Source organism: Gorilla gorilla, chromosome 13, assembly GCF_029281585.2.
Source record: "Gorilla gorilla gorilla isolate KB3781 chromosome 13, NHGRI_mGorGor1-v2.1_pri, whole genome shotgun sequence".
NCBI lineage: Eukaryota > Metazoa > Chordata > Mammalia > Primates > Hominidae > Gorilla > Gorilla gorilla.
Window position 1 is genome coordinate 22,942,022 of NC_073237.2, and position 72,089 is coordinate 23,014,110.

Consider the following 72,089-nt stretch of genomic DNA (forward strand, 5'->3'; position numbering starts at 1 on the left):
AATCTCAGAAATGAACAAGCTTACCTCCCTAGTTATTTATTAAAAGTTACAAGTCACTTTTTTTTTAACTTCCTAATAATCTTAGAGGGGTATATTTTGTGTTTTTGTTTGCTATATCTTTCATAAAGAAGACCCCTAATGATTTGAAAGTTAGAACCAATTTTCTGAAGGATTGAGCCACGCTCCTTGAACTTGTGTGTTTGTGGGTGGCACACTATGTCTTTTGCAGACCCGGTACCTACCCCTTGGTCTAGAACATATTTTCCTCCACCTGCCTTTTAAGTTTTTATTTCAGCAGTGGTGGGTGGTTTGTGGTTGACGGAAAATAGAACGGGCTACAAAAGCCCTTCCTGTTTGATACTGAATCTGCTATTTGAGTCACCCTTACATTATGAACTGTTAATTAACACATTTGGTAAGAGAATATCCTCATCTGCTTTGCATGTGAGGCTCTCCCAGTAATAAACAAAGAAGCATAATCAAACAAGATTTTAATTTCTCTATGCCCTGTTAGAAATTCAGATATAATTCAAGTCATCTTGGAAATTTTAAGTTGCATTCTGACGTCGTCTCTGTTCTGGCCATTGTGCAATGGGCCTTCAAATGTTGTAGTAGACGCCAACTGATATTCCATTGTTATTCATTTATACACAGGTATATATATGGTGTGTGTATGCAAATATATATATAAATATTCATATATGTGTACATGTGTACATACATACATATGGAGGTAATACAAGTTGGCATTGTTTTTAAAATTTTTTTACCCAAATTAACAATGACTCTATTGCATATCTTTATTGGTTATATCACATTTATATAAATAAATTTATATCAGTGACGATTTTCAAGTAAGTGAAATTTGAATTGGATTCAGGGTTTTATTTTTTTGAAATTTCCAATTAAAATTACTTGATTTTTTAAATTTTATCTTAAAATATTCAAGTCCCATTTGTAAAAAAAAAGAGGATAAAAATGAAGAGTGTCTTTATGAGTCACAAATTTTTATTTTACTTTAATAACTGTTAAAATAGTATTTTTCCATGAGGCATTTTATAATGCCCTCTTTATTTATTTATTTATTTGGTGATGTACTTTATTTTTTTATTATTATTATACTTTAAGTTTTAGGGTACATGTGCACAATGTGCAGGTTAGTTACATATGTATACATGTGCCATGCTGGTGCACTGCACCCACTAACTCGTCATCTAGCATTAGGAATATCTCCCAGTGCTATCCCTCCCCCCTCCCCCCACCCCACAACAGTCCACAAAGTGTGATGTTCCTCTTCCTGTGTCCATGTGTTCTCATTGTTCAATTCTCACCTATGAATGAGAATATGCAGTGTTTGGTTTTTTGTTCTTGCAATAGTTTGCTGAGAATGATTATTTCCAATTTCATCCATGTCCCTACAAAGGACATGAACTCATCATTTTTTATGGCTGCATAGTATTCCATGGTGTATATGTGCCACATTTTCTTAATCCAGTCTATCATTGTTGGACATTTGGGTTGGTTCCAAGTCTTTGCTATTGTGAATAAACATACGTGTGCATGTGTCTTTATAGCAGCATGATTTATAATCCTTTGGGTATATACCCAGTAATGGGATGGCTGGGTCAAATGGTATTTCTAGTTCTAGATCCCTGAGGAATTGCCACACTGACTTCCACAGTGGTTGAACTAGTTTACAGTCCAACCAACAGTGTAAAAGTGTTCCTATTTCTCCACATCCTCTCCAGTACTTGTTGTTTCCTGACTTTTTAATGATCTCCATTCTAACTGGTGTGAGATGGTATCTCATTGTGGTTTTGATTTGCATTTCTCTGATGGCCAGTGATGGTGAGCATTTTTTCATGTGTTTTTTGGCTGCATAAATGTCTTCTTTTGAGAAGTGACTGTTCATGTCCTTCGCCCACTTTTTGATGGGATTGTTTTTTTCTTGTAAATTTGTTTGAGTTCATTGTAGATTCTAGATATTAGTCCTTTGTCAGATGAGTAGATTGTGAAAATTTTCTCCCATGTTGTAGGTTGCCTGTTCACTCTGATGGTAGTTTCTTTTGCTGTGCAGAAGCTCTTTAGTTTAATTAGATCCTGTTTGTCAATTTTGGCTTTGGTTGCCATTGCTTTTGGTGTTTTAGACATGAAGTCCTTGCCCATGCCTATGTCCTGAATGGTAATGCCTAGGTTTTCTTCTAGGGTTTTTATGGTTTTAGGTCTAACGTTTAAGTCTTCAATCCATCTTGAATTAATTTTTGTATAAGGTGTAAGAAAGGGATCCAGTTTCAGCTTTCTACATATGGCTAACCAGTTTTCCCAGCACCATTTATTAAATAGGGAATCCTTTCCCCATTGCTTGTTTTTCTCAGGTTTGTCAAAGATCAGATAGTTGTAGATATGTGGCATTATTTCTGAGGGCTCTGTTCTGTTCCATTGATCTATATCTGTGTTTTGGTACCAGTACCATGCTGTTTTGGTTACTGTAGCCTTGTAGCATAGTTTGAAGTCAGGTAGTGTGATGCCTCCAGTGTTGTTCTTTTGGCTTAGGATTGACTTGGCGATGCGGGCTCTTTTTTGGTTCCATATGAACTTTAAAGTAGTTTTTTCCAATTCTGTGAAGAAAGTCATTGGTAGCTTGATGGGGATGGCATTGAATGTGTAAATTACCTTGGGCAGTATGGCCTTTTTCACGATATTGATTCTTCCTACCCATGAGCATGGAATGTTCTTCCATTTGTTTGTATCCTCTTTTATTTCCTTGAGCAATGGTTTGTAGTTCTCCTTGAAGAGGTCCTTCACATCCCTTGTAAGTTGGATTCCTAGGTATTTTATTCTCTTTGAAGCAATTGGGAATGGGAGTTCACTCATGATTTGGCTCTCTGTTTGTTTGTTGTTGGTGTATAAGAATGCTTGTGATTTTTGTACATTGATTTTGTATCCTGAGACTTTGCTGAAGTTGCTTATCAGCTTAAGGAGATTTTGGGCTGAGACAATGGGATTTTCTAGATATACAATCATGTCATCTGTAAGCAGGGACAATTTGACTTCCTCTTTTCCTAATCGAATACCCTTTATTTCCTTCTCCTGCCTGATTGCCCTGGCCAGAACTTCCATCACTATGTTGAATAGGAGTGGAGAGAGGGCATCCCTGTCTTGTGCCAGTTTTCAAACGGAATGCTTCCAGTTTTTGCCCATTCAGTATGATATTGCCTGTGGGTTTGTCATAGATAGCTCTTATTATTTTGAAATACATCCCATCAATACCTAATTTATTGAGTTTTTAGCATGAAGGGTTGTTGAATTTTTTCAAAGGCCTTTTCTGCATCTATTGAGATAATCATGTGGTTTTTGTCTTTGGTTTTGTTTATATGCTGGATTAGATTTATTGATTTGCATATATTGAACCAGCCTTGCATCCCAGGGATGAAGCCCACTTGATCATGATGGATGAGCTTTTTGATGTGCTGCAGGATTCGTTTTGCCAGTATTTTATTGAGGATTTTTGCATCAGTGTTCATCAACGAAAGTCAATATATATCATAACAGTTCTGTAAATGTTTCTCTGAGTTCTGTGAGCCATCCTAGGAACTTAATTGAACCCAGGGAGGGGGCTCATGCGAACCCTTTTTTTTTTTTTTTTTTGAGATGGAGTCTCATTCTGTCTCCCAGGCTGGAGTACAGTTGCAGGATCTCAACTCACTGCAACCTCTGCCTCCCGGGTTCAAGCGATTCTCCTGCCTCAGCCTCCCTGGTAGCTGGGCTTATAGGAGCCCACCACCACACCCAGCTAATTTTTGTATTTTATTTCATTTATTTATTTTTTTGAGATGGAACCTCACTCTCTCACCCAGGCTGCAGTGCAGTGACATGATCTCTGCTCACTGCAAGCTCCGCCTCAAGGGTTCAGGCCATTCTCCTGCCTCAGCCTTCCAAGTAGCTGGGACTACAGGCGTCCGCCACCATGCCTGGCTAATTTTCTTTTTTGTATTTTTAGTAGAGATGGGGTTTCACCGTGTTAGCCAGGATGGTCTTGATCTCCTGACCTTGTGATCCGCCTGCCCCAGCCTCCCAAAGTGCTGGGATTACTGGTGCGAGCCACCGAGCCCAGCTTAATTTTTGTATTTTTAATAGAGACGGGGTTTCACCATGTTGGCCAGGCTGGTCTCAAACCCCTGATCTCAAGTGATCCACCCGCCTTGGTCTCCCAAAGTGCTGGGATTACAGGCGTGAACCACCATGACCGGCCGTGGATGTAGTTTTTAGCCAGGCAGTCAGAAGTATGTGTCGCCTGGACTTGGAATTAGTGCCTGAAGTGGGGCTGGTCTCTTGGGATCGAGCCGTCAATCTGTGGGATTGGACACTATCTGCAGGTAGACAGTGTCAGGATTGAATTGAGTAAGAGGACACCCAGTTGGTCTCTGTGAGAAATGTTTGGTGTGTAAGGAAAAGCCCCCACACAGCCAGCCACAGAAGTGTGCTATTGTTGAGTGTGAGAGTACAAGGGAAAAACAGTTTGCTTTTTTGCTTTACAGTGGGATATTTGATCCATAGGTCTATCCATAGATATCCATAGATATCTGAGCACAGGAATAGAATGTGTTTGGGCCTGGTTTTTTAGTCTTGCTGGTCAGTAACTAGTTTGACAAGAGAGACTAGCACACTGATCCCAAAAGAACTAGGCCAAGAGCAGATAGGATTTGTGGCAACTTGAACCTCTTATTAGCTCCTTAAAAGACATACTTTTCTAGACTTCTTTGGAGCCTGGGATTCTAGCACTGGTGAGTTTCCACCGGCAGCAGACTCCCTGAAGATTCGCTAGCCCTCTGCAGGGTTGGCAGGCCACTACCACATTTAGTTGGCTCCTAGGGTATGTTCTCCACCAGACTTCCCATTGTAGGAAGGCCAAGAGAACTGAAGACACAGTCTCTACTCTGGAGGTGGGGAAGTGGGGGAGGTGGTAATTTAATTAACAGTAGATGGTGGGTGAGGCGACTTGGTAAGGTAAGAGGACACACAAAGGAACTAACTGCAGTAAACCTTAGCTGGCGGCACAAGTGAGGAGGTGTGCTTGAAAGAGAAATGGAGTGTATGGAGGTGGGTGAGTATATTCTGGTAGGTGTGACAAAGGCACTGTTCCTCCAACACCAGTCCTGGGAAAGGCATATGATATGGTTTGGCGCTGTGTTCCCAGCCAAATCTCATGATGAATTATGAGCTTCAGTGTTGGAGGAGGGGCCTCCAAAAGGTTCTCCAAAATAAGTATTTACAAATAAGGATTAGGTGAAGTTCAAAAGATTTCTCAAATACTAGACACATAATGCACAGTTTTGTAACATTTTTCAAACATGGGTGATCATGGAGTCTCTCTTTTGGGGTATAATGTTGAACTTCTGGTAAAGTAAATATCCTTTGGAATATATTAATAGTTTAAGAAACACCGCTGTATAGATAATAATTTAGATCGTTTATAAAAATACCTGAAACATTCATTACTGTGTCTTAGAATTTGAGGACATAGAGAAAAAAATACAGCTGCTGCCCTCAAGAAGCTCTTGGTTCAGGTGGGAAACAATAAAATCCTTGAAACATGCCATGCTAAATGCTGGGACAGAAGCACAGATTCTTGGAACTGGGAAGTGTTTGAAGTGAGTCTTGGAGATGACCAGAGTTCTTGTGGTGAGGCAGAGGAGGTTGTTTCCAGCAGAAGAAGCAGAACGTAGAAAAGCACCGGGGAGTGAAAAGAAAGGGACTACCTCTTATGTCCTTTCAATTGTATATACTTAAGCTCACAGGATCTTACATAAGGTTTTCAGTTCAGTTGATAGATATGTAATTATGTGATTATAAATTGTTGCTGTTGTTTTACAGACTGAATGTCAACCACTTTTACTGGCTGTGCGTCTAGGAAAACTGATAATGGTGGAATTTTTATTAAAGAAAAATGCAAATACAAATGCAGTTAATTGCCTTAACAGGTACAGACCTTAGTTCTTATTGTGTTGTTTTTAAACCTGAGTGTCATTGTAGAGTGGTAGCGGTCACTCAAGTCACAAAAATTATATTAATAAGAAGACTAACTTTTCATTATTGGGATATAGTGAGAAATATCAACACAGATCATCACTTAGGTAGAAAAACAATTATTTGGACTCAGTAACATAAAGAACAGTATATAGCAGGATTTGTCTCTCTATATAGACATTATACACATAAAAGGCTTCTATATATACAAAGCTTTGTATATTGATAGATGTTTGTTATTTGTAATATGATGTGGTGTTATTTATAATGTAATAATGTGATGCTTTTGATTGTATGATCTTATGTTAGCTAAAGGGGTTTCATGTTAGTTTTTCATTTCTACTGTGTTTTGATGTTGTTTTTAATTGATATGGGGAGAGGGAGAAAAGATAGCTTTAAATGGATAAAACTTTAATGAAAACAAGCTTTAGGTTCACACAGGACTGGGTTTAATCCCTAGCTTTCCCACTTGCTAGATGTGTGACCTTGGTAACATTACTTATCACCAAGTATGTTTTCTTCTGTGAAAAGGAGGGTAATAATATATACTTCAAGGGTGGTTGTGTGTAAGTAACATTATATGTATATATATATATGTATAATGTTAGAATGTCCAGCTAACAGAGCAAGGTGCTGATGTTTTGGAAACAATGGCTGAGCATATAAGTATGTGCATATATATAATATATATATACACACACATATGTATGTAAGAATATAATGTAACATCATATATAATATATACAATATATATTTTATAATCTATAATGTATATTATATTTTGTAATATACAATATGCAATATATATATTTTATATATACATGATGTTACTTATGTTACTTATACACAACCACCCTTGAAGGATATATTATTATCCTCCATATACATATATTTATATACAGTGTTTAATTAAATGCCTAGCACATGCTTATGAGCATCATTAACTGAAGCTACAACTACTACTATTAGCATTCCTATTAATATTATTGTTTTAAGCCTGCAGATAGCTCTTATCTGACCCTTTAGTTGATTTTGCATTATAATGTATAGTATCAGACTAGGGAAGAAATGAATAATTTTTCACTTAAATTTGCCTACTGTAGATAGGTGGCCTGAGCATAGTTTCTTGCCCATCAAAAGACTTTAAGTTAGCAACTTTATGTCATACCACAGTGGGACAAGAGGCTTCCTTTTTGTTCCTTGCTTTTAATCTTTGTGGTAACTTGCAAAGATAAACCCTTGAGTACCCAAGATGCTTGTTTCTTAGTACACATAATTGGGTTAATTCTACATGGACAGACAACATATTAAGTTGATAAAGTATATAAACTTAGCTTTTAAAATGTCAATAAAATTTTTAATTACCTCTCTGTTATTTTAGATCGGCCGTCACACTTGCTGTTATTCGTGAACACAAAGATATAGTCATTCTTCTTCTGCAGCACAATATTGATATGTTTTCTCGAGATGTGTGTTGAAAGACTGCAGAAGATTATGCCTCTGAGGCTGGGAATACAGTGTAAGTCTTTACATAAAAAGGCTAGTGAACACTAAATTGAAGTTTAAAATAATTGTAACAATTGCATCTTATATATCAAGTGAGATTTCATAGTTTGGTTCAAGTAGTTTTCAAGTGACAAATTTTCAAGTTTTTAAGTTTTCAAGAGTTGTGCAACTTCATCAGCCAGAAATCAAGCAAAAGGCTAGATAAGTAGCAGCAGGTGCAGGATTCTTGATATTGAAACTTTTAGGACTTTTCTCCTTAGGGATTCCAGTGTTGTACATTTTATTTCCAGTATAACCCCTATGCATAGGATAAAGTAGCTTCACATGTTTGATTTTTCTAATTAGTTATTTGGGTCTCAAAATGTCCAGTTTATCAAAAAATCTTGTGCTGTGTACTGGGACCATCTACTATAGCCTGATCATTGAATTTTTCAAAAACCTAAGGGGTTCCCTAAGTCCAAGGAAGACAATCGGTGTCTACAAGTCAGGAGGAGAAGGGGAAAGGACATTCTAATCATTGCTTTGTTTTCATTGATTCTCTTGCGGTTTTCTTGCCATTGAAAGTACTATTGCAGTCTGGTAATGATTAACCTTTGCCACCAGGATGCCTTTTCTGTTTGAGATCCCTCAATCTTCATGTTGATCCATAAAAAGGCTTCAAAGTTACAACTATTTTTTTTAGTTCCCAGACTAACAAAAATAATCTAACTTTTTGTCTTGACTACCAACCACTCTGGATTTTTTTTTTTTTTTTGAGATGGAGTCTCGCCCTGTCACCCAGGCTAGAGTGCAGTGGCGCGATCTTGGCTCACACAACCTCCACCTCCCAGGTTCAAGCAATTCTCCTGTCTCAGCCTCCCAAGTATCTGGGACTACAGGCACACACCACCACGCCTGGCTAATTTCTGTATTTTCAGTAGAGATGGGGTTTCACCATGTTGGTCATGCTGCTCTTGAACTCCTGACCTCGGGTGATCCACCTGCCTTGGCCTCCCAAAATGCTAGGATTACAGGCATGAGCCACCATGCCTGGCCCACTCTGGATTTAAGGACAGTTCTTCCTTCAATCAGCAGCCAAAGAGTCCTGATTCCTGATTCTAATTAAGAAGTTTAACTTGTATTCTACTTCTGATGGAAGGATGGTTGAAAGAAGGGAGACTCAAACAACAGATGAAGGCAAAATACTCTGTACTGAATTTTCAATGTAATCTTTAAATTCTATGTTTAATTGAGATGACCCAAATTCTTTTTTTTTTTTTTTTTTTTGATACAGAGTCTTGCTGTGTCGCCCAGGCTAAAGTGCAGTGGCATGATCTCGGCTCACTGCAACCTCCACCTCCCGAGTTCACACCATTCTTCTGCCTCAGCCTCCCAAGTAGCAGGGAATACAGGCGCCCACCACCACACCTGGCTAATTTTTTGTATTTTTAGTGGAGACGGAGATGACCCAAATTCTTAACTGCCTCATAAATACTGTTAATATATTGAAAGTTTTGCCCTAGGCTTTTATTAAAGTCAACTATATAGAAAAAGTTTCTCCTATCTTGAAATGTATTATTAAAGACATCATCCCCAATAATATTCCATATTCTCTGTTTAGGAAGCCCAATTGTTTTCAAATTCAAGAATTCAGAGAAATCTACTTGTTAACAAAAGAGTAGAATGGATAATGGGCACCACATCCTGAAGTGTATTTTAATAAAAAATCATGTAAGATGGTTCAAAATTTCATTAACTACTTTATATAAAAAAAATGCCTGGGAGACTTCTGTTTCTAGCAGAGTGGCAGACTGATGCCTTGAACAACCCTCTTATTACAAAACTGAATACTCCACATGAAAACAGATCTTTTCAAATGCATTGTTAAGCTGTGAAGAGAATAACGAAAGTTCTAAGAAACCAAAATCTAAATGAAAACACAAGTCCAGGCAGGCACTGAAAAACCTAAAAAAAAAAAAAACTGAAGAGGCCAATTGTTGGCAAGCATGTGGAACAGCAGGAACTCTTTAAGCTGCTGCTGGTGGTGGAGGCCAAGCCACTGTGCTCCCAGAACACAACACAGAAGCCTCCACACTGAAGCAGAGCACAGGTGCCCTGGAGTCTCCACCCCACCCAGGGATCCTCCAGCAGAAGTGTGTGTGCCCCTGCATACCTGCAAGTCCCATATCCAGACCTAGTGTTCAGGGCCGTGGGATAACAGCCAAAAATAGGAAATCATTTTACTCATCAATGGAAAAATGGTGACACAGTCATATAATGGAACTCAACAATGACGATAAATCAATGTCTGCCATAGACAAGAACATGGATGTGTTCTGTAATACTGAACCAAAGAAGCCAGGCTAAATAGAATGTGCTGTATTTCATAGAAGTCAAAACCAGGCAGAACAAATCTACATCAGGAACTGGGAAAGTAGCTATTTTGTGGGTTGGGGCAGCAGTGCCTGGGAGAGGCCACAGGTCAAGGCTACTGCTTGGTCCAGGGCGTGGCAGCCTGGTGTGCTACAGTTCATCTAGATGCACACTTATGATTCGGGCACTCTTCTGTATGTACATTAACATTTCAATAAAAAGCTTATTAAAACATTAAAACTTTCAGAAAAATCCACATTGCTTCAGTAGAAATTAGCACATTAACATTTAAAAAATACATGTATATGGTGGGGGAAAAAATAGTTCAAAAGAGTGCCCAGTGAAAAGTTTAAGAGGGAGTGATGCCAGCAAGGGGCTGATCAATAGCCCCTTGCACTCATCCCCTGACAAAGACAGCCAAAGCAGCAAACAACTATATTTTGATGAAAGTCACTAAAGGAGAGCCCCAGAGTGCATCAAGGAGTAGCAAAAATCCAGTAGAGCCCGGAAAACAGGACGGTCACATAAAGGAGGGAAGGAAACATCTGGCCCCCACCACCCATTCCCCCAGAGGGATCAGCCTGAAGCAGAGGGGATGTCTCCTTGCAGGGATAAGGAAGCAAGAGGCGCCCAGTAGCCCCAGCACTCCCCTCAGAGAAGGAACTGACATCGTGCCCCACCCCCATGGACCAGCTGCTGCTGCAACGTGCCCTCCTGGACCTGGACCACTTCGGGAGCATGTCCCACCCAGGGTGAGCACCCACCGCATCCTTCTTTCATCCTCAGGCTTTGTTGCTCTATATCACACCCACCTAGTGGCCCACCACCCCCGAGCCGCTGTTACACTGTCTTAGGCCATTTAGTGTGGCTGTAACAGAATACTTGAGACTCGGGCTAACTTATTTTATAAAAAAGGTTTATTTGGCTCACCCTGCTTGTGTCTGAAAAGTCCGAGATCGGGCAGCACAACTGGCGAGGGTCTTGTGCTGCTTCATCTCATGGGGAAAGTGGAAGGTGAAACAGGTGTATGCAAGGGGCTCACAGGGCAAGAGAGGAAACACGAGAGTCTAGGAAGCTGAACTCACTCTGATAACAATCCACTCCTGGTAACTAATCCAGTCCCATGAAAAGGCATTAATCTATTCATAAAGGATCTGCCCTGTGACCCAAATAACTCCCACTAGGCCCCACCTCCCACACCACCACATTTGGAATCAAATTTCAAATGGATGAAATTTCAAATGGCTGGTGGGAACAAATGATGTCCACATCACAGCATACACCCCACCTGTGGGGCCATGCTGCTGTGCCCCTCCCCTCCCAGCTGCCATTGTGCCCTGCCCCTTGGAGCCTGAGCTGACTTGGTGCCCTGCTTTCCAGGGAATCAGTGCCTTGGCCAGTCTGAGCAGTCACACCCCCCACTGCATGAGAGCTGAAGCACTGCCCTGCTTCACAGGGAATCAGTGTCTTGGCCGAGCTGAGCAGCCACACGTGCCAGGGATGAGCCAACATGGCACCCCCATATCCCAGGAAAATGGCATTGGTTGAACTGGGGTACCTTGCCCTTCAGGACAAACAACCGTAGAACCCTGCTTCCTTGGAACTGGACTAGCCCTGGAGAACCTGAGTTGCCCAGGCACCTGCCTCCACACAGAGAGAAGTAGTTGCTGCACTGGTCCCTGCCCCAGAGGGCCCAAGCCACAGTAGTGCTCCACCATTCTGGGGTCCTTGCTGATGCTGCGCCTGGCCTCACAGAGACTGAGATGCTGCTGTGTCCCACCACTGCAGGGACCAGAGTCACTATCATGTCACTCCCATGTCCACAGTCACTCCCATCCCCTGGGAGTTTACTTCTTAAACTCCTCACAAAAACAGAGTGAGAGGAAATAATTCCAAACACATTTTACCAGGCCAGTATCACCTTAATAACTAAGCCAAACCAAAACACACACACACACACACACACACACACACACACACACACACACACACACCAAACAAACAAAAACTACAGGTCAACTTCTCCAATAAATTAAATACTGATGCAAACATCCTAAAAAAATTTTAGCAAATAGAATTCAACAACACATCAAAAACATTATACATCGTGTTTAAGTGGGATTTATCCCTGGCATGCAAGGCTGGTTTAAAATATGTAAATCAATCAATGTGATATATCACATTAACAAAATGAAAGATAAAACGACATGGTCACCTCAATTGATGCAGTAAAAGCATTTAACAAAGTTTAGCAACCTTTCTTGATAAAACCTCTTAATAGTTTATGTATAGAAGGAAAGTTCCTCAACATAATAAAGACCATTTATGAAAAACCCACAGTCTAATCATAGTTAGTGGGGAACAACCAAAGCTTTTCCACTAAGATTGAGTACAAGATAGGGATGGCCAGCCTCATCACTTTTATTCAATAGAGTACTTGCAAGAGCAATCAGATGAGAAAAAAAAGGCAACTAAATTAAAGAAGTAAAATTATCTCCATTTGCAGATGACAAGATCCTTTACGTAAAAAACTCCAAAGATTCCACAAAAAACTGTGAGAACTACTAAATCAATTCAGTTAAGCTGCAAGGTATAAACTCAACATATAAAAATCAGTTGCATTTCTATGTACAAATAACCTAGCTGATGAAGCAATCAAGAAAATAATCTCATTTACGATAGCATCAAAGAAAAACAAAAACTTAGGAATACATTTAACCAAGAAGGTGAGAGATGTGTACACTTGAAAACCATAAAACATTGATGAAAGAAATTTAGACATGAACAAATGAAAAGACATCCTATGTTTATGGATCAGAAGAATTAATATTGTTAAAATGTTCACACTACCCAAAGCAAATATACAGATTTAACACAATCCTCATCAAAGTTCTGATGACATTCTTCACAGAACAGAATAAAACAATCCTGGCCAGGCACAGTGGCTCACGCCTGTAATTCCAGCACTTTGGGAGACCGCAGCGGGCGGATCACGAGGTCAGGAGTTGGAGACCAGCCCGGCCAACATAGTGAAACCCTGTCTCTACTAAAACTACAAAAATTGGCCGGGCACAGTGGCATGTGCCTGTAGTCCCAGCTACCTGGGAGGCTGAGGCAGAAGAATTGCTTGAATCCAGGAGGCAGAGGTTTTAGTGTGCTGAGATTATGACACTGCACTCCAGCTTGGGTAACAGAGTGAGACTTCGCCTCAAAAAAAAAAAAAAAAAGAAAAGAAAAAACAATCCTGAAACTCATATGGAACCACAAAAAACCCCAAACAGCCAACAGATAACTGTGAGAGAAAAAGTTGGAGGCATCACACCTCTTGATTTAAAATTGTATGACAAAGCTATAGTATTCAAAACAGTATGGTGCTGGCATAAAAACAAAAAAATAGACCAATGGAACAGAACAGAGACCTTTGAAATAAATCCAAACATATACTGTCAACTAATTTTTGACAAGGGCAAACAAGACAACACAATGGTAAAAAAGATAGTTTCTTCAATAATAGGATTTTCACATGCAAAAGAATAAAATTGGACCCTGATCATACACCATACACAAAAATCAACTCAAAACAGATACAAGACCAAAGACCCAAATAAGACCTGAAACCGTAAAACTCCTAGAAGAAAACATAGGGGGAAAGCCTCTTGACATTGGCCTTAGCAATAATTTTTTGGATATCGCACCACAAGCCAGGCTACAAATGTAAACATAAACAAGGAGGACTGCATCAAACTAAAAAGCTTCTGCACAGCAAAGGAACAACCAACAAAATGAAAGGGGAACCTACAGACTGGAAGAAATATTTGCAAACCACATATCTCATAAAGTGTTAATATCCAAAAATCAGTAAAGAACTCTTACAACTTAATAGCAGAAAAACAACCCAGTTGAAAAATGGGCCAAATAGGAAATGACCAATAGGAAATGGGGAGATGTACATTAAAATAATACAAAGTAGCAGACATGTAGGATGAACAAGTTAGAGATCCAGTGTACATCATGAGGGCTATAGTTAATAAAATTATATTGTCTTTGGTATTTTTGTTAAATAAGTAGATTTTAGCTGTTCCTGTCACACAAACAAAAATCTAACTATGTGAGATGGTAGCTATGTTAATTTGCTTCACTATAGTAACCAGTTTACTATCTATATGTATCCTTTACGATCATGTTGTCAACCTCAAATACATAAAATAAAATTTATTTTAAAAAAGAAAAGTTTGTCTTCAATCCAGAAAGAACCACTATTACCATTTTTTGGTGTTCCATTCCAAAATATCCCACAAATATACAATTGTTCAATCAAATTTAACGTTAGACTTTATACTTGAACATTCAAAGTACGTAAGAAATTATAGAAAAGTGTCTGTGTGACTCCCTGTCTGTAAAGCACAGGCTTCATCTCCACTAACACACACACGACCAGTACCTTATACAGAGAGTCCTTGTTTGTCTTTAGTCTGACACCATGGGCGAGCCCGAGGTGGCCCGTGGTCCACAATCCTGACCAGGTGTCTTTCTCACCCACTGGTTTCAACAAAGATGTTACTGGGTTATAGAAGGCTGGGATGGAAACAGGATACCAAGTTCGCATGAAGACAATATCTGAAAAGAGGTAATTTACTTTAACATTTTCAAAAGAAGATTCATATCCATATTGCGAAGAAACAAAGAACAAAACCTTCACTCCAAACTTCTCTACCTGGCTGCAAAGTATTTGAAGGGAAAGCTCGCTAAGGAAACTATTCTCATAGATCACAGAACTGTTACTGGGTGTGGCCAGGGGACTGCAGACACCAGGCGAATGGGCACACCGCATAAGACTGGGAGATCTAAGGCTGGAGCTGCTCAACTCTCTGGAGACCTGACTCCAGCCTCTCGTCACACTGGCTAGAAGTCAAGCATGAATGGTAACAACCTGCCCTGAACACTACTTAACACACTCACCGCTCATCCGCAGCTTATCCTCAAAGCTAGCCTGGAAAGCTCCTTCTGGAGCTCAGAGTGCTCTCTTGATCTGCCCCCTTATCCCACTGACAGTTCGAATCACAGCATCTTCAAATTTGGCCACTTCCAAGGCAGAATTAAACATTCCCTACAGGTATAGCAAGATAAAAACACACACATACACAAAATCATATACTTATGCTTTACTTCTTACTTCAAACATACATCCTTGATTAAAGAACAAAAACAACTCACTGAAGGGTGATAAAATAATCAAAATGTATTTGCCCCTGAAAGTGGAATTACTACCTCAAAAAGAATACAACTCTTTCATTTTCCCCAAAATAATCATGTGAGTTCATGGGCATGCTCATCACCGCTGTCTGTGTGGAAGAGAAGATCAAAGAGGGATTTACTGGACTGAATTGGCCTAGGAAGCCTTTGCTGGCACCTCTCAGACTAGACTGCAGCCCAGATCCTTTTACCCAGATGCATGCACTTAGAACATGAAAACATAAGATAAACGCCGGTGGTATTATTACCTTATATTGTAAGAACATTTTATGACTTCCTAACTCTGTGTTTTCAATAGAAACATCCCCACTAATGAAATTGTCAATAAATGCTGCTCAAACCACCCTCCCCAAATACTGTAAAACAGTACATCTGTTTCTCTGTACCCTTGCCAAGTTATCTGCGAATGCTTTGTCGATTTTTCTACTGATTTAGACAAACTTGTGATTCTTTTCCCTTTCTTAACACCAATTTAAAAAGTAGGAAACAAAAACCTAGTGGATAAAATGACATATTTTCAATATGAGTTCTGTGGCAGTCTCACATGGAAGTCAGGAGGAACAGCCTCAATTCCTAAATAGCTGTTTACCACTGCTTTTTTGAGCATATTTAAGTAATACAGAATATAAAGGAGCAAACAAAATATGAAGTTTATAAAAGATTTCAAACACTTTTCTAAAAATATGAGGCCCACATTTTAGAGGTATTTCATTCCTTTTCTCAAACAATATGGACATTTATAAACATGAGAATATATAGATATACAGATGTTAATAAACGAAGTGTTCTTGAAAATTTCATATGGAAAACCAGTTAGCTTTAATTTCTTCACAATTTTTATGGATTTATCCAGATCAAGGACAACTCCTGTGGCAGCTATCCGAAAATCAGGCTAACAGGAGCCCCAAATTGGAAAATAGGAATAATATTAGCAAGAGAAAAACTTCAATTCTATGTGACACAATAAATTACCAAAGTGAATTTTACTTACAATTAGCTAAGAAAAACAAGAGAGACCATCTGAACTTGCAACCCAGTGGTTTGACAAAAGCAATCCAAAACCTTAAAGTTGGTAAGCCAAACTAACAACGGTGACTTGAGGCCAGGCACAGTGGCTCATACCTGTAATCCCAGCACTTTGGGAGGCCAAGGCAGGTGGATCACCTGAGGTCAGAAGTTTGAAACCAGTCTGGCCAACATGGCGAAATTCCATCTCTACTAAAAATACAAAAATTAGCTCGGCATGATGGTGCACACCTGTAATCCCAGCTACTCGGGAGGCTGAGGCAGGAGAACCGTTTAAACCCAGGAGGCAGAGGTTGCAGTGAGCCGAGATCGTGCCACTGTACTCCAGCCTGGACGACAGAGTGCGACTCTGTCACAAAAAAAAAAAAAAAAAAGAAAAAAGAATAAAAAGGCTACTTGAGTACTTTCCTGAGAGTGATTTCAGAGGAATGTAATTTTACTATAATGATTTATTTGGAACGAAATGGAAAAGAAAAATACAGTTGCAATGTTTAGGAAATTAAAATTTGGACCTCCAGGGAAGATTCCATCTGCTCATTATTCTGCTTTCTTCTCTGTTTAATGGGACCAGTAAACCCTGCCCTGCCTGACTGACTGGTCAAATGAAAATGGAGTGAACAGACTGCTACCCCAGCACAGCTGCAGGGAGTCTTGTGTCTGGGTGGTCTCTGATGGCTCCTCATAACCTCATATAGTGCTTAGCACATGGTGAGCACTGCTTAAATACTTGCTTAGATAAATAAATGCAAAAGATGCACAAAAATAGGAAATGTACCATTATAATTCTTCCACCTCCCCTCCTCTAATCCCACACCCTACTGAAAAGGATGTACGAAGATTAAAAGCAAAGGGAAATTTACTTTATAATAATAAAAATGAGTAATTTTCAACTTAAAGTCTCATGTACATAATAACCCACATTCAGGATATATTTCTCAAACCAATCTGTAAAAGAAATCGTCCAAGATAGTTACCATTATGCCACTGACAGACTGTATTGCCAAGAAACCAGTTCCCTGTGGAGTGATAGGGTCTTAAAGGAAAAGGAAAAAAAGAAATATAGCAAACCAGAAATTTTAGATTCTAGTTTAACATACTGGATATGGACATTTAGATTTGGATATAGATTTACATATATACTCCAAACCACCTCCCCGCTCCCAGAAAACAGAAACATCTTAGGAGTGGAATTTTATGAAAGGAAAAGCACAAAGCTAAAATAACGCAGCCTGTAAAGTTTAATCTCGGCAATAGGCAAGTTATTGTAATCATATTTTACCCCAAAAGGCTGCTCCACAATGCATGTGCTGTGGGCTATACTTTAGAAGCCTTTGTCTTCCATTGTGGTCTTCAATATAATAGAGCAGGATGGTCTGAAACCTCCTCCACCCTACAGAAAACATGATTGGATCTTGGGACTTGAGGATTTTTTTATACCAGCGATGTTTCTTCAGACGCATCTGAGGGGGATGAGAGGGTAAGATGATTGATGGAGGGGAAATCCACAGAGCCTCAGGCACCAAATATGCAGCAAAGGGACCCACCTGCACGTGTCCAACATTTCCCTCGCTGTTGCCCAAGCCACCCAGGATAATGGGGTAATGGGGGTCAAAGTTCTGCACAAATTCAGAGGGAACATTTTCAATCTCAACGCGGACGTACATCCCAGGTCGAAAACCATCATACTGAACTCTGGCTTCATCATCTTGATCTTCAAATTCTACGTGATTCAGCTGTACATGACGGGGTGGGGGGGAAAACCTGTATGCTGTTATTTGTAATAAACAAATAGGATTAACATGAACAAATAAGCAATTTCTAAGTAAAGGAACTGTGGACAGAATTATGTAGGCTTTATCCTATTAAAAATACTACACATTTGCCGGGTACAGTGGCTCATGCCTGTAATCCCAGCACTTTGGGAGGCTGAGGCGGGCAGATCACAAGAGGTCAGGAGTTTGAAACCAGCCTCTCCAACATGGTGAAACCCCGTCTCTACTAAAAATACCAAAATCAGCTGGGCATGGTGGTGCGTGCCTGTAGTCCCAACCACTCAGGAGGCAGAGGTGAGAGAATCGCTTGAACCTGGGAGACGGAGGTTGCAGTGAGTCAAGATCGTGCCACTGCACTCCAGCCTGGGCAATAGAGCGAGATTCCATCTCAAAAAACAAAAAAAACAAAAAAAAACCTACACATTTTACCTCTACAGTCTGTTCAGAATATGTCCCAACCATTTTCTTCTCTCCTGCTCCAAGGGACAGCAAATGTAGATAACTGTGGAGCCCTGCGTGCTCGAACATTGGAAACATCCCCAGTCCACACTTTCTTTCCTTCTTCTCTAAATAATTCTTTCACACTTTTCCCTTGTCTTCAAACACCCACCACCACCCTCACCTTCACTCAGCTGATGGCTGTTTCCTGATTCACTCCAAAACCAAAAGAACCTCTACGGTCAACCCTCTACCAGGGTTTCCTCCCATATCCAGCCTTAACAGAGCTCTGACCTGGCCCATAGAGGAGCTATGTGTGGCTATTTAAATGAAAATTAATTACAATTACATAATATTTAAAATGCAGTTCCTCAATCACACTAGTCACACTGGAAGTGGTCCATATCAACTTGCAGCCATGGTTACAATATTGGGAAGCACAGACGTGCATCTCCATGATCACAGGAAGTTCTACGGGCAGCTCAGGCACAGATGATTTGTCCATGCCTCTACTCAGGACCACACATCACTTGCTCACTAGACACCATCCACTCTTCCTGGACTTTATTCCAACAGCTCTTCCCTCTGTTCTCTCTCTTATCTCAAAACCTTTTGATTCCACTTCTTCCACCAAAAACTGCTTCATTTCTCTGCTTCTCTCTGCAGCAAAACCCCACAAAAGTTTTCCACAGTTGCAGCCTCCAGTTCCTCTGCTCCCATTCTCCTACATCCATGAAAATTGGTGCTTGCCAAGATCGCTGAAGGCCTCCACGCTGAAGGACTCCTCCAGTAGTCAACTCTGCCTTTACCGTAGTTAACACTGCAGCGGGATCTGAACAGTGCTTCGCCTCTGTGTACAACTGGACTCCTGCATGCCTGCATGCTTACACTGCTTCTCCCTCTCCCTCCTAGGCACTGCTCAGGCCTCACAGCCGCAAACGCCCCATTTCGCCCACGCCAGTCTTGCTCCTCCCAGTCACTCTGCACTCACTCCCCGGCCACCTCACAGAGTTAAGTGGCATCTACATGCTGAGGGCTGTACATCTAAGTCCCTGGCCAGACCTGTCTCTCCAGACTTGACACTCCGCTTGTCTGCATGATACCCAGCCGAACCAAACATCATCTTCCCAAAACTGCATCTGCAGACAGTTTCCTATCTAACCTGCAACAACCCATCCTTCCAGGAACTTCCAGTCACCATCCTCATTTCCTCTCACACACCCCACATTCAGTCCACCAGGAAATCCTACTGACCCAGCTTCCAAATAAACTCTATCCGGGTTTGACTCTTTGTCTCATCTCCACTGCCAGCCCTCTGGTTTGTGCCACCGGACTGATCTCTACCAGACTGATGTCTTGGCAGAGTGATCTGATTACCTGAATGTCTCTCCTCTGCTCAAAACCCTCCAAGGACTCCCATTTCAGAGTGAAACATTCAGTCTTTTCCAATGGCCCACAAGGCTCTAGGTAATTTTAAATTGTAAATGGTGTGAAGCAAAAACTTCAGAGTTAGCCTAGTCATGTCTTTCAAAGGTCAACACAGACTAGCAACCACTAAGCTAATGCCTAATCAGGAAACAGTCCTTTGATGAGATGAAGATCTAGGATGAAACTCCATTTCAAAAATCATATACCTAATCTGTTCCAGCTTACACAGGCACTCCTGAACTCACTAACAAGACGCAACTCAGATGCTCACCATCAACTGTACACACGTTTCTGTGTCTGTCTCCTTCAGAGTGACATCACCGCCTCCGGCAACCTGCTCAGCACCCCCAGGCAGGAGGGCCACACCATCTCCCTTTATCTCCGCATCTGACCTTATACTCCACATGTCCTTCTGAACTCTGACCAGGATGAGTTTTCAGAGCACTTCCCCTGGGAGCTCTGGTGTGTCCATAAGCCACACGGGCCACTGATCACCTGCCATTCAAATCAGGGAGCAGCGATCGGAATAGGCAGCATTGGCTTGCACTGAAATGAACACACTGTCTCAGATCACTACATTGTAAAAGTCTCAAAAGTAGAGACCATGTCTCAGTCATTTCGGTTTCCTAATTCTTGTGACAAAATAGGTATGGATCTTTTTCTGGTGATCTTCTGACTGTAGAAACAACGAGCTCACTGCATGAATAAACACACTCACATGCATCTACCCAGGAGTCCAAATGAAAGGCACAGAAGCAGCATAGGAAGCAGGGACCCAAAGAAAGTCAGGGATTCCTGCACTATGTGATAGTCTTGACAAGGGGCTGAGAGGAACTGAGGTTTCTCACCTGTGCTTCTTTCGGCATTTCTCCTTTAAGATCATCAAAATATGTGCTTTCTCCTTCATCATATTCCGCATCAAACATCTCCTTCAATTTTCTCTTCTTATCCAAATGCTTTTTCTTGGCACTTTCTTCTTCGTCGGGGTCAATTTCTTCCTTGTTTCTCTATATCTTCATTCTTAAATTTCCAGAAGAAAAAATTTTGTGTATGTTTATGACGGTCTTTTCTTTAAACATTACATTTTTTAAAGTTCTATTTAAACAAAAATCTTAGCAAAAATCTGTTATCATCATCAATAAAACAAAACAAAACACAACATAACCTTTGTCTCTGAATAACATGGTACTGCTACAGGAAATTGTTACATCTGCATTACAATTAGCTGCTATTCCTTAAGCTGGCTGGGAACACAAGCTAGAATAAAAATAACAGACATGTCCCTCACCCAGATGCTCCCAGACCCTGTTCTAAAGAAATATTAGGGAGAATAGGGACTTCATTCTTTTAAATGACACTTAAATTTAAAAAGAGGAGAATGATGGCAATGGTTGAATGTAAGTCTGAGAAGCTAAGACTTCTGTGAGTGAAAAATCACAGTGGTCTTGGCAAATGACTATGGCAAGAAAAGGTAGTAACTGTCGTCCAAAACTTAACAAGTAAACAAGAAAGCTTCTCTTTGGTCCCCACATCCCCACCCTTTAGGAAGGAATATAGATTCCATCCAGTCTGCAATCTTCACACATCACAAGTAAGATTTGCATTTCTCAATGTGGGCCTCTCTCAGAACACAATGACCAAGAACAGCCAGCTACGACAAAGTCATACCTGAGTGTCGGGGCCCGATTTTCCCTTGTGCACGTCCCGTTTCCAAGTCTTCAAAGTCACCGTAGAGCTCCTCTGGGAAAAGAACACCCAAAGGCTGCTCTGTGAGCCAGGCATGCATGTGCTGCTGGCCACACCCACGACAGGCTCACAATGCGCTCCGCGTTCCAAGCCTCATTCTTACTGTTCCCGTCACTTGACACACAGGCAAAACTTTGCACTAGGGAGTGCTTCATAAAACAGTTAGTATTTCATCATCTGTTTAGGTAAACTAAATTGACCCAATCCACATTTCCGCACTTCATGTCAAAAATCCCAATCTCAATTTTTCCAGTATAGATAATGGACACTCTTTCTTTTTTTTTTTTTTTTTTTGGAGACGGAGTCTCACTCTGTCACTCAAGCTGGAGTGCAGTGGCACGATCTCAGCTCACTGCAACCTCTGCCTCCCAGGTTCAAGCAATTCTACTGCCTCAGTCTCCCGAGTAGCTGGGATTATAGGCACCCGCCACCAGGCCTGGCTAATTTTTGTATTTTTAGTAGAGATGGGATTTCACTATATTGGCCAGGCTGTTCTCAAACTCCTGACATCATGATCTGCCCTCCTCAGCCTCCCAAAGTCCCGGGATTACAGGCATGAGACACTGCAACCGGCCAATGGACACTCTTTATGAAAGACACAGAGGTCTATCTGTGTCCCCCAAATGAATAATTCAAAGAGTGAATGGAAAAGTCCCATGCTGATAACCAGCACATGTGAAAAGGAGTCTCAATGTAAGTTCAACACAACACAATCGTGTAACACACCCAGGGGAAACTTTAGATCATATAAAACATAGCATTTAGATTAAGAGTAGAGCCCCAAACCACACCAAACCCATGGGAAGAGCTTATTCACTCATTCATTCCTTCATTTATTTTGGAGCTCTGGGTTCAATTATAGTTCCCACTCTTAAAAGAAATAGACAAGTAAGGCTGGGTGCAGTGGCTCACACCTGTAAACCCAGCACTTTGGGGGCCCGGGAGGCAGAGGTTGCAGTGAGCCATAATTGCATCACTGAACTCCAGCCTGGGTGACAAAGTGAGACCCTGTCTCAAAAAAAGGAAAACAAAAGAAAGAGGCAAGTTAAAACTCATTTGGGAGAGCAATGTTTAGAAGGCTATTAAAACATTTTCACATAAGGGCCAAAGAACCAGGTAGATGTTATAAAAGATAGGAAGCTCCTATTTGTAATAAAAGCAAAAAAGGATAAAATAGGAATAAACCTAACAAGAAGCACACCACAACTTTATTTATTTAAAAAAGAAGAAAAGTTTTAATATGCTACCAAAGGACAAAAGGAATAGCATCACTACCAACACTCGTAAGTGCTCTCCACACCAGGCACTGTGTTAAGTACTTTCCTTGCCTTAACCACATTCTTCAACCCAAGGAAGTAGATGTTGTAAGTATTATATACTAAATAATGGTATGTCCTCATTTGAAAAGGAAGAATTGACATCACGAATACGCCAATTCTCCCTTTAGCACAGTTACAACCCGAAACCACCACTAAGGATTTCTGGTCTAGAGAAGATAACACGTTATACCCTCCTAAGAAATGTAACCCAAACTCTAGAAATAATAGACAGGAGATGATCAATGGAGAATTCCGAAAGGTGGACAGAAAAAGGCTGCTGAGGGACTCTAGGACTAGGGAATGCATAGTGGCCAGGTATCTCCCTGGACCTCATCCAATAGGACGGTGACCCAGGCCCAGAGTTTCCCAACTCCCAAAGTAGCAATAGAAGGCAACTCAGGCAGACTCAGTCCCCGCAGATCAAAGGAGATCTTCCCCACAACAAGAAAACCAGCTCCAGCTCCACACACCAAGACAACCACCATTCCCCACCCACCTAGCTGCAGCAGGTGGCCCAGCCTGGGGCAGCTCCCCTGTTCCCTCAGGTGGGCAACAGCAGGGACTGGTGGGAGAATCCCAGTGATACATATTAGCCAAACAGACCAAAATAACACCATGAAGGCTCTGAAATTAAATTGCCATGGGAATCGCAGCCCACAAAGTAGACCAAGACCTACAGACTAAACCTAAACAGGAGGACTGCCTGCAAAAATAGAAAAATTACATAGGCAGATGTTGGAACCACCTGACTCATCACTTATAACAGTCAGTATAAAAATGCTTCAACAAGCAACTACAAATCCTATGGCAACAATCAAAGAACTGAAAACGTCAGCAAAGAAACTGAAAAAGAATCAAAGGGAAATTACAGAAATATAAAATACAGTAACAGAAATTAAAAAAAATCTAACTGGATGGGCTCTATTGAGTAAAAGTGGAGACGACAGAGGAGAGAATCAGAGAAGCTGAAACCTGATCAACAGAATTCACCCAGTCTAAGCAATAGAGAGAAAATAACCTGAAAACAAATGAACAGAGCTGCACGGACCTGTGGGACGATAACAAAAGACCCCGCATTTATGTTATCTGAGTCCCACAGGAGACCAGAGCTGCGAAAGCATGCAAATAACTAATTCCTGAGGCTTCCCACATTTGGTGAAAGATATAAACTTACAGATTCAAGAAGCTGAGCAAAACTCAAAGTATACCAAAAGAAAGCAACACTGATTAAACTTTCAAAACGAAAAACAAAGAGCAAAAATGGCAGAATGCCTGTAGGGACACGCCAACTCAAATGCCATGGAGGCCAGAAGGAAGTGGCACAACATTTTCAAGTGCTTAAAAAAACCAACCAAACAAAAAAACCAACCAAACAAAAAAACTGTTGGCTGCAAATTCTATATCCCATGAAACTACCCTTCAGAAATGAAGAGAGAAATAAAGACATTCTCAGAGGAAGAGAATATAGGAATTTGTCACTGGTCAATTTAGAAATGCTAAAAAGTGGCTACAGAAATATGTTCTGTCATTTCCACAATACAAAAGATTAAAACAAAAAATCAGAATAAAAAATGGCTACAGAAAGTTCTTATGCAGAAGGGATGAATATGGGACTATGGGAGGAGGGACAAAGGAAAGACCAGAAATGTGGATACATGCACGAGACAATCCACAGTTCTTAAAATCACATTTGACGACTGAAACAAAAACTATACCACCACGTACTACTCAAGCCAGTGATTTATACAAGTGGAAAAGGTAAAGAGACATAAATGCAAGGCAGGTTTCCACACTTTGAAGTGGTAAATACTGGTACCAGTAGACTACTATATTACAATACACATATTGTAACATCCAGAGCAAACACTTAAAGACTATACAAAGAGATACACGCAACAACATTATACAGAAATAGATCAAGATGGAGGGAAAGAAAAAGGAAACAAAAAAGCAAATAATAAAAACATCAGACATAAGCAATTATGTAACAATAAGCACCTTAAATGTAAATGGTCTAAATAAACCAAAAGACAGATTGATGGAGAGCCTATAATAAACACATGGTCCAACTAAATACTGTTCATAAGAAACTTCAAACTCACTTAAGGACCTAAGTAGGTTGAAAGTAAAAGAATGGAGAAAGATATCCTGTGAAATCATTAATTTTTTAAGGAAGCAGGAGTGAATATATTAATATCTCATGAAGGAGACTTCAAGCAAAATAATTTCCCAGAGCTGGAGAGGGTCTTCACTGAATTTTAAGATCTAAAATTTCCTATGCTGCCTCGACATCTTTGAGCCTCACAGGGCCCCAAAGGCCTAGCCGTGGGTTTTCCTGTTTCTACCAGACACCCCCTACCCCGCCACCCAACAGGAAAGGCTCCCCACCTGGCTAGTTCTTTTATCAGCCAGAACAGTTGCACCTCAGCCTAACAAGTTTCACTTCACCTGTCTGCCAGCCCATGAATTTATTCAAACAAGCCAGTTGCACTCCCCCTCGGGAACCATTGGTCATTGTGTGCTCTCGTTACTACCAAGCCTGCCTGCTTCCTCAGCCCCCCAGCCCTCACTCCGCTACAGAGTGCGGTGCCCATCTGACCCTGTGTGGCATGCAGTGTCCTCCTCTGAGCTGCGGGTATATGTGACTAAAACACTGCTGTCAATCTCATCCGTCCACGCCAGGTGTCGTGTTCAGCCATCTCCTACACTTTAGGGCAGGGACCCCTCCTTCACCAATGGGGTGAAAAGGAAGTGACCATAACAACTGCTTAATGACAAAAGGATTAACCCACCAAGAAGACATCTACTTCAACATCCTCCTCTTAGCAACTGTTAAAACTAGGCAGAGGCCGGGCACAGTGGCTCATGCCTGTAATCCCAGAACTCTGGGAGGCAAAGACAAAGGATAGCTTGAGGCCAGGAGTTCGAGCCTGGGCAACATAGCAAGGCCTCATCTCTCCGAAAAATTTTAAATTTAGCCAGGTGTGCCGGCACACACCTATAGTACCAGCTACTCAGGAGGTTAAGCCAGGGGAAGTACTTGATCCTAGGAAGTCAAGGCTGCAGTGAGTCATATTCGTGCCACCGCACTCCAGTGTAAGTGACAGAGTGAAACTAGGCAGAAAAGGAGCAAGGATTTACAAAAGATCTGAACAGTCAACCAGCAAAGTTTGACATCCGTATAACACCCCACTCCCCAACAGCAAAACACACACATTTTTAAAGCCAATAGAAATCTACCAAGATGAAGTACACTTGGGGCAATAAAAGAAATCACAGCAAATCTTGCTGTGCGCCCCTCTGTGCCGGTGCCGGCGCCGTGCCCCTCTCTGCGCCTTCTTTTCTCACCATGGGGAAGCGTTTGGGGGCCTCTTGAGGGACCCCCTAGATGCTTCTACTCAGAGCCCCCAAAGCAGGGGAGCCTCCACTCCTCTGTCTGCAGCCTCCCCTGTCGGTTCTCGATACCCAGGTTTCAGTGGCCTGGGGGCTGACGGAGGTGGTCGCCTCTGCCAAGGCCCCTCCCGGCACCTCCCTGGCTCATCCAGCCCACCTTCCTCCCACGCTGGCTCACGCAAAGTGCTCTGGTCACCAGGAGCCCTTCCTGACCAGCCCCGGCCCCTACTTGGCCTTCGCCCACCTGGAGCCCTGACCTGGGTGCCGGGCCTGCTGGGTCCAGAGCCCACCCCGCCCTGAACAACCCCCAGTCTCAGCCACCCTCAGCTCTTACCCTTTCACAGCTGGGGAGTGGAGCCGGGGCCTGTGCCTCTCCGCGCCTGCGCCGCCGCTGTGCGCCTCTCTGCGCCTGCGCCGCCGCTGTGCGCCTCTCCGCCGCTGTCCGCCTCTCCGCCGCGCCGCCGCTGACCGCCTCGCCGCCGCTGTCCGCCTCTCCGCCGCGCCGCCGCTGACCACCTCTCCGCCGCGCCGCCGCTGACCACCTCTCCGCCGCGCCGCCGCTGACCGCCTCTCCGCCGCGCCGCCGCTGACCGCCTCTCCGCCGCGCCGCCGCTGACCGCCTCTCCGCCGCGCCGCCGCTGTCCGCCTCTCCGCCGCTGACCGCCACTCCGCCGTGCCGCCGCTGTCCGCCTCTCCGCCGCGCCGCCGCTTTCCGCCTCTCCGCCGCGCCGCCGCTGTCCGCCTCTCCGCCGCTGACCGCCACTCCGCCGTGCCGCCGCTGTCCGCCTCTCCGCCGCGCCGCCGCTTTCCGCCTCTCCGCCGCGCCGCCGCGGACCGCCTCTCCGCCGCGCCGCCGCTGACCGCCTCTCCGCCGCTGTCCACCTCTCCGCCGCGCGAACGCTGGCCGCCTCTCCGCCGCTGTCCGCCTCTCCGCCGCGCCGCCGCTGACCGCCTCTCCGCCGCGCCGCCGCTTTCCGCCTCTCCGCCGCGCCGCCGCTGACCGCCTCTCCGCCGCGCCGCCGCTGTCCGCCTCTCCGCCGCGCCGCCGCTGACCGCCTCTCCGCCGCGCCCCCGCTGGCCGCCTCTCCGCCGCGCCCCCGCTGGCCGCCTCTCCGCCGCGCCGCCGCTGGCCGCCTCTCCGCCGCGCCGCCGCTGTCCGCCTCTCCGCCGCGCCGCCGCTTTCCGCCTCTCCGCCGCGCCGCCGCGGACCGCCTCTCCGCTTCTCCACCGCTGACCGCCTCGCCGCCGCTGGCCGCCTCTCCGCCGCGCCGCCGCTGACCGCCTCTCCGCCGCTGTCCACCTCTACGCCGCGCCAATGCTGGCCGCCTCTCCGCCGCTGTCCGCCTCTCCGCCGCGCCGCCGCTCACCGCCTCTCCGCCGCGCCGCCGCTTTCCGCCTCTCCGCCGCGCCGCCGCGGACCGCCTCTCCGCTTCTCCACCGCTGACCGCCTCGCCGCCGCTGGCCGCCTCTCCGCCGCGCCGCCACTGACCGCCTCTCCGCCGCTGTCCACCTCTACGCCGCGCCAATGCTGGCCGCCTCTCCGCCGCTGTCCGCCTCTCCTCCACGCCGGCACCGGCGCTGTGTGCCTTTGCAAGGGCGGAGCTGCGTTCTCCGCACAGACCCGGAGAGCATTGCGAGGGTGGAGCTGCGTTCTGCTCTGCACAGATCTTGGGGCACTGCCTCGCTTTGGGACAACTCGGGGCCGCATCGATGGTGAATAAAATCCTTCCTGTTTGCAGCCATGTTTGTGGTTGGTGGCAGCGATGGACACTGCAGCCAGCCAGAGTGTAGAAAGGCATCGGGGTAAGTGCGCTATCCAGGCTGCAATGCAGGTGGCCTGGGACAGATTGGGAGCCCTATCTCAGGCGTCACTGCCCGTCTCGGGTGGCTGGTTGGGTGTGCTATCTGGGACAGTGCTGCCTGCACCTGGGGGGGGGGGCGGTTTGGGGGCTCAAACCGGGGCTGCACTGCCTTTGGCGGGGAGCCGGTTGGGGGCACTATCCCAGACTGTATTGCTGGAAACAGTGAGGTGGGTTAAGTGTGCTATCTGGGGCTGCACTGTGCCGCTGTGCGGGGGGGTGGCGGTTTTGGGTTGAGGGCGCTATGGGGTGCTGTAATGCCCATGGTGCGGGAAGGTGAGGCAGTTAGGGTATGTTGGGTGTGCTATTGGGGGGGGGCGACACTGCTGGTGGTAGGGGGCAGGGTGGGTTGGGGGCCATATCAGGGGCTACACTGATTGCTTTAGCTAGGATTTCTGGTACTATGTTAAACAACAGTGGTGACAGGGGGCATCCTTATCATGTTCCAGATCTTAGAGGAAAAGCTTTCCATTTTTCCCCATTCCATAAGATTCTAGCTGTGGGTGTCTTTCATGTAGCTTTTATTATGTTGCGGTATGTTTCTTCTGTGCCCGTTTCTTTGAGGATTTATAGCATGAAGGGATGTTGAATTTCATCAAATGCTTTTTCGGTTTCAGTTGACATGATCATACTGTTTTTGTCGTTTATTTGGTTGATATGATGTATCACATTGTATGCTGAGTGACCCTTGCATCCCAGGGATACATCCCACTTGATCATGATGAATTATCTTTTTAATGTATTACTGAATTTGATTCACTGGTATTTTGTTGAGGATTTTTGCATCAATATTAGAGATCCTAGCCTGTACTTTTCTTCTTTGATGCTTTTATTTGATTTTCGTATCACAGAAATAATGGTCTCATAGAATAAGTTTGGAAGTATTCCCTCCTGTTTTTCAAAATAGTTTGAGCAGGACTCGTACTAGGTCTTTAAATTGTTTGGTGTGAAGCCATCAGCAGTGAAGACATCAGTTCCTGGGCTTTTCTTTACTGGGAGACTTTTTCTGATGGCTTCAATCTCATTACTTGTTACCAATCTGTTCTGGTCTTGGATGTTTTCATTGTTTAACCTAAGTAGGTTGTATGCATCTAAGAATTTGCCAATTTCTACTAGGCTTTCCAAATTATTGGCATATAATAGCCAGTTATGATCCTTTGAATTTCTGAAGTATTAGTTGTAATGTCTCCTTTTTTTAATCTGTTGATTTTATTTATTTGAATCTTGTCTCTTTTCTTAGGCTGGTTAAAAGTTTGTCAATTTTGTTTAGCTTTCCAGAAAACCAACTTTTCATTTAATCTTGTGTGTTTTTTATTTCAATTTTGTTTCTGCTATGATCTTATTTATTTTCTTATTTTCGGTTTAGTTTGTTCTTACTTTACTAGTTCTTTAAGATGTATTGTTTATTTGAAGTTTTTCTTTTGTTTGGATGGTAGGCACTTATAGCTGTAAATCTCTGCCTTTGTACTGCTTTCTGCATAACAAGTTTTGGTATACTGTGTTTTCATTACCCTTTGTTTCATGAAATTTTTGAATTTCTGTCTTAGTATCTTCATTGACCCATTAGTCATTTATTCAGGAGGGTAGTGTTTAACTTCCATGTGATTGTATTGTTTCCAAAATTACTTTTCTTATTGATACCTACTTTTATTCCTTTGTAGTGAAAGAAGATGGCCACGGAGACAGACAGCAGCGTGGTCAGAGTGGTAGGAGCCGGCCATCGGCGAGAGCTGCTCCATGCCTGGCTGCTGGGAGCTAGAGCCTGCGGCCCACTGGCTTGCCTCACTGTAGTTGGTGGTGGCGGTGACAGAGACTGCAGCATGACCAGAGTGGTAGGACAGGGGCTATCCAGGGCTGCACCTTTCGCAGTGTGGGGTGGGTTGGGGGCGCTATCCAGGGTGTCATTGCCTGCATTAGGGGTACTGGTTGGTAGCACTGCACAGGGCTGCACTGCCCACGGCAGGGAGGGTGGGTTATGGGTGCTTTCTGGGGCTGCAATGCCCATGGAGGAGGACAGGTTAGGGCATATCGAGTATACGCTACTGGCGGCATTGGGGGACGGAGGTGAGGGGTGCTATTGAGGGCAGGACTAGCCGTGGAGCGGGGGCGAGTTCGGTGCTATCAGGGGCTGCACTGCTGGTGGCAGTCAACAGAGTTGGCATCCAAGGAAGGAGTGGTTCTCCTCTCCCTGACTCCACACTCCAGAGGGAGAACCACTCTTGGTCACACTGGAGTGAGGCAGGGCACACAGCGTTTGCATGGGAATCCTGAGCATGCAGAGCCCCCACATCCACTGTGGTTCCTGGGCCTGTGCACTCTGGGTCTGTGCCTCAGAGGCTGCCAGGCACCCCTGGGGACACCACGGGGGACAGGGCCCTGTGTGTGGAGGCGTCCGGAACAGGAATTGGCACCTGGGTGCGGAGGGCTGGCTGGGTCTGAATTTTTCTGCTTCTCCTGTTCCCCGAGGAGTGCAGCCCTGGTGGGCCCAATGGTTCCTGTGGAGTGGGGAGCTGGGTGCTGTGGTGTCTCCAGCACCCACCCCACACCCCAGTTCCCAGCCAGCTTGGGCCAAAAGGAGAGGCTGGACTTTGGAGGGTGGGTGTGAGTGCCTTTGCTGAAACTGGCCCCTGCCACCCAGTGGCCGGCATGACGAGTTGAGGCTCTAATGCTTCCACTCCTCACAACTTCCTCTAGGCTTTTCTGGCTTTGCCCACCCAGCTGCTCCGTGCCAGGAGGAGGAGGAGACACCTAGAGCCTGCAACACCACGGCTCACCTCGCTGCGGGTGGGTGGCACTGACAGAGACTGCAGTGCGCCAGAACGGTAGGAGAGCAGCCACGCTAGGAGGGCAGGCGGCTGCAGGCAGGGTTGGGAGTCAGGCTTACAGTGATGGACGGGCTGCAGCAGTGGCCAGGTGGTAGGAGCCTTGTAGGGAGGGCTGGTGCATTGGCAATGGGCCTGGCTTTGCCCTGTGCCTGCCGTGGATCTGGCCCTGTACTGCCCTGCCTTGCCCTGTACCTGCCCTACTGTTACCTGGACTCTTGGCCCTGTCCTGCACTGGTCCCATCCTGACCCTGTCTTGGCCCCGTGCTACCCTGTCCCTGCCCTGGTCTTGCCCTGGAACTGGCCCTGCCCCAGTCTTGCCCTGGCACTGGCCCTGCCCTGAACCTGCACTGGCCTGACCTTGGCTCTGGCCCTGGCTCTGGCCCTGCCCCTTGTCCTGACCCTGGTCCTGTCATAGCACTGGCCCTGCCAATGGTCATGGTCCTGCTCCTGTTCTGGCCCTGACCTGGCCTTGGAAATGTCCTGGCCCTGCTTTGGCCCATCCCTGCCCTGGCCCCACCATGGGCCTGCCTGTTCTGCCCTCTCCTGGCACTGACCTTGCCCTGTCATGGCCCAGTGGTGCCATTGCCCTGCCTTACCCTGCGCTGGTTGTGCCTTGGCCCCGCTTGGTGCTGGCTGCTCCCTGGACCTGCCCTGGACCTGCCCTGACCCTGCCTTGGCTTTTGCCCTGCCCTCACTATGGCCTGGCCCTGGCCCTAGCCCTGGTCCTGCCATATCCCTGGCCCTGCCCCTGCTGCTGCCCTGGCCCTGGCCTGGAACCTGGTCCTGTCAAGGACCTGCCCTGACTCTGCCATGTCCCTGGCCCTGCTCTGCCTTGTTCCTGGCCCTGACCCAGACCCAGACCCTTTCCTGGCTCTGCACTGGCCTTTCCCTGGCCCTGAGCTGGCAGTGGTCTGCCCTTGGTCTTGCCATCACCCTGCCCTGCTGTGCTCTGGATGTGTCATCACCCTGCCCTGGCCCTACTCTGCCTTTGACCCTGCCCTGGCCTTACCTTGGCCCTCACCCTAGTCTTCGCTAGGCCCAGCACAGACCTGGCTCTGACCCTGGCCCTGGTCTTTGTCCTGCCATAGCCTTGGCCCTGCAGTGGACTTGGAGGTGTCCTGGCCCCGGTGTAACATGGCTCTGCATTGGTCTGTCTCTGCCCTGCCCCTACCATCGCCTTGCCCCGATCTGCCCTGGCCCAGTACTGACCCGGCCATGCTATTTCCCTGCCCTACCCTGCCTTGACTGTGCCCTGGCTCAGTTCTGGCCCTGGCCCCAGCCCTGCCCTGGCCATGCTCTGACACTGCCTCAGCCTTGGCACTAGCCTGGCTCTTTCTTGGCATCAGCCCTGCTCTCTCTGTGGACTGGCTCTTGTCCTGTCCTGCACTGGCCATACCATGCCCTGCCCTGCCCTGCCCTGACTCAGCCCTGACTCAGCCCTGACTCAGCCTTGGCCTTGGCATTGCCCCTGGTCCTGCCATATTTCTTGCCCTGTCCCTACCCTAGCCTTGGCCCTGACCCTTACCTTGCTCTGGCTCTGCCCATGCCGTAATGCAGCCACTGGCCGTGTCATGGCCCTGCCCTGGACCTGTCCTGGCCCTGGCCCTTCCCTGCTTGAGACCTTGCCCTGGTTCTCCCGTGGCCCTGACCCTGAGATGCCTGGCCCTAGCCTGGCCTTGCACTTCTCTGGCCCTTGCCCTGACTCTGGTCCTGTCACTGACCTAGCCACAGCCCTGTTGCTGGTCTTACCATAGCCCAGACCCTGACTTGGCCCTGCCCTGACACTGTCCTGGACCCTGGCTGTGCAAAGAACCTGCACTGTCCTTGCCGTTGTTTTGCTCCTGCCCCAAACCTGGTCCTGCCCAGGCCGTATCTATGGCCCTGGCCCTGGCCCTGCCCAGGTCTTGGCACTGGCCTGGCCCTGCCCTGCCCTGTCCCTATGCTTTCCTGGCCCTGCCTTGCCTGCCCTGGCCCTGCCTTGGCCCTAGCCTGGCTTTGACCCTGCCCTGGCCCTACCTTGGCCTTCACCCTAGCCTTACCTGGGCACTGTGTTGACCTGGCCATAGCACAGACCTGGTTGTGGCCCTGGCCCTGCCGTGGCTCTGGCCCAGACCCTAGCCCTGCCAGGTACCTGTCCTGGCCCAGCTCTGGGCCTGGCTTTGTCCCTAATTCTTAGATGACCCTGGCCCTGCCCCTGCCCTTGCCCTTGCCCTGGCACTGGCCTTGGACATGTCTGTGGTCCTAACCCTGGCCCTGCCCTGGAGCTGCCACTGTCTTGGCCCTGCCCTGGCTCTGGCCCAGCCCCAGCCCTGGCCCTGCCCCGGCACCAGCCATAGACCTGCCCTGGTTGGTCGTGCCCTACCTTAACCCTGTGCTACCCTGGGCCTGCTCCACCCTGCCCTGGCCCTGCCCTCCCTTTGGCCCTGCCCTGACCCCACCTTGGCCCTCATACTGGCCCTAGCACGGACCTTGTCCTATCTGTGGCCTTGGCCTGACATTGACCCCTGCTCTGACCCTGGTCCTGCCATGTCCCTGGCCTGCCAATGACCCTGGCAGCCCTCACCCTGGCCCTGTTTTGGCCCTGGCCCTGAACTGGCCCTGCCCTGACGCTGGCCCTGAAGTGGATTTGCAGGTGTCTTGTCCATGGTTTAACCTGGTGTTACCATGGCCCTGTCCCTCCCCTGGCTCTGTCCTGGTCTTGTGCTGACCCTGACCCAGACCTTGGCCCTGCCCCAGCCTTGTCCTAGACCTGGCCATGGCCCTGCGTCTGCCCTGGACCGACGCTGGCACTGGCATGGACCCTGGCCCTGGCCCTTTGCTACTTAAGTCCATACCCTGGCCCAGCCCTGGTCCTGACCCTGTCCTGGCCCTAATTTGGCCTGGCTGTACCCTGGCATGCTATTCTGGCCCTAGCCCTGACCCTGTCCCTGTCCCTGTCCTGGTCCTAGCCCCGTTGCTGGTCCTGCCATGGCCCTTGTCCTGACATTGCCCTTTCCTGGTTCTGGCCCTGGCCCTGTCCCAGCCCTGCTCTGGCCCTGGTCTGAACCCTGGCCCTGCAATAGACCTGCCTTGGTCCTGCCCAGATCCTGGCTCTGGCCCTACCTCTGCCCTGGCCATACCCTTGCCCTGGCCTGGACCCCGGTCCTGGTCCTTGTCCTGCCCCAGCCGTGGCCCTGGCCCTGCCCTGCCTGTGCCCTGTTCTATCCTGGGCTGGCCCTGCCATGGCCTGGTCTTGCCATTGCCCTGCCCTAGCCTGCCCTGCTTGTGCCCTAGATCTGCCTCGCTTGTGCCCTAGATCTGCCCGGCCTTTGCCCCTGTCTTGGTTCTAGCCTTGACTCAGCCCTGGACCTTCCCTGACCTTGCCTCAGCCCTGGCACTACCCTGGCATTGCCTTGGCATTTGCCCTACTATCTCTATGGCCTGGCTGTGGTCCTGCCCTGCTCTGCTCTTGTTCTGTCCTGGCACAGCCCTGGCCCTGGCCCTGGCCCTGCTGTATCACTGGCTCTGGTCCTGCCCTTATGCAGACCTGACCCTGCCACTGCCTTGGCTTTGGCCTGGACCTTGGCCATACAGTGACCCTGCCATGACCCTTTCCTGGTCCTGGCCTGGAACCTGGCCCTACCAAGGACTCGCCCTGTCTCTGTCATGGTCCTGGCCCTTTCCTGGATTTGGAAGTGTCCTGTCCCTTATTTGCCCCGGCCCTTCCCTGGCTCTGCCATACCCCTTCTCTGGGGTAGGGCCAGGGTGAGGACCAGACCAGGGCAGGTTCAGGACCAGGGTAGGGCCATGGTAAGGCCTGAAGATGGGAAGGGCCAGGGCAGCGGCTGGACCAGGGAAGGGTCAGGGCCAGGGATGTAGTAGGACTAGGGGCAGAGCCAGCACTAGGGCTGAGCCAGGGCAGAGCAGGAGAGATTATTTTAGGCTATTACGTAAAATTTTTATTTTAGATTTTTAAGATAACTATAGTAGTAGTAATGTCTATACTATGTTGTTTGTAGTAGTAATAATATTTGCAGTAATCACTAAATTTTAACTATCTTTGCTTCCAGTAGTGTTCTATGAGTATACTTTTATCAACATGTAAATATGTGAGGCATTGATTCTCATAATAATTCTATATGCTAGGTACTTAAAGCATCCCTATTTTCCAAATGTAGGAAACAGGCATAAAGAAGGTAAATACTTGGCCAGATTACTACTGTAATCCCAGCACTTTGGGAGGCCAAGGCAGGCAGATGGCTTGAGCTCAGGAGTTTGGAATCAGCCTGGGCAACATTGTGAAACCCCATCTCTACTAAAAATGCACAAAAAGAACTAATTTAAGTTTAATGTAGGATTCTGGTTATAAAACACTGGTCAAACACACAGGGCATGGATAGGGCAGGGCCAGGGACAAGGTCAGGCCAGGAAGGGGCCAGGGCCAAGGCAGGGCCAGAGCTGGACTTGGAGGTGTCCTGGTCTGATTTGCCCTGCCCCAACATTGGCCCAGCCCTGCTCTGGCACGTCCTGTCATGCCCTGTCCCTGGCCTGAGCATTGGCCCTGGCCCTGTCCTGCTTCTGACCCTGCCCCGGAGTTGACCAGGCACTGCCATGGCCCAGTCCTGCATTGCCCTGCCCTCCTCTGCCCTGGTGCTACCATGGCCCTGCTTGGGCCCTAGCTCTGCCTCGACTCTGGACCTGCCCTGACTCTGCTCAGCCCTGGATCTACCCTGACTCTGCCTTGGTGTTGCCCTCCCATCTCTATGGCCTGGCTCTGGCCATGTGTTGCACAGGCCATGCTCTGCCCTGCGTGCCCCAGCCTGGGCCCAGCCCTCATCCTACCATATTCCTGACCCCAGCCATACCCTTGTTCTGGCCATGACCCTGCCGTGGCCCTCTCTTGGCCCTTCCTTGGTCCTGCCCTGCCATTCCATACCCTGGCCTTGCCCTCACCCTGCATTGGCCCTGCACTGGTCCTGCCCTGCCCTGGCACTGCCTTGGCCCCGGCCCTGCCTTCTCCCTGGCCTTGCCTTTGCCCTGCCCTGGCCTGATCCCAGGCCTACTGAGTCCATGAAATGGCCCTGGACCTGCCTTGCTATCCTCTGTCCTGGCCCTGTATTGTCCCCACCATGCTCCGTCCAGCGCTTGCCCTAGCCCTGTTGCTAGTCCTGCCACTGCTATGGCCCTGCTCTGTTTTTGGCCATGCCCTGTGCTACCCTAGCCCTGCCCTGCCTTGGCCTTGGCCCTACCCTGGCCTTTTCTACCCTAGCCTTGCCCTTCCCTGATCTTGCCCTGCCCTGGCCTTGGCTTTGCCTTATCCTGGTCCTGGTTCTGCCCTGACCCTGGCCTTGCTCTGGATCCTCTCTGGTTCTGCTTTCTCCCTGGCCCTGCCCTTGCTCTGGCCCTGTCCCTGGCCCAGCCTTGACCCTGACCCTGGCCCTGACAATCCCCAGGTCTGACACTGGCCATGCTTGGCCCTGGCCCCTCCTTTTGGCCCTGCCCTGGCCCTGCCTTAACCCTGTGCTATGTTAGTCTTGCCCTGGCCCTGAACTCGCCCTGGCCCTACCCTCACCCTACACTGGCCCCACCCTACCCTGGCCTTGCCCTGCCCTGGCCCTGCCTTTGGCCTGCTCTGGCTCTGGTTCTGCCCTGGTCTTGCCCTTGCCCTGGACCCTCCCCGGCCATGTTTGGTCCATGGTCCTTCTCTGGCCTTGCCCTTGCCCTGTCCCCTTTCTGGTCCTGCCATGTTTCTGGCCCTGCCCTGTCCATGTTGTGGACCTGACTCTGGCCCTGGACCTCCCTGTCCCTGCCCTGCCATACCCTGGCCCATTCCTTGCTCTACACTGACCCTGCCCTGCCTTGGCCCTGTGCTACCCTAGCCCTGCCCTGGCCTTCTGCTGACCCTGATCCTGCCATGGCCCTGGCCCTGCCATGTCCCTGCCCTGGCCCTGGTTCTTCCCTGCTTCTGGCCCTGGCCTTGGTCCTCTCATGTCCCTGGCTGTGACCCTGCCCCTGGTTTTTGTCTGGCCATGACCCTGCCCCAGTTCTGTCCTATCCCTGGCCCTGTCTCAGTTCTGTCCTAGCCCTGGCCTTTCACAGTACTTTATGCTTAGTCAGGGCTCCATGGTGTCTGTGAGTTGAATGTTGTGTTCACAGTATCTGCCAAAACAGAAAGAAAAAAACAAAATATTTTGATAAGAAGTTAAAGCTTTGTATATAATATGCCTTGAATTGTAAGTGCCTGTTATTAGTTGTATTACTTATGGGTCACGGTTTTGTACACATAACTCCAAACTATTGATACTGTTAAAAGGATATATGAATATATGAAAGAATGTATAAACATAAGAATGTATCAGTATCTAATGACCTTTCCAAATTAATTTTTAATTTTAGCTCTATTAGATTTTTCTCAGTGTAATAAATGTTTATTCCTATGTAATTAAGGGCATATTTCCTGTACAGAATATTCATATTACCTAATTGAAAATTATATGATACAAAAATATAATACTATTTTTAGGCCAGGCATGGTGGCTCATACCTGTAATCCCAACATTTTGAGAGGCCAAGTTTGGAGAATCATTTGAGTCCAGGAGTTGACCAGCCTGGGCAACATAGTGAGACCTTGTCTTTATTAAATAAATAAATAAATAAATAAATAGGTTGTGCACTGTGGCTCATATCTGTCATCCCAGCATTTTGGGTTGCCAATGCAGGAGGATTGCTTGAGCCCAGGAGTTTGAGACCAGCCTGGGCAGAATAGCAAGACTCCATCTCTGCAAATAAGAAAATATTAACCAGGTGTGGTGGTGCACACCTGGGGTCCCAGCTACCTGGGAGGCTAAGGTGGGAGGTTGCTCGAGGCTGCAGTGAACTGTAAATGCACCACTGCATTCCAGCCTAGGCCACAGAACAGGACCTTGTCTATAAATAAAGAAATAAGTAAAAATATAAATAAAAATAAGTAAAGATAAATGTAAGTAAATATAAATATAAATACATATAAATATAAAAATGCATACATGAAAAGAAACAATTTTTAAATTTAACATCACTGAGGGCATCCTATCCATTTCATTTCATGATTCCATTACATCATTTCACTTAGATGAAATGATAAGATGACTTGAGATGAGATGAAATGATGAGATGAAATGACGAAATGATGAGATGAGATGAGATGATGAGATGAAATTTTGAGATGAAATGGTGAGTAGAAATGATGAGATGAAATGATGAGATGAAATAACAAAATTGAAAAGAAATTGAAAGGAGATGAGATGAGTTAAAATGAGATGAAATGATGAGATGATGGATGAAATGATGAGATGAAACGAGATGAAATGATGAGATGAAATGAAATGAAATAATGAAATGATATGAAATAATGAAATTGAAATGAGATGAGATGAGATGAAATAATGAGATAAAATGATGAGATGAAATGAGATGAACGATGAGATGAAATGACGAGATGAAATGAGATGAAAAATGAGATGAAATGAAATATCATGAAATGAGATGAAATGAAATAAGGAAAGGAAATTATGAAATTTAATGATGAAATTGAAATGAAATTGAAATGAGATGAGTTGAAATGGTGAGATGTAATGATGAAATGATGAGATGAGATGAAATGAGATGAAATAATGAGATGAAATGAGAATGAGATGAGATGAAATCATGAGATGAAATGAAGTGAAATGAAATGATGGATGAAATGAGATGAAATGTAATGAGATGAAATGAAATGACATAATGAAATGAAATAATGAAATGAGATGAAACATAATGAAATGATGAAATGAAATGAAAATGAAATGGAAATGATGAGATGAGAAGAAATGATGAGATGAGATAAAATGAGATGAAATGATGAGATGAAATGATGAGATGAAATATGAGATGAAATGACATAATGAATGAAATGATGAAATGGAATAATGAAACGGAAATGATGAGATGAGATGCAATGAGTTGAAATGAGATGAAATGATGAGATGAAATGAGATGAGATGTGATGAAATGATGACATGAAATGATGACATAAAATGAGATGAAATGAGATGTAATGATGGAATGAGATGAGATGAAATGAGATGAAATGATGAGATGAGATAAAATGATGATATGAAATAATGAGATGAATGATGAGATGAAATGATGAGATGAATGATGAAATGATGAGATGACATGATGAAATGAAACGGTGAGATGAACTGAGATGAAATGAAATAATGAAATGAAATTGAAATAAAATTGAAATGAGATGAGATGAAATGATAAGATGAGATGATGAAATAAAATGATGAAATGAGATGTGATGAGATGAAATGATGAGATGACATCACATGAAATAATGAAATGAAATAATGAAATGAAATTGAAATGAGATGAGAAGATACGAGATGAGATGAAATGATGAGATGAAATGATGAAATGATGAGATAAGATGAAAAGAGTTGATGAGATGATGAGATGAAATGAGATGAAAAGAGATGAAATGATGAGATGAAATGAAATTATGAGATGAAATGAGGTGAAATGAAATTAGACGAAATGTAATGAGATGAAATGAAATGACAATGAAATGAAAAAATGAAATGAAATAATGAAATGAGGTGAAATTAAATGAGATGATGAAATTAAATGATGAAATAATGAAATGGAAATGAAATGGAAATGATGAGATGAAATGACGAGATGAATGATATGAAATGATGAGATGCAATGATGAGATGAAATGATGAGATGAGATGTAATGATGAGAGGAAATGAGATATAATGAAATGAGATGAATGAGATGAAATGAAATAATGAAAGGAAATTGAATTGAGATATGAGATGAAATGAGATAAAATGAGAGGAAATAAATGATGAGATGAAATGATGAAATGCTGAGGTGAGATGAGATGAAATGAGATGAAACGATGAGATGAAATGAAAGAATGAGATGAAATGATGAGATGAAATGATGAGATGAGGTGAGATGAGGTGAAATGAGATGAAACGAGATGAGATGAGATGAGAAGAAATGATTTGATGAAATGAGATGAGATAAAATGAGATGAAATGAAATGAAGTGAAATGAAATGAAATAATGAAATGAAATTGAAATGAGATGAGATGAAATGAGATAAAATGAGATGAAATGAGAAGAAATGAGATGAAATGATGAAATGATGAGATGATGAGATGAAAAATGATGAGATGAAAAATGAGATGAAATGATGGGATGAAATGAAATAATGAAATGATGAATTGATGATATTGAAATGAAATTGAAAGATGAGATGAGATGAAATGATGAGATGAAATGAAATGTTGAAATGAAATGAAGAGATGTGACATGAAATGATGAGCTGAAATGATGAGATGAAATGAAATGAAATGAGATTAAATGATGAGATGAAAAATGATGAGATGAAATGAGACGAACTGAGATGAGATGAGATGAGATGAAATAATGAAATTAGGTGAAATAATGAAATGAGAGGAAATAATGAAATAAAATTGAAATGAGATGAGAAGAATTGAGGTGAAATGTTGAAAAGGAGGAAATGATGAGATGAGATGAAATGATGAGATGAAATGAGATGAGATGAAAAATGATATGAAAAATGATATCAAAAACATGACATGAAATGAAATATATGAAATGACATAATGAAATAAATGAAATTAGATGAAATGAAATGATGAAATAATGAAAATGAAATGGAAATGAGATGAGATGAGATTTGATGAAATGATGAGATGAAATGATGAGATGATATGAAATGATGAGATGAGATGGGATAAGATGAAATGATGAGATGATATGAAATGATGAGATGAGATGGGATAAGATGAAATGATGAGATAAAATGATCAGATGAAATGAAATGATGAGGTGAAGTGATGCACTGTCACATGTGTGTCTTTTTCCCAACCAACGAAAATTATAATTCATTAATTTTAATTTTATTATTTAAGAATATTCTTAAGAGTTGAAGGAAAAATAGTATCTGTACATTATGGGTTACAATTAAGTATAAATAATACATAAATATATTAAAACTTACAAAGAATATGTTTCGGAATCAAATATACCATGCTTCTGTGATGACAGTTATTTCATGCTGGTTGTCACAATTTTACATGAAAAACTAATGAAAAAATGTTTCTAACTGGTTCTGAAAATAAGTTTCCAAAAGTTTTACATTCAAAATATGAAAAAGATGTCTTTGTGTTCCTTAATCTGATGAGATTTTCACACTCTGCACATGATAATTGTTAGATTTTTATTGTGTTGATAAATTGTATATCAAATAAAAAATGTTATTACCTCTTAAATTAGGATTTTTAGGTGATATAGGAAGAAAGGAAGGCAAGTTTTTATAACTTTGTCTAAATGAACTTTCTAAATGTCTGAGTATTAAAAGATAGCATGTCTATAAATCACAATGTATATATTACTGTATGACCTAGGACCAGTCAAATCCATTACCTCTGATAACATTATACTGTGCCCAGTATAAAACAGATATAATAATACCTCAAACTTAAATCCAGGCATTGTCATTGAATATCTTAAGAATATGCAGCAAAGGTGCTTTTAAAAATACAAGCTAGTGATTGTACTAAATTTGTAAATCACATAGGATAGTGGGTCATTTTAAGAATATTATTTCAATCTATAAACGTGGATGTCTTTCTTTTTTATGTTTTCTTTAATTTCTTTAATTAATATTTGTCATTTTTGTTGTCGAAATCTTTTACTTCCTTGGTTAAATTTATTTCTAAGTACATTTTTGTAGCTATTGTAAAAGGAATTGCTTTCTTAATTTCTTGTTTCAGCTAGTTTACTATCAATATATAGAAATGCTACTGATTTTTCTATGTTGATTTATATCCTGCAACTTTATTAATTTCATGTATCACCCTAAGAAGCTTTTGGTAGAGTCTTATTTTTTCCATGTATAAGATCACATTGTCTTTAAACAGGGACAATTTGACTGTCTCCTTTCCAATTCAGATGTCCTTTATTTCTTTCTCTCACCTAATTGTCCTGGCTAAGACTTTCACTATGTGAAATATGATTGGTGAGAATAGGCATCCTTTTCTTGTTCCAGTAAAATCTTTTTCTTGTTCACAGTAAAATCTTTCACCTTTTCCACACTCTGTATGATCTTAGCTGTAGATTTGTCCTTTATGTCCTTTGTGTTAAGGCATATATTTTCTATACTAAATTGTTGAGAAGTTTTTTGTCATGTAAGAATATTTAATTTTGCCAAACGCTTTTATTGTGTTTATTAATTTAATCATATGGTTTTCAGTATATATCCAAAGGAAAGAAAATCAGTATATCAAAGAGTTATCTGCACCCCCATGTTTATTACAGCACTATTCACAATAGCCAAGATATGGAATCAACAAAAGTGTCCATCAACAGATGAATGGATAAAGAAATGTGACACACATATATAATGGAATATTATTTAGTCATAATAAAGAACAAAATCCTGTTATTTGTGGCAACAAGAATGCAAGTGGGGGGCATTGTGTTAGGTGAAATAAGCCTGGCATAGAAATATAAACACCACATAACTACGTGTTCTCACATATGTATGGAAGCTAAAATTTTTAATCTCGTAGAAGTAGATAGTAGGGTTTTGGTTACCATATCCTGGAAAGAGTAGGAGAAAGAAGAGTATAAGAAAAATGTGGTTAATACATACAAAATTACAGCTGGAGAGAAGGAAGAAGTTCTAGTTCTTTACAGCACTGTTGGGTGACTGTAGTTAATGGGAATTTATTGTGTGTTTTCAAATAACTAAAATAAAAGATTTTGAATATTCTCACTGCAAAGAAATAATACATGATTTAGGTAATGGAGATGATAATGACTCTGACTTGATCTTTACGCATTGCATAAATATATCAAAATATCACTCTGTACCCCATAACATGTACATTTATTATATGTCAGTTAAAGTAAATTTAAAAGAGAAAAAATGAGGTAAAGGTAAATGTACAGAATTTAATTACTTTTTCTTCTGTAAAACCCGAGTCAGTACCAAGAAGAGTCAATTTATTAGTTTTCTAAAATAAAAAAAATCAAAATCACCAAAAAAGAGCAATATCCAAGAAAACATTGAAAATGAAACACAACATTTAGTAAGAATAGAAAACTTGGGCACTGTATCATCCTGTTCCTAAATACCGATTTACTGATGGCCATTTAAATAGAATTTTACTCTATCTAATTCATTTATACTCCCAGAGTTTGAAATTACATTTTACCTACAATAAATGAGATAACACTTGTAAATTATATGGTACTCTGCCTAACACACGTTAATAGCTCAATACATGTTAGCAATAAACTTTTAGTATAGTAGTCAAAGTATTAATTTCTCACATTGCAATTTCCTTCAAAGACATAAAAACAACCTTTCTAATGACTCCTTGTTCATCAAGATACCTCTTCAAATTATTCTATTTGTTTCATTCAGTATATTATCTGTGTATACCGATATTACACTCTTTTCTTTTTTTGAGATGGAATCTCATTCTGTTACTGATGCTGGAGTGAGGTGGCATGATCTCGGTTCACTGCAACCTCCACCTCCCAGGTTCAAGCGATTCTCCAGTCTCAGCCCCCCAAGTAGCTAGGACTACAGGTGCACACCACCATGCCTGGCTAATTTTTGTATTTTTAGTACAGTCAGAGTTTCACCCTGTTGTCCAGGCTGGACTCGAACTCCTGACCTCAGGTGATCCACCCACCATGGCCTCCCAAAGTGCTGGGATTACAGGCATAAGCCACCGCACCCACCATGATAATGCACTCTTGGATATTGAACACTGAATAACTTTTTGAAAGGTTACACCTCTTTACCTCTTCGTGCTTCAGAAATTATTTTCCTTCAAGTGTTCTAAGAGTCTAATGAAGAATGAAGTCATGTTTTATCACTTTCGTCCTTAAAGATTTCAGACATGCTGAAACTGATTGAAGTATCATTTGCTACCAGATAGATTAGTTATCTCTAGTTGTAGGAGTGGGTACATCTTTAATGGTATATTTTGGGTTATTGTCTTATTTTTGATGTAGTATTCTATCAATAATTTATTAAACCTGGCATCCTTGGGTGAGCATGGATTTTTTAACTTTGGTGTTATATTGTGTTTGCTTTTAAAAACTGCTTTTGAGGCCAGGTATGGTGGCTCTTGCCCATACCCAGCACTTTGGGAGGCCAAGGTGGGCGGATTACCTCAGGTCAGGAGTTCAAGACCAGCCTGGTCAACATGGCAAAACCATGTATCTACTAAAAACACAAAATTAGCCAGGTATGGTGGTGCATGCTTGTAGTCCTAACCACTCGAGAGGCTGAGGCAAGAGAATCACCTGAACCTGGGAGGCAAAAGTTGCTAGGTTGCTGTGAGCCAAATTCGCACCATTGCACTCCAGCCTGGGTGAAAAGAGCAAAACTCTGTCTCAAAAAAAAAAAAAAAAACCAAAAACTGCTTTTGAATGGAGTTGTACATACAATTTTGATGAAAAAAATTGTCAAGTGCATAAGTTCATAATAGAAAAACCAATAATACTCCAGGCACAAGTTAGTACTAAAAAAATTATGTTGAATATGCTCTAATACAACATGCTTTCTCCCTTCATGAACAATTTGTGTTTTACTGAGAAGAGTCATTGTTTATGGTAGACATTAGACTACAGATGAATATGCACTTTAAACACTCTTAGTTGTTTTCTTAATTTTATATCTGCTGCTTTATGCTTCTGTTTATTTTCATGCTTTCCAATGTCCACATTCTAGTAAATTTGAATATTTTAATCCAAGTTTATATACTATTTAATATTGCTTGTATAGTTTAGTATTGCTAAGACTCAAAAAGTTTTACAGAAAGAAGAAAAAGATCAACATGTTATTAATCATTTAAAGATCATTTTGAAATCTTTGACCTTTATATTTTAATGAATAAAATATTAGTAGTTATTAGTATAAAATAATTTATGTCTTTTGGATTTAGCATCCAGTATTTATTTTTTAATAAAGAAAATAATTATTTTCTTGCAATATACTATGTTTATCTGGGTTTTGAAAAGTGATGTTTCCTAATATGAGAAAGCCATTTACATTTTTAAATCTACAAAGGCAAATGGAATGGTACTAAATTATTTACATAATAATGTTTAGATGGTGGCCCTTATAACATTCTTTCTATACTTCCTACAGAGTTGGGGATAGGCAATCCTAGAATACTTCTGGGAGCTAATCCCTTAGCTTGATGAATGAAACAAGACTTTTAAATAAAATTAAACTTTCAAATTATCCAGGTAATGGGCCTGTCTTTTAATTCAATGGATATGGAGCATAATGAATTATCCCCTGTTCATTGGGTAATAAGTTCTCATTCTTAATTTATAATACTCAAAATGTCCTTTAATTTTTAATTTTTGATAGTCATATCATTATCCCTAGTATTTTAGCTTCTATCTTAAATTCTAAAATAATTTGGAAACAGGAGAAAGTATTCTTTATTACTATATGTATTAAACATCATGGTTTTCAAATTTAACTGCAAATGTAACTTTTCATTGCTTCTTGGTGATGCCCTTCACCCTATCCATATTGTCACTACCAAGTGGTGATTACTTTTCAGGTTCACATACTTATTCTTTAGAAAAATCTTCTCTGTGCCTTATAAAGAATATGATTGTTGGCATTCAAAAGCCAGCGAAATATACATTATTAGCCTGTTGCCTAACTCATTTCTTTAAGAAACTACACTAATTACCCACATACTTATGTTTTTATTTCCTCATTATTTCTGGAGAAAACAAATACTGCTAACATGATATTTGTAAGAGAGAAAAAAGTCTTTTCTTGAAAAGTGCTGTCATTGTAGTACTAACTTATAGTATCAACTTCTTTATCAACTCCTTATACACTTTTTATTCTGAGAGAAATAAAAAAGCTAAAAGTGAAATGACTTTTTTAACTCTCCATATTATAAGCACCCATCTTGGCAATTTAGGGTCTTTATAGTTAGGGTAAGTTGTGTCATACCGAGGTTACAAAATAAAAAGTATTTTGTCTCTTTGGGCCTTTCCTTATTCAGTAATACTGTCAGTTTGGCTTTTTTTTGTAGGTCAACTTATTGAACTCAGTATTCTGAAATAATGTGTTTACTATCTTTTGATAAGCATTTAAAATATTAGATTTATTGTTACTCTTCTGCCTTCATTGGGCTGGAAGAATAATTGTTTCACTCCACAAAAGCCAAGTTGCAGAGAAAAACACATAGACATTCAACTGCAAAGCAGAGAAACTTGACTATTTTCTGCAATTTTAAAGTGTATATTGAATAAAACCATCTTTTTATTTTCTTTTTTGCTCACTGGCAAATATTAACAACATCAAGTGCGTTATTATAATGTTATCTAGTTAAAAATCTCAAAAAGTTTTCATAATTACCATTTAAAAATATATAAATAAGTGACCTAATGTTAATTTTTATTGTCTGGGACCATGTCTGTTATTTCACTCTTTACAATCAGTTAGTAATGCAGAACGTAGCACTTAGTAGATACTCAAAAATTATTTGCTGAATAAAAAAAGGTTAAACATGTAATATACACAAAATGTACTGGAAAAAATGCACCAAACAATTTTGTTATACCAGTTTAATGTAAATATTGCCTTTAAAAGATAATATAGTTTTCAGGTGTCTACAGTGATTTTGTAATATTTGTGCACATATAAAATAATATTTCCAAAAATGTAATCCAGTGGGGAAATATACTTTCTAACTTCTAGATTTATAATTTAGGGTTTAAATTATAAAATCATTAAATAAGACACAAGTGAAATATAGTCAAATATCCCCTTGGAAAAAAATTAAGTGGCCTCTAAAGTGAGGTATTCATATATGTAATTTTACAATCCTCTAGTGATAGAATTAATTAAATATGCCACCAAATTGATTAATTCCTACAGTGTTAAAAGAGAAGCACTAACAATGTCAGTGACCATGTAACATGGATTTAAGCTACAAGTCATAGAAATGTGATGAGAAGCCTCAGCACTGTAAAACCGAGGGTGGAGGAAAGCTTTTCCTCTCTCAAATGAGCTTTGTGAGGTATACTTCTTGAAGGATAGGAAGTCGAGGTCTTCAGGACTTTTATGTCTATTCTACTTTGGCTTAGTTTACAGGATTCTTAGTTTATTAGCCTAGAAATGGCCAAGAAAAGTTAAGCCTCAATAATTAGTTATAAATATGAAATATCCCCAATTTGTAAGATAAAAACAACTTATAAATGTATTTGTCTGTAAAAATTGTGTATATTTTTACAGGACATCTATTTCTTTCTTTTTTTATTTTTTTATATATATATTTTATACTTTAAATTCTAGGGTACACATGAACAATGTGCAGGTTTGTTGCATATGTATACATGTGCCATGTTGGTGTGCTGCGCCCGTTAACTCATCATTTATATTAGGCATATCTCCTAATGTTATCTCTCCCCCCTCCCCCCACCCCACAACAGGCCCTAGTGTGTGATGTTCCCCTTCCTGTGTCCAAGTGTTCTCATTGTTCAATTCCCACCTATGAGTGAGAACATGCGGTGTTGGGCTTTTTGTCCTTGCGATAGTTTGCTGAGAATGATGGTTTCCAGCTTCATCCATGTCCCTAGAAAGGACATGAACTCATCATTTTTTATGGACGCATAGTATTCCATGGTGTATATGTGCTAGGTTTTCTTAATCCAGTCTATCATTTTTGAACATTTGGGTTGGTTCCAAGTCTTTGCTACTGTGAATAGTGCCGCAATAAACATACGTGTGCATGTGTCTTTATAGCAGCATGATTTATAATCCTTTGGGTATATACCCAGTAGTGGGATGGCTGGGTCAAATGGTATTTCTAGTTCTGGATCCCTGAGGAATGGCCACACTGACTTCCACAATGGTTGAACTAGTTTACAGTCCCACCAACAGTGTGAAAGGGTTCCTATTTCTCCACATCCTCTCCATCACCTGTTGTTTCCTGACTTTTTAGTGATCACCATTCTAACTGGTGTGAGATGGTATCTCATTGTGGTTTTGATTTGCATTTCTCTGATGGGTCTATTTCTTTAAAACAAAGGGAGGGGAGTCTCTCATTTACATTAGTTTTTTTCATAGCCCTTTGGACTTTGCAATTTCTATGTTTTGGAACCTATTTCTTACAGTTTTTCTATGCTAAACTCTGTCCTGGTCAGTTCCAGAGTGTATGAAGAACCAAATCATGTAATTGTATGTGACCTGGCTGTAGTGGAACAAATTTGACTCTTAAGTATGCAGGCTCTAATTTTCCTGTCTGGTTTTGGTAAGTATTCCTTACATAGGTTTTTTCTTTGAAAATCTGGGATTGAGAGGTTGATGAATGAAAATTAATCCTTTCACTTTGTTGTATATAGGTTTGCAATATTTAGGTCAGAGTGGAGTTTTAAGGTCATGAAGGGGGCTGATGACTTACAAATAATGGGCTCTGATTGGGCAACTACTCATCTGAGTTCCTTCCATTTGACCTAATTAAGCTTGTGAAATTTACACTAAGCCATGAGCTCATCTTTAAAAAGTTTTATTAAAAGATTTTCAGCTGTTCCAAATGGGACTTATTAGTGGAATGTGTTTTAAAGGATCATATCAGATGAATGAAAGGTATTTGATCCTTTCTTTCCTTAATAATAAAATGATGGTTTGGAAAAATAGGCTACAGTCTAACCACAGTGCTATTATTAGGCTTTCTTGTTAAACATAGGTCTAAGCCTAAGTATGTCAATACAACAAATACTTACTCTTTCATTTCTAGTAATTAAAAAAAAAGTCTTTCTGGCATAAGGATGATTTTCATCTGGTTATTTTGAAACATTTTTGTAAAATAAATTTACGTCTATAAAGAACATTTTTATTGGTAAGGAGGGGTATGTCTCTGTGCACTGGAAGAGAGGGAGGACTAAATCACTGGGAAGTCTTATGATAAAGAAGCCATTGGCTTAAATCAGCAAAGCAAGCCATCCCTTGGTTTAAGGTGTTTTTCCTGGCCATCCTGTCTTGACTAGAACTTTACCTACACCTTCCTTTTTGGTTTAGGCAAATTATAGTATCTAAACCTGAAGTCTCAGCTCTGTGTCTTTGAGATATAAGTGTTCTACCACGTGTTCTCTGGAACCTGATAACTATCTATCTCTTTAAAATGCAAGTCTAGGGAGATGACTCATCAGAAAAAGAAGGAAAAAGAGGTATTTGGAAATTGTGCAAATTAAAGCAGCCCCTGATGCCAAAGTCTACACATTCCTGAGTGAGTCAGTTCTGGCCAGTTCTAGCTGGGTCAAGAGAGCTCTGCTGGGCAGGCCTGAAGAGCAGCTGGATGGCAGACACCTGAGGAGCCAGGTGCCTGAAACTTTCTCCACCTGCTTGAGGAGCACCAAAGCCCAGGTGCTGGCTGGACAACCCCTTCTGGCTGCCTAAGCTGGTGGCAGAGGAAGGAAAAAAGGTCAGAGGCAGAGTGTTGAACCCTGCCTCCCAGGTGGGTGGAAGATGCCTGTTGCCAAACTAGGGCCCAGCTTGCCGGGTGAGGTGGGTGAACTGGTGATCCCCCGAGAGAGCAGACGTCAGAACTACATGGTCCCAGACTTCACCTCGGCCAGTGAAGGAGAGAGAGGGTTAATGTTAACCGCAGGAGGCCCACTCTAGCCTTAAATTCTGTAATTCAAACCCTTCCCTTGGAGACAAGACAAACATAACTAGGAATTCTGAGGTCAGGGGACAAGAATCACAAGTTCCCTAGTGGGAGACTGAGGAGGCATTGTCCTTTCTGCCCTTGGTCTACTGGCTAAGAACCTTCCTCAGCCTGACCTTTCCACATTGCACTTTCAGCTCTGTTTGCAATTTTCCTCCTTTAGTGCTGAGGGAATCCCAGTGTTCGATCCTGAAATCTATACGTTCCTAATGGGTGGTTAAAAAAAACCTCAGCAAGAGAAGCAGAAAATGTTTCCTCTTCCTGAAAAGCTGTAGAAAGGCAGGCAACATTCTGGGTGGGACATGGTCCTTGCAAAAGTCTTTATGTTTTTTTTTTTTTATTTTGAGATGAAGTTTTGCTCTTGTTGCCCCGGCTGGAGTGCAGTGGTGTGATCTCTGCTCACTGCAAGCTCTGCCTCCTGGGTTCAAGAAATTCTCCTACCTCAGCCTCCCGAGTAGCTGGAATTACAGGCACCTGCCACCATACCTGGCTAATTTTTTGTATTTTTAGTAGACATGGAGTTTTGCCATGTTGGCCATGTTGGTCTCGAGCTCCTGACCTCAAGTGAGCCACCCACTTCTGCCTCCCAAAGTACTGGGATTACAGGTGTGAGTCACTGTGCCCGGCCAAGATTCTGTTTCGATAGAACACTTGTGTCTCTCTCACCTTGTATTTAGAAAGGTTACAAAGTAAAGAATAATGTATATAGAAAGCTTTTTGAAGACTCTTAAGAAGTTCATAAATATGAGGCACTATGACTATGCATATGAAAATATTTCCTGTCAGTTGGCAGTTACCACCTCTTGTAGTGGCATGGAACCTCTTGAGTTAAACCAAGGCTCAGTGAGATTTGGTGATTTAGGTAGTGTCATTTTATGAACAAGGGGGACCCTACTCAGGTCTTTTATTTTATTATACTTCTCTTTGACATTCACTCCAGTTAAAGAACTCTTTCAAAAGACCTCATGCCTGGTCTCACGGAGATTCAAAGGTGTTTGAGTCCTTCCTTATTATGCCCTTGGAAGATGCTTTGAGGACCCCAGTGATGAATCCCAAGAACTCTGTCTCCATTATCCCTGGTATAGGGCACCTCATCACTCTGGTGTTATCCCTGAAGGGCCTTCATAATAATGTGCTTAAAGAGTCCCCTGTTATGTCCTTCAGGATGGAGCTTGACTTGCCCAAATTGCTATGTACATGTTAAAGAGAGGCTGGAACTGAAGTTGGTCATTTCTCACTGGATCAGTCAACAAGATTTGAGTACTTTCTGTGTGCTCTGCATCATTCTGAGTACTCTGGGGGACAGAATAAGGCATGACTCCTGCCTTCAAGGAGTATGGAATTTAATAGAAGATGACAACATACATGATTGTAAATCTATCTACATGAGAGTGCCTAATTGTGAGATTCCTAATAAACGGCAAGATATGTTCTGAAAATCTGAAACATAAATGAGGTTGAAGAAATTGTGAAAAGTTTAGCAGAGGAGGAATAATTCGTCAGGTTCTTTAAACACAAGTAAAGGGGAAAGGAAGGACCATTTTTAAGTTTAGATATTCCAAGCGTTAGTGGTGAGGTTGATTATGGTATGTCTTCTCGTTGATGAGGGAGGAGGCTGGCGAATAGTTGAAAATAAAGTTAAATAGCTAGGGTGGGGCCAAATTCTGGGTTTTAATAAAAGCCAGGCATAGAAATTTAGATTGGGGTGGTAGAAAAAGGAAGGCTTTAAAAGTTTTTGAGCCAATGAATGACATCATACAAGTTCTATATAAAGAGCAGTGATTTCAGGATGGGAGAGAAAGGCATCAGGAAGACCCACTTGAATGCTGGTAAGTAATGTTACTAACAGTGCCATTAGTAACATTAATGTTACTAGGGCCTGGACTGACATGCTGATGGAAGTGAGAATGAAGAATAAGGTGGGATGAAAGAGATTTTGACAAGAGTTTTTTAATGAACCTGAAACGGGAAAGGGCGAGATTAACTAAGCCTGTTTGCCATGGACAGCAATGGGGTTGCTAGAAGATTAGCTGTGTGGAAAAATTATGCATTTACTTTTGGGCATAATAAAATGCAATTGACTCTCCATATTCATGGGTTCTGCATCCACTGATTCAAACAACTGTGGAACAACATTGTCAGAAAAAAACAATACAATGATAAAAAATGATACAAATAAAAAACAACATGGTATACCAACTATTTACATAGCATTTACATCGTATTAATTGTTATTAAGTAATCTAGAGATGATTTAAAGTATATAGGAGGATGTGTGTAGGTTATATGCAAATACTACACTATTTTATACCAGTAACTTGAGCAGCCATGGATTTTGGTATACAAGGGGGATCCTGGAACCAATTCCCCATGCATGTCAAAGGATGACTGTATGAGTTATCTGTAAAATGGTTTGGTTGAAATGTTTAGAAAACAGCTAGAAATACAAGACTGGCTGTTGGGTGAAAAAAACATAGGACTAGGAAATTCAGGTATGCTAGTCTTTTTGAGTATTGCTTAAAGCCATGGGAAAAGAGCTCTCTGTGGGTTCCGAGACAGATGCAAGGACTGGCATTCATGCACAGCTTCTAACAGATAAATCTGAAGAGTTCTTAGTATGCATGTTGACTGAAATTGCTTTAGAAGTAATTTTTCTCCTGGTGATAAAAGGCGTGTAAGGCTACTTTAGGAAATTGAAAAATGCAAAAGGGTATAAAGAAAAAGAAAAGATAATCATGAATAGTACGTTAGTAAACAAGATTTGACTAAAGATATGACTTTCCTCCCGCTTGTTTTCTTATGCATATAAAGGGATAGGAAATACGTATGTATGTATGTGTGTGTATAGGATCATGCACTATATATAGCTTGCTTCTTTTTCCATTATGATAATTTTCCCATGTCATGAATTACGGCTTGCAAGTGCTTATTCTTAAAGGGCTGCATTATTTTTCATTATTTGGATTTATTATTTAATTGGAGCTCTATTATTGAACATTTAGATTGCTTCCAAAATTTTTTGCTCTTGTTAATATATTGTAATAAACTTCTGTGAAACACATACTCTTCACCTGCTACTTACATATGACTTCTGTAAGCAGAGACCTCTGTATCCCCAGGACCTAGAAGGTTACCTGGATATAGTAGTTGCTTAATTAAAAAAATTATTGATTGAATGAAAGAAGACTCTTAAGTGTTCAGTTCTTCTTTTTTTATTCTGATTCCCTGTGTATCCAGGGGCCTCTTATTTGGCTGCATGTATGAGTTTGGCTGTAATGAAAGTATTGGCCATATGTGACCGTAAACAGGCATTCCTATTTCTGTCACAGTTATATTTGTCATTCTGTATTAATACATCTATATCCTGATTTCTATTGAAGCATGGTTAATTTTGTTTGCTTCTAAGCAATGTAGCTACCCTACTGATGCTGATAAAAATAAATTTCTGAACCTATAAGACTGAGGATTGGGCCTAGGTTGTGGTAAATTGGCAAGATAATGGATGCTACCCTGTCAAGAGCCCTCTGAAAAGTCTGCCACCCTTCACCAGGTAGAAACTCCTGGCAGTGCCACATTTTCCAGTTTGACGCCCTGTGATACCCTGAAAAGACAGATGTTTGACTCTTTTCAAATAATATTTTAACATATTTTAAGACGCAAAGGCATTGTGTCGGACTTTTTTCTTAAGAATATATTTCATTACCACTCAGAAGTTAGCTTCCAAAAGAAATAAGTGTGTGCAAAGGTTTATGATAGTTGTGTAGAGAAGTTTTTAAAATAAATGTGCATCTTTTATGGTAATAAAAGCACATTATGAAGAATTTTTTAGGTCCAGTTCTCAGATTCCTTGTGCCTGGGGAAAACTTTATTAGAAAATTAGATAATTTCTAATTTGATTAGGGGAAGTCTGATGGGAAAACTTTTTAACTGAGCGGTCCAATTCGAAACATGAATATCTGTGCTGGAAGCTTCTATTGAACTTTACTTAAGTCACATCTAAGACCCTCTGCCTGTCAGTCCACCATTACCCTAACTGTGGTAGAAATTCTTTATATGGCACCTAGATCTTTTTTTGTTGCACTTTTAAGCTGTGTAGGAAACACACTGCCCACATGTTCATACAACACAGAGTGATTATCCACTTAGTTCCTAAAAAGTTGTATTTGGTTATGGGGTTTGATCCCACTTGTCCAGGGTTTAGGTCAGCTACTGAAGATTAGGATATCTGGGTACCTCTTACTGGAGAATCCATTCCTGTTTTCATTTCATTCCTGGGGGCAATATTCAATCTGGTGTGGCCCTCTGTATTATAAAATATTTCCCAGATTGTGTTTATCTGAAATACAAATCCAAGGAGAAGCATGGTGTTAATTGCCGTGTAAAAAAGATTCCAGAGTCAAGAGCTTGAGAAGTTCTATTCCTTCCTTCATAGGTTCAGTTGTTTAACCCAGCATTTTTCAAACATATTTTACTCCTAGAACCTGCTTTTCCTCAGACATATTTAAGAAAAAAGCATTTTGTAGAACACATTTGGACAAATGATACTTTATATCATTGCTTTGTTTTTTAAATTTTAGTTTGACTCAATTTTACAGTTTCAGGATTTTGTTTCTGTTTCAGGTTTTAAGCTTTTCTTTTATAAATAGTTGCTTTCCTAGTCTGAAGTCTGTACATTGTTTCAGTAATGAATTCATTATGTAAATTTGCCCATCATTCATCTAAAGGGAATAAACGTTAAATTGTTTTTTTTAAATTTTGACTTGTGTCACATATGAGAATACAAAGTATATCTGTACAATAAAGGAAAATGAAACATCAAAGTATCTACCTCAGGTTAAGAAGCAGAACTTGGCTGGGCATGGTGGCTCACACCTGTAATCCCAGCACTTTGGGAGGCAGAAGTGGGAAGATCACTTGAAGCCAGGATTTGGAGACCAGCTTGTTCAATAAAGGAAGATCTCATCTCTAACAACAACCACAACAGCAAAAAATTAGCCAGGCACGGTGACACATGCTTATAGTCCCAGCTACTGGTGCAGCCTCGAACTCCTGGTCTCAAGCCATCTTCCCACCTCAGCTTCATGTTGTAGTGAACTTTGTTATGCAGTGTCTCCTATTCTACATGTGCAGGAGTATTTTTACAGTATGTACCTTGAGTAGAATTGCTTGGTCATTGGGCATGTGTGTGTTCAGCTCTATTGAGTGGCATCATACTGTTCTCCAAAGCAGTTGTACCAATCTACACCCTCACCAGCAGTGAATAGTCTTCCCATTGTTCTTCCTCAATGAAACTAGATATTCACAGCCTTTTAGGTTTTTCCTAGGGTATGAAGTGGTATCTCTTTGGGGTTTTAATGTTTATTTCCCTGATTAGAATTGTAGTTGAGCATCTTTTATTATGTTTATGGGCCATTTATGTTTTCTCTTCTGTGAAATTCCTATTCGAGTTTTTTGCTCACTTTAAATGGTGTTGTTTGTGTTTTTCTTATATAGGAATTCTTCACGCAATCAAGATGCACGTATGTTGTTCAGAATAGTACCTGAGACACAGAAACAACTTTGTAAGAATAGCTATCATTACATTACCATTGTATTTAATCCTTTGTTTTTATGTGTTACAATTATCTTCTGCTAATTTGTGGCTATTTTTCATTCTGTGATGCTAATTTTTTAACCTAGTATTCTATTATTTTAAAAATACACAATCTTGAGTAGTCTACATGTTCATAACCATGACATATTCATGTTGCATATGTTCTGTGTCATAACCCAGAACTTTCTTTTTTTTTTTTTTTTGAGATGGAGTTTTGCTTTTGTCACCCAGGCTGCAGTGCAATGGCGTGATCTTGGCTCACAGCAACCTCTGCCTCCTGGGTTCAAGAGATTCTCCTGCGTCAGCCTCCCGAGTAGCTGGGATTACAGGCACCTGCCACCATGCCCAGCTAATTTTTGTATTTCTAGTAGTGACGTTGTTTCGCCATGTTGGCCAGGCTGGTCTCGAAATCCTGACCTCAGGTTATCCGCCCACCTTGGCCTCCCAAAGTGTTGAGATTACAGGCATGAGCAGCTGCACCCGGCCAACTTTCAATCTTAAGTACCATTTTTTGCTGCTGTTTCTTTTTTTGAACCCCAGGAAAAAATTAACTCATTTAATCCGCTATTCAAACTGCTACAATTTTATTTTCAGTGCTGTCGCCTGGTTGTAGATGCATTTGTCTCTCCAAATGCACTTTGATTATTTCGAAGACAAAACATTTTTGGCATTGTGATATATGTATATATATATATGTATGTATATGTATGTATATAATATATATATATAATATATTGTATAAATATTTTTGTATATATCATATAAAAATTATATATATATATAAATGCCACTTATCCCTAATATAGGGACTCGATTAGTTTCTGCTAGTGTGGAGACAAGTCATATCATGGCTAGGGGCCATGATGGTAGGAGCAGTCAGAGGATTTCTTGCATTGTGATGAGTGCATATAAGTTAAATGAGCCACTTATCAGTAGATTTGATAGCAGGATAATAGTTATATCACTGATACCTAGGCAGTACATGACACTCGGTAAAGAATAGATTAATCCTCATGCTCTTCATCTTCCTCCTAATCTCTTTACCTGTGCTGCCTTCCAGCTTTCAAAGTGCTCTGAGTCATCACTTACACAGTGTTCCTTAGCTGCCCCTTCAGTGGGCCAGTGTTTCTGTGCCCCAGTGTTCCTGAGAGTTAGAACACAGAAAACAGAGCAGACTCTTGCCCACATCACAGAACATCTTTGTCTCCCTGTGGATCCCGCACATTTGTTCATCAGAGCTCAGGAATTGCCAGAGACTGGCTTTTCTGGCAATGGACACTAGATTCTTCAGAAGAATATTGGTTGAAATCTTCCTGCTGTGACAGTTCCCTGCATGCAGGGCAGGAGTGTGTGCTTCTTCCCAGCAAAGGCAGAGGCAGGGCCTACAGAAACTGTGCCCGCAGCCTATAGTGATGGGGTCTATGAGGTAATTCAGGCAGATGAGGCAGGTGAGTTCTTTCTGGAAGGCTTGTGGGAAGTCTAAGTCCATTTTTCTGAGGGAAGAAAAGCAGAAGAATTTATTCTTATGCCATAGACAGACAAAGATCTACACAAAGTTTGAATCAGGTTTTGAGTAGGATCTGCTCACAGGTTTAAATCTATAGCAGGATACGATTTTATTTTGCACATAACAAAAATGAAAAACTGAGGCATAGAATTCAAGCTTTGCAGAAAAATGTGTTGGCTCCCTAACCAACACACACACACACACCTACTTTCCCAAATTCTTTCCTCCTGTATGAAAAAAACTTAAGGCTGGGCACAGTGGCTCATGCTTGTAATCCAGCACTTTGGGAGGCTGAGGCAGCAGGATTGCTTGATCCAAGGAGTCCAAGACCAGCCTGGGCAACATGATGAGACCCTGTCTCTACAAAAAGTAAAGGAGGAAAAAATTAACTGAGTATGCCAATAGTCCCAGCTACTAGGGAGGCTGAGGTGAGAGGATTGCTTGAGCCCAGGAAGTCAAGGCGGCAGTGAGCCATAATCCAGCCACTACACTCTAGCCTGAATGACAGAGCAAGACTCTGTCTCAAAAATGAACAAAGAAAGAAAAGAAAGAAAGAGAGAGGGAGGGAGGGAAGGAGGAAGGAAGGAAGGAAGGAAGAAAAGGAAGGAAGGAAGTTTACAGAGTTTTTTGAGGTGTTAGTGTTCCCTAAATTGTATGGTCATCAGAGGTTTACCCTCCTGTAGCTTCAAGGGTTGAGTCCTGACTGGTAGGAAAATCATTCACACTCTTACTTGCCAGTGATTCATTTAGGGAAGACAGCTAATTAAGCTCTTCCACTTTGATTATTTCATTTAATTGTAACAACCACCTTATTATGACTTCTTCAAAATTACCCTGCCAGCAAGTGTCGGAGGACTCCCCAGAAGCAGAAACCACCATGCTTCCTGTATAGCCTATGGAACCATGAGCCGACTAAAGGTGTTTCTCAGGTATTTCTTTATATCTTTGGCCAAAATTAAAGAGTTAGGCTTTACTCTCCAAGATACTGCAACAGACAAAAACAAGCCACCACTGTTTTCTAATGTTGTTTTCTTGTTAATTCAATCAACAAGTATTTTCTGGTAAGTTTAGTGTTCCAGAGACCGTTAACCTGGTGATGCACCGGTTAATAAAACATCCTTAAGAGAAATAAAAGTTTAAAAATAAACCAGATGATAAAATGCAGTAGTGTACACAATGCCACTTATCCGCATGTCTTCTATGTGTCACCCATGATCCAGAAAATGTCTTTAGTATAAGCCATTGATAAAGATGCCTGAAAAATTTACATATAGAAGACATAGTCACAAAATTATTTTTTTCCTTTGATATCCCTTGTTACTTCAAACAGAATTTACCACTCCAATTTGATTTCTGAATACATGGGAGTTAATAGAATACTCCTAATCCATTTATAGGATCTACACTAGGTAAAAAAATTAAAGACATCTGAAAACTATTTTGAGTCCTTATAATCCATATCAACAATCATGGAATATATTAAGTAATAGACCAAAAATTAATCATCATATTAACCAAAAACACATAGGAAGACAAGATAACTAAATATTTTCATTTGGAAATTGGGAAATTTAATCAATTTTAAAACTCAGCAAATGAGATCATTTCACAGAAGCAACCTAGGTTTGCTGGTAAATTAAAATTATGACATTTTGTTTTGGTTTGGGAGGGTAGTTCCTCTTCTGTAAATTGTGTACTCACATGAGAAATATATCTATGTTCTCACGGACACTTGCTGTAGAGGTAATAATATGAAGTTAGCTCAGGGATCAGGGACTCACAGTGCAGTGCTGGTAGCTTTATATATATATATATTTTTTTTTTGCCCTGCACCTTGAGTAAAAGTTTCCTGAGGCCTCCCCGGAAGCAGAAACCACCATGCTTCCTGTATAGCCTATGGAACCGTGAGCCAACTAAAGGTATTTCTGATGTATTTCTTTATAGCAATGCAAGAATGTACTAATACAGCTAAGCAGAGGCCATCAGGACCAGCAACAGTCTGAGCTGGATGAGAGACAAAGCTAAACTTTGAGCAGCAGCAGGAGCTGCCAGGGATTACAGAAAGGAAGGACGGACTCCTAAATTCCAGGATGTCTCCTTTAAGTCTGTAAGAGGCTCAGCCACCATCTCCTTACCTGACTCCTCTGGGAAAGAGTTTCCCTAGGTTAAGCGATACAGGGATAGGGTAGGAGATGCCATTTGGATCTAGGAGCAGAGGGCAGAGACTCAGCAGGAAGAGTGTCTCTTTGAGAAGGAGACACAGTGAAGCAGGTGTGTAGGTTCACAGGGCCAGCTATGGGTAGAGTCAGGTGTACATTTTTAGAAGCCACAATTCCCAAAAATCTCCTGACTATAACATCAGTGCACAGAGCCAGTCAAATGGAGGAGGAGTGGGTCCAGGCCATTAAGGAAGAAGGAAAGTAACAAATGAGTGGTTGCAGGAGGACGCTTTTTCTGTTGAGGTCACTAAACAAAACATTGTCTCCTCCCCTTTTTTTTTTTAATTTTTTTTATTATACTTTAAGTTTTAGGGTACATGTGCACATTGTGCAGGTTAGTTACATATGTATACATGTGCCATGCTGGTGCGCTGCACCCACTAACTCGTCATCTAGCATTAGGTATATCTCCCAATGCTATCCCTCCCCCCTCCCCCCACCCCACAACAGTCCCCAGAGTGCGATATTCCCCCTCCTGTGTCCATGTGATCTCATTGTTCAATTCCCACCTATAAGTGAGAATACGCGGTGTTTGGTTTTTTGTTCTTACGATAGTTTACTGAGAATGATGGTTTCCAATTTCATCCATGTCCCTACAAAGGACATGAACTCATCATTTTTTATGGCTGCATAGTATTCCATGGTGTATATGTGCCACATTTTCTTAATCCAGTCTATCATTGTTGGACATTTGGGTTGGTTCCAAGTCTTTGCTATTGTGAATAATGCCGCAATAAACATACGTGTGCATGTGTCTTTATAGCAGCATGATTTATAGTCATTTGGGTATATACCCAGTAATGGGATGGCTGGGTCAAATGGTATTTCTATTTCTAGATCCCTGAGGAATCGCCACACTGACTTCCACAATGGTTGAACTAGTTTACAGTCCCACCAACAGTGTAAAAGTGTTCCTATTTCTCCACATCCTCTCCAGCACCTGTTGTTTCCTGACTTTTTAATGATTGCCATTCTAACTGGTGTGAGATGATATCTCATAGTGGTTTTGGTTTGCATTTCTCTGATGGCCAGTGATGATGAGCATTTTTTCATGTGTTTTTTGGCTGCATAAATGTCTTCTTTTGAGAAGTGTCTGTTCATGTCCTTCGCCCACTTTTTGATGGGGTTGTTTGTTTTTTTCTTGTAAATTTGTTTGAGTTCATTGTAGATTCTGGATATTAGCCCTTTGTCAGATGAGTAGGTTGCAAAAATTGTCTCCCATGTTGTAGGCTGCCTGTTCACTCTGATGGTAGTTTCTTTTGCTGTGCAGAAGTTCTTTAGTTTAATTAGATCCCATTTGTCAATTTTGTCTTTTGTTGCCATTGCTTTTGGTGTTTTGGACATGAAGTCCTTGCCCACGCCTATGTCCTGAATGGTAATGCCTAGGTTTTCTTCTAGGGTTTTTATGGTTTTAGGTCTAACGTTTAAATCTTTAATCCATCTTGAATGGATTTTTGTATAAGGTGTAAGGAAGGGATCCAGTTTCAGCTTTCTACATATGGCTAGCCAGTTTTCCCAGCACCATTTATTAAATAGGGAATCCTTTCCCCATTGCTTGTCTTTCTCAGGTTTGTCAAAGATCAGATAGTTGTAGATATGTGGCGTTATTTCTGAGGGCTCTGTTCTGTTCCATTGATCTATATGTGTGTTTTGGTACCAGTACCATGCTGTTTTGGTTACTGTAGCCTTCTAGTATAGTTTGAAGTCAGGTAGTGTGATGCCTCCAGCTTTGTTCTTTTGGCCTAGGATTGACTTGGCGATGCGGGCTCTTTTTTGGTTCCATATGAACTTTAAAGTAGTTTTTTCCAATTCTGTGAAGAAAGTCATTGGTAGCTTGATGGGGATGGCATTGAACCAGTAAATGACCTTGGGCAGTATGGCCATTTTCATGATATTGCTTCTTCCTACCCATGAGCATGGAATGATCTTCCATTTGTTTGTATCCTCTTTTATTTCCTTGAGCAGTGGTTTGTAGTTCTCCTTGAAGAGGTCCTTCACATCCCTTGTAAGTTGGATTCCTAGGTATTTTATTCTCTTTGAAGCAATTGTGAATGGGAGTTCACTCATGATTTGGCTCTCTGTTTGTCTGTTGTTGGTGTATAAGAATGCTTGTGATTTTTGTACATTGATTTTGTATCCTGAGACTTTGCTGAAGTTGCTTATCAGCTTAAGGAGATTTGGGGCTGAGACAATGGGGTTTTCTAGATAAACAATCATGTCGTCTGCAAACAGGGACAATTTGACTTCCTCTTTTCCTAATTGAATACCCTTTATTTCCTTCTCCTGCCTAATTGCCCTGGCCAGAACTTCCATCACTATGTTGAATAGGAGCGGTGAGAGAGGGCATCCCTGTCTTGTGTCAGTTTTCAAAGGGAATGCTTCCAGTTTTTGCCCATTCAGTATGATATTGGCTGTAGGTTTGTCATAGATAGCTCTTATTATTTTGAAATACATCCCATCAATACCTAATTTATTGAGAGTTTTTAGCATGAAGGGTTGTTGAATTTTGTCAAAGGCTTTGGCAAAAATCCTCCCATTAACTTCGGAAACAATGGAGGGTAAAATTTTGCCTGGGCCCTGGGGGCAAAGGCAGTAGATAACTTCTCTGTCGTGTTCTCCAGAAGGGCCCATTCCAGCCTCACAGGCCGAGAAGTCTGTTCGGTTCACAAGTACTAGAGATGCTGCTATAAGGGACTCTCGAATTTCCTTCCTGAACCAGAGGCTGCCCAGCCTTTTCTTCCTGTTTTATTTTTTCCCAGGAAGAAACTTGCCTGTACAATTACAAGGTTCTACGGTTCTAAATTCCAATCTAGTCTTCCACATCATTTTGAAGGTATAATGTTACTTGTCAAAGTGGGATGATAGAAGATATGTGTGGACATAAATTGTTGACAAGGAAAAAAACTAAAATAAGAAAATAAGAGAGAAAAAATATATGTATTTACAGTGGTTAGCTAGAAATATGCCTTTCAAATATTTGGCATGTGGTATGTGGGCCTCAATGTGTACTATTGCACTAGCTTCCCAAATAGTAAAGGATGTCTTTTAAAAGAAAAACCTCTTGCTAAAAGGTTAACAGTTAAAATATCCAGAGTGGCACAGGTACCAGTCATTAAGTGAAACCTTTCATCTTCCCAGAATAGTACCTATTCCCAAGCCAGCTTCTTTGAAAATCACTTTTCTCTCCTTTACTATTTAGTTTACAGATTGTATAGTAACAATACAGAAACCACAATAGTAGCAAAAAAATAAAGAATATTTCTAAATGAAAACTCACATCCTAACTCTACCAAAGCATGAAAATTAAATCTGAATACCTCCCATTCCTGATATATTTTTCACCTAAATATTCAACTCTGGGATTGCATTGTTTTTGGATTAAGTGGAAATTATTGTCTGGTCTTGAAATCTTCCATAATGTGTGTGTGTGTGTGTGTGCGTGTGTGCGTGTGTGCGTGTGTGCGTGTGTGTGTGTGTGTGTGTATGTATGTATGTATGTGTGGTGAATATATTTCTTTTTGTTCAGAGCAAAGATTTTTTGAATATGTATATTTATTTTAGGCAGATTATGCTAGTAACTTTCTACAAATGTGCTTTTTAAAAAATAACCTTTAATTAAAAAAAAATTATTCTTACTCAGTGGCCCACAATTGTTAAAAACGCTACTAATGGAGCTGGGTATGGTGACACACACATGTCATCCCAGCTACTTGGGAGACTGAGGCAGGAGTATTGCTTAAACTTGGGAATGTGAAACCAGCCTGGGCCACATAGTGAGATCCCAATCTCAAAAATCAATCAATCATTAAAAAATAAAATAAAATAAAACACTACTTATAGCTTTTTAAAAAAATAGTTCTTAACCAATTTTCCCAGCACCTTCCTTTCCTCAGTGAAGTATAGAAATATGTGGTCAGGCACTGTGGCTCACACCTATAATCCCAATAATTTGGGAAGCCAAGGCATGAGGATCAGTTGATTCCAGGAGTTCAAGACTAGCCAGGGTGACATAATGAGACTTTGTCTCTAATAAAATTTTTTTTTCTTTAATTACCAGGGCATGATGGTGCATGCCTGTAGCCCAGCTACTTGGAAGGCTGAGGTAGGAGAATCACTTGAGCCCAGGAGGTGAAGGCTGCAGCGAGCCATGGTTGCACCACTGCACTCCATACCTTGGTGAGAGAGTGAGACACAGTAACAAAAACAAACAACAACAAAAAGTATTTGTTTTAGAAAAAACGTTTGGTGAGGTTTGGGCTTAAAAATATATTATTCTAAAATATTTATAAATATTCTCTAGTAATGATAAGATTAAAGTGACAAAGACAAACTTTTTTCCTGTGCAGTTCCATCTCTCACCTTCTCGTAACTTGTCTGTCCCATCCAGTTTCCAAAGGAAATTATTTACAAAATAATGTCTGCATCCTGGGTCTATATATCTATTGCCTATGAGGAGAGCGTTTCAGATCTGAACCATCTTCAAGTCTTATACTTTGTGTATAGCTCTCATGTTTTTGCAGGTTATGTAAGTTTGTATACCCTTTCTTTTATTAATCTGTGTATGGTCAGTTCATTTCAGGTAATCTTCAGAGGGTGAAAGGCGAAGCTTTTCATTTCACTCCTACTGTGACAACTAACTACCTTCTTACTTATTCAATGTTTTAGTCTATATCAACACTTTTATATACATTTACTTTTAAACAAAATTTTGCATCGTTACACTTAAAATTTTATTTACCTTTTAAAAAGGAAATTAAAAATAAAATTAAAAATTATAAAATTTTACATAATAAAAATAAAATAAATCATTTATATAAAAATTAATCTGACCTGTGAAAAACACTGTCCAGAGGCCAGGCCCGGTGGCTAACATTTGTAATCCCAACACTTTGGGAGGCCGAGGTGGGTGGATCACAACGTCAGGCGATCTAGACCACGATGAAACCCCTCTCTACCAAAAATACAAAAAATTAGCTGGGCGTAGTGGCGGGTGCCTGTAGTCCCAGCCACTTGGAGAGGCTGAGGCAGGAGAATGGCGTGAACCCGGGAGGCGGAGCTTGCAGTGAGCCGAGATCGTGCCACTGCAATCCAGCCTGGATGACAGAGCCAGACACTGTCAAAAAAAAAAGAAAAGAAAAAGAAAAACACTATCAAGAGAATAAAAAGACAAATTACAAACTGGAAGTAAAAATTTACAAAAGCTATATCTGGTGAAGATACATTTGTTATCCAAAATATGCAAAGAACTCTCAGGACTCAATAATAGGAAAACAAATAGTCTAACACAAATGTAGAGATCTGAACAGACATTTCACCATAGAATACAGATGGATGATACATAAGCACATTGAAAGATGTTCAACATCATTCATCATTAGGGAAATGTAAATTAAAACCACAATGAGATACTGCTACATGCCTATTAGAAGAGCTAAAATTTAAAAGACAGACCATACTAAACATTGGTGAGAACACAAAGGAACAGGAATGCTCATACACTGCTGCTGGAAATACAGCCACTTTGTCACTTTCTTTATAAGTTAAACTGGCTGGGAGTGGTGGCTCACGCCTCTAATCCCAGCACTTTGGGAGGCCAAGGCAGGCAGATCACAAGGTCGGGAAATCCAGGCCATCATAGCTAACATGTTGAAACCCCCTATCTACTAAAAATACAAAAAATTAGCCGGTCGTGGTGGTGAGCGCCTGTAATCCCAGCTACTCTGGAGGCTGAGGCAGGAGAATGGCGTGAACCCGGGAAGCGCCTCTCACACTTCACAAAGTAGTTTCTGAGAATGATTCTGTCTAGTTTTTATACGAAGATACTTCCTTTTCTACCATTAGCCTCAAAGAGCTTGAAATCTCCACCTGCAAATTCCACAAAAAGAGTGTTTCAAATATGCTCTGTCTAAAGGAAGCTTCAACTCTGTGAGTTGAATACACACAGCACAAAGAAGTTGCTGAGAATTCTTCTGTCTAGCATTATATTAAGAAATCCCGGTTCCAACGAAGGCCTCAAAGAGGTCCAAATATGCACTTGCAGACTTTACAAACAGAGAGGTTCCAGACTGCTCTTTGAAAAGCAAGGTTAAACTGTGTGAGTTGAACTCACACATCACAAAGTAGTTTCTGAGAATGATTCTGTCTTATTTTTATACGAAGATATTTCCTTTTCTACCATTGGCCTCAAAGCGCTTGAAATCTCCACCTGCAAATTCCACAAAGAGTGTTTCACATCTGCTCTGTCTAAACGAAGGTTCAACTCTGTGAGTTGAATACACACAACACAAAGAAGTTACTGAGAATTCTTCTGTCTAGCATTATATGAGGAAATCCCTTTTCCCACGAAGGCCTCAAAGAGGTCCAAATATCCACTTGCAGACTTACAAACAGAGAGTTTCCAGACTGCTCTATGAAAAGCAAGGTTAAATTCTGTGAGTTGAACGCACACATCACAAAGTAGTTTCTGAGAATGATTCTGTCTAGTTTTTATACGAAGATATTTCCTTTTCTACCACTGGCCTCAAAGCGCTTGAAATCTCCACCTGCAAATTCCACAAAAAGAGTGTTTCAAATCTGCTCTGTCGAAAGGAAGGTTCAAGTCTGTGAACTGAATACACACAACACAAAGAAGTAACTGAGAATTCTTCTGTCTGGCATTATATGGAGAAATCCCTTTTCCAACGAAGGCCTCAAATGCGTCCAAATATCCAGTTGCAGACTTTACAAACAGAGTGTTTCCAAACTGCTCTATGAAAAGAAAGGTTAAACTCTGTGAGTTGAAAGCACACATCACAAAGTAGTTTCTGAGAATGTTTCTGTCTAGTTTTTATACTAAGATATTTCCTTTTCTACCATTGGCCTCAAATCACTTGAAATCTCCACCTGCAAATTCCACAAAAAGAGTGTTTCAAATCTGCTCTGTCTAAAGGAAGGTTCAACTCTGTGAGTTGAATACACACAACACAAAGAAGTTACTGAGAATTCTTCTGTCTAGCATTATATGAAGAAATGCCATTTCCGACGAAGGCCTCAAAGAGGTCCAAATATCCACTTGCAGACTTTACAAACAGAGAGTTTCCAGACTGCTCTATGAAAAGCAAGGTTAAATTCTGTGAGTTGAACGCACACATCACAAAGTAGTTTCTCAGAATGATTCTGTCTTATTTTTATACGAAGATATTTCCTTTTCTACCATTGGCCTCAAAGCAGTTGAAATCTCCACTTGCAAATTCCACAAAAAGAGTGTTTCAAATCTGTTCTGTCTAAAGGAAGGTTCAACTCTGTGAGTTGAATACACACAACACAAAGAAGTTGCTGAGAATTCTTCTGTCTAACGTTATATGAAGAAATCCCGTTTCCGACGAAGGCCTCAAAGAGGTCCAAATATCCACTTGCAGACTTTACAAACAGAGTTTTTCCACACTGCTCTATGAAAAGAAAGGTTAAATTCTGTGAGCTGAACGCACACTTCACAAAGTAGTTTCTGAGAATGATTCTGTCTAGTTTTTCTCGGAAGATATATCCTTTTTCACCATGGGCCACAAAGCGCTCGAAATGTCCAGGTCCAGATACTACAAAATCATTGTTTCAAACCTGCTCTATGAAAGGAAATGTGCAACTCTGTGACTTCAATTCAAACATTACAAAGAAGTTTCTGATAATGCTTCTGTCTAGATTTTCTATGAAGATATTCCCATTTCCAATGAAATGCTCAAAGCAATCCAAATATCCTCTTGCAGATTCTACAAAAAGAGTGTTCCAAACTGCTCCATCAAAAGAAAGGTTCAACTCCGTTAGTTGAATACACACATCACAAACTAGTTTGTGAGAATGCTTCTGTCTAGTTTTTATCGGAAGACATTTCCTTTTTCACCATAGGCCAGAAAGCGCTAAAAATGTCCAGTTACGGATACCACAAAATCAGTGTTTTAAACTTGCTGTATGAAAGGGAATGTTCAACACTGTTACTTGAATGCAAATATCACACAGTTCTTTCTGAGAATGCTTCTGTGTAGACTTTATATTAAGTTATTCCCGTTTCCAATGAAATCCTCAAAGCTATCCAAATATACACTTGCAGATTCTACAAAAAGAGTCTTTCACAACTGCTCTATCAAAAGAAACGTTCAAATCTGTTAGTTGAAAACACACATCACAAACTTGTTTCAGAGAATGCTTCTGTCTGGTTTTTCTCGGAAGATATTCACTTTTCCAACATTGGCCACAAAGCGCTAAAATTGACCAGGTACAGATACTACAAAATCAGTGTTTCAAACCTAGTCTATGAAAGGGAATGTGGAACTCTGTGACTTGTATGCAAACATCACAAAGAAGTTTCTGATAATGCTTCTGTCTGGATTTTTTATGAAGATATTCCCGTTTCCAAAGAAATTCTCAAAGTAATCCAAATATCCTCTTGAAGATTCTACAAAAAGAGGGTTTCAAAACTGCTCCATCAAAAGAAAGGTTCAACTCTGTTACTTGAATACACACATCACAAACTAGTTTCTGTGAATGCCTGTGTCTAGTTTTTCTCGGAAGATATTTCCTTTTTCACCATAGGACAGAAATGGCTCCAGATGTCCAGTGCCAGATACTACAAAGCCAGTGTTTCAAAAATGCTCTATGAAAGGGAATGTTCAACTCTGTGACTTGAATGCAAAGATCACAGAGTTGTTTCTGAGAATGCTTCTGTGTAGATTTTATATGAAGGTATTCCCGTTTCCAACGAAGTCCCCAAAGCTATCTAAATATCTTCTTGCAGATTCTACAAAAAGCGTGTTTCAAAACTGCTCTATGAAAAGAAAGGTTCAACTCTGTTAGTTGAATACACACATCACGAAGAACTTTCTGAGAATGCTTCTGTCTAGTTTTAATGTGAAGATATTTCCTTTTTCACCACATGCCAAAAATCGCTCCCAATGTCCAGTTACAGATACTAGAAAATCAGTGTTTCAAACCTGCTCTACGAAAGAGAATATTCAACACTCTGACTTGAATGTAAACATCACAAAGAAGTTTCTGATAATGTTTCTGTCTAGATTTTATATGAAGATATTCCCGTTTCCAACGAAATCCTCAAAGCTATCCAAATATCCTCTTGCAGATTCTACAAAAAGAGTGTTTCAAAATTATTCTATCAAAAGCAAGGTTCAAGTGTGTTAGTTGAATACACACATCGCAAACAAGTTTATGAGAATGTTTTGGTCTAGTTTTTCTCAGAAGATAGTTCCATTTCAACCATAGGCCAAAAAGCCCTCAAAATGTCCAGTTTTGATACTTCAAAATGAGTGTTTTAAACCTGCTCTATGAAAGGGAATGTTCAACACTGTGACTTGAAAGCAATCATCACGAAGTAGTTTCTGATAATGCTTCTGTCTAGATTTTCTATGAAGATATAACTGTTTCCAGCGAAATCCTCAAAGCTATCCAAATATCTTCTTGCAGATTCTACAAAAAGAGTGTTTCAAAACTGCTCTATCAAAGGAAATGTTCAACTCTGTAAGTTGAATACACACATCACGAACAAGTTTATGAGAATGCTACCGTCTAGTTTTTATCGGAAGATATTTCCTTTTTCACCATATGCCAAAAAGCGCTCCAAATGTCCAGTTACAGATACTAGAAAATCAGTGTTTCAAACCTGCTCTATGAAAGAGAATATTCAACTCTATGACTTGAATGCAAACATCACAAAGAAGTTTCTGATAATGCTTCTGTCTTGATTTTATATGAAAATATTCCCGTTTCCAATGAAATCCTCAAAGCTATCCAAATATCCTCTTGCAGATTCTACAAAAAGAGTGTTTCAAAACTACTCTATCAAAAGAAAGGTTCAACTCTGTTAGTTGAATACACACATCACAAACAAGTTTCTGAGAATGCTTCTGTCTAGTTTTTATTGGAAGATATTTCCTTTTTCACCACAGGCGACAAAGCGCTCCAAATGTCCAGGTGCAGATACTACAAAATCAGTGTTTCAAACCTGCTTTATGAAAGGGAATGTGCAATTCTGTGACTTCAATGCAAACATCAGAAACAATTTTCTCATAATGCTTCTGTCTAGATTTTATATGAAGATATTCCCGTTTCCAGCGAAATCCTCAAAGCTATCCAAATATCTTCTTGCAGATTCTACAAAAAGAGTGTTTCAAAACTGCTCTATCAAAAGAAATGTTCAACTGTGTTAATTGAATACACACATCATGAACAAGTTTATGAGAATGCTTCTGTCTTTTTTTTATAGGAAGATGTTTCCTTTTTCTCCATATGCCAAAAAGCGCTCCAAATGTCCAGTTACAGATACTAGAAAATCAGTGCTTCAAACCTGCTCTATGAAAGAGTATATTCAACTCTGTGACTTGAATGCAAACATCACAAAGAAGTTTCTGATAATGATTCTGTCTTGATTTTATATGAAAATATTCCCGTTTCCAACGAAATCCTCAAAGCTATCCAAATATCCTCTTGCTGATTCTACAAAAAGAGTGTTTCAAAACTACTCTATCAAAAGAAATGTTCAACTCTGTTAGATGAATACAGACATCACAAAAAAGTTTCTGAGAATGCTTCTGTCTAGTTTTTATCGGAAGATATCTCCTTTTTCACCATAGGCCAGAAATTGCTACAAATGTCCAGTTACGGATACTACAAAAATCAGTGTTTTAAACCTGCTCTATGAAAGGGAATGTTCAACTCTGTGACTTCAATGCAAACAACACGAAGAAGTTTCTGATAATGCTTCTGTCAAGATTTACTTTGAAGATATTCCCGTTTCCAACGAAATGCTCAAATGTATCCAAATATCCTCTTGAGATTCTACAAAAAGAGTGATTCAATACTGCTCCATCTAAAGAAATGTTAAACTCTGTTACTTGAATACACACATCACAAACTAGTTTCTGAGAATGCTTCTGTCTAGTTTTTCTCGGAAGATCTTTCCTTTTTCACCATAGGGCACAAAGCGCTCCAAATGTCCAGGTGCAGAGAGTACAAAATCAGTGTTTCAAACCTGCTCTATGAAAGGGAATGTGCAACTCTGAGAATTGAATGCAAACATCACAAAGAAGTTTCTGATAACGCTTCTGTCTTGATTTTATATGAAAATATTCCCTTTTCCAACGAAATCCTCAAAGCTATCCAAATATCCTCCTGCAGATTCTACAAAAAGAGTGTTTCAAAACTACTCTATCAAAAGAAAGGTTCAACTCTGTTAGTTGAATACACACATCACGAACAACTTTCTGAGAATGCTTCTGTCTAGTTTTTCTCAGAAGATATTTCCTTTTTCACCATAGGCCACAAAGCGCTCCAAATGTCCAGGTGCAGATACTACAAAATCAGTGTTTCAAACCTGCTTTATGAAAGGGAATGTGCAACTCTATGACTTGAATGAAAACATCACAAAGAAGTTTCTGATAATGCCTCTGTCTAGATTTTCTATGAAGATATTCTCGTTTCCAACGAAATTCTCAATGCAATCAAAATATCCTCTTGTAGATTCTACAAAAAGAGTGTTTCAAAACTGCTCCATCAAAAGAAAGGTTCAACTCTGTTAGTTGAATACACACATCACAAACTAGCTTTTGAGAATGCTTCTGTCTAGTTTTTATCGGAAGATATTTCCTTTTTCGCCATAGGCCAGAAAGCGCTCCAGGTGTCAAGTTCCAGATACTACAAAAGCAGTGTTTCAAACATGCTCTATGAAAGGGAATGTTCAACACTGTGACTTGAATGCAAACATCACAGAGTTGTTTCTGAGAATGCTTCTGTGTAGACTTTATATGAAGATATTACCGTTTCCAATGAAATCCTCAAAGCTATCAAAATATCCACTTGCAGATACTACAAAAAGTGTCTTTCAAAACTGCTCTATCAAAAGAAACGTTCAACTCTGTTAGTTGAAAACACACATCACAAACTAGATTGTGAGAATGCTTCAGTCTAGTTTTTCTCGGAAGATATTTCCTTTTCCAAAATAGGACATGAAGCACTCCAAATGTCCAGGTACAGATACTACAAAATCAGTGTTTCAAACCTAGTCTATGAAAGGGAATGTGCAACTCTGTGACTTGTATGCAAACATCACAAAGAAGTTTCTGATAATGCTTCTGTCTGAATTTTTTATGAAGATATTCCCGTTTCCAATGAAATTCTCAAAGCAATCCAAATATCCTCTTGCAGATTCTACAACAAGAGTGTTTCAAAACTGCTCCATCAAAAGAAAGGTTCAACTCTGTTAGTTGAATGCACACATCACAAGCTAGTTTCTGAGAATGCTTCTGTCTAGTTTTTATTGGAAGATATTTCCTTTTTCACCATAGGCCAGAAAGCGCTCCAGATGTCCAGTTCCAGATACTACAAAACCAGTGTTTCAAACATGCTCTATGAAAGGGAATGTTCAACTCTGTGACTTGAATGCAAACATCACAGAGTTGTTTCTGAGAATGCTTCTGTGTAGATTTTATATGAAGATATTCCCGTTTCCAATGAAATCCTCAAAGCTATCCATATAACCACTTGCAGATCCTCCAAAAAGAGTGTTTCAAAACTGCTCTATCAAAAGAAAGGTTCAACTCTGTTAGTTGAATACACACATCAGAAACTAATTTCTGAGAATGCTCCTGTCTAGGTTTTATCAGAAGATATTTCCTTTTTCACCATACGCCTCGAAGCGCTGCAAATGTCCAGTTACAGATACTACAAATCATTGTTTCAAACCTGCTCTATGAAAGGGAATGTTCAACTCTGTGACTTCAATGCAAACATCAGAAACAATTTTCTCATAATGCTTCTGTCTAGATTTTATATGAAGATATTCCCGTTTCCAGCGAAATCCTCAAAGCTATCCAAATATCTTCTTGCAGATTCTACAAAAAGAGTGTTTCAAAACTGCTCTATCAAAAGAAATGTTCAACTGTGTTAATTGAATACACACATCACGAACAAGTTTATGAGAATGCTTCTGTCTTTTTTTAATAGGAAGATGTTTCCTTTTTCTCCATATGCCAAAAAGCGCTCCAAATGTCCAGTTACAGATACTAGAAAATCAG

At 41.6% G+C, this 72,089-nt stretch overlaps 1 pseudogene; it reads right to left on the bottom strand.

Annotated features, from left to right (window-relative positions):
- Window positions 1-15,032: 15,032 nt before the first annotated feature.
- On the bottom strand, window positions 15,033-28,059 carry LOC129524676 (ribosome biogenesis protein BMS1 homolog; annotated as a pseudogene).
- Window positions 28,060-72,089: the final 44,030 nt, after the last annotated feature.